This window comes from Ostrea edulis, chromosome 3 (assembly GCF_947568905.1).
Source record: "Ostrea edulis chromosome 3, xbOstEdul1.1, whole genome shotgun sequence".
Lineage (NCBI taxonomy): Eukaryota > Metazoa > Mollusca > Bivalvia > Ostreida > Ostreidae > Ostrea > Ostrea edulis.
In genome coordinates, this window is record NC_079166.1 from 1,297,050 (window position 1) to 1,369,138 (window position 72,089).

Consider the following 72,089-nt stretch of genomic DNA (forward strand, 5'->3'; position numbering starts at 1 on the left):
AAAGAGAAATTGTGCATTATACAATATAGTATATTTTTTTCTATATTTATTATGTTTATAAAATCTAAACAATTGATAAAGGTGATGTTTTTTAACAATATTGGATAGTACCCGACTCAGATGCACGGACTTTTTCATGGTTAGTGAACACATGTTGTTTATTGAAGTGTTCGTACGCACGAGTTTTACTGGCCAATACTGTTTGAAGTAAGAAGCGTAAAAGGTTTGTTTGGACACTATTCCTTAAGGAAAGCACTTTAGTTTTAACAAAATTATGTCATGCCACGACTCAGCGAAAACCAACGTAATCGTACTGTTGAGATGCTTCAAGCTGGAATGGCACAAAATAGCGTAGCAAAATATCGTAGCAAGACATTTTGGAGTTCATCGGAACACTAGCCAGTCATTATGGAGACGTTTCCAACAATCTGGTAACACCCAGGATCGACCACGTTCTGGGTGCCCTCGTGTGACTTTGCGTCGACAGGACAACCACATTAGACTTGTACAACTGACTGCTCGTAGCATTGCTGGACTTCGACCAATTAGTCCAAGAAATGTGCGTAATCGTCTGCGAGAGCACAACACCAGACCAAAACGTCCAGCTGTGCGCCCAATACTGTTTCAACATCATCGTATCGCCTGACCAGCGTGGTGCAGACGACATCTGCGATTCAGAATACAGGACTGGGCCAATATTCTGTTCACTGATGAATCCAAATTTCATTTGGATAGCAGCGACGGCCGTTGTAAACTGTATCGTCGCGTTGGGGAGCGGTACCAGAACGCTTGTGTTCTACAGCGTCGATAATTTGCTTGAGGTAGCGTTATGGTGTGGGGTGGAATAACAGCACGTGGAAGGACCCCTCTACAAATTGTCAATGGAAATCTCACGGGCGTACGCTATCGAGACGAAATTATTCAGCGCCATGTGATACCCTTCATACAGAGATAGCAAAATCACATAACTCTGCAGCAAGACAACGCAAGGCCACATGTTGCACGTGTAGTCAGGGACTTTTTTGTTCAACAGAAGGTCGATGCCTTGCCTTGGCTAGCTGTTCCCCCAATTTATCGCCGATCGAGCACGTCTGGGATGAAATGGAACGACGTCTACGCCGTTTACCAAACCAACCAGTGACATTGGCCATGCAGGCTTTAACCAACATCTGGAACAAAATCCTTCAAGCATTTCTGAACACTTTAGTGGCATTAATGAGGCGCCGTTGTCAAGCATGCGTTAATGCAAATGGTGGTCACACGCGTTATTAACTTTGTTAATTCAAGCTCGAATGCCAGTGTCTTTCCAGTGTGCGGAAATTGACGTTATTCGACGTTAACATTGATGGATTATGAAATGTTGTAACGAATACATTTCTTAAGAGTATTCCAAAAAATAAAATTTGTTCATTGTTATTTTTTTTATTATTTTTTCATATATTAAATAATACACAATTTCTTTTTCCGCTAGTATATATAAACATATACCTCTTGATATATTTCCTGCAAATAAGTGATCAAATATAAGATTTACAATTGAATGATTTAATGATGTCAGAATAGTTTGCATCCATTGCAAGACGATCGCCAGTCTGCAGTACTGAAGAGATTACCATCTTGGGGTTGCGTGCGGACAAAAATCACGTCACCTTGGTTCACCTCAACCACAATACCTGTCGTAGTTCTTATTTTTGTACACATTGCGCCTACAGCATTAGAATTGACGACAACATGTGGAAATATAAGGCTATCTGTGTAATGATAAAGATTCCAAGTAAAGAAGTAGACGCCATGTTGTGGAGCAGTGAACGTTCCAGAGTTGGGATCGTAATGATTTCCGATGTTTGTCACAATTCCGTTAAATTTAATGGTGTGACCTTTGATAAATCAGTCTGGTATGTTGATAGGTATGCTGAAAATGCAACACCATCAGGGAAAGGAGTCTGTGTCGTTTGAAATCCTGAAAATAATGATACACTGAATATTTACTTGTGTAAATTCATCCATGACGGAAGAATTGAGAGTTTAATTTAGTTCAACTTCCCTTGACCACCATATGAATATACTTTATGGATTTTGGTGTGGGTCTCGCTTTGTTAGAAATAACTTATATCTCAGAAAACGTTCTCCAAACAATATAATTTTACATATGTATAATCAAAAGCTAAAATTTAAAACACAGAGAGCTTAATTCAAATCATGAACACCATACTAATAGAAATTTTTGATCGTTTTACAAACAGATTAGAAAAGATATAATTATATTAATTCACATGAGTGTTTGTTTTCGTCCATATTTGTAAACATACATCGCATGGAGGAGTTATTTGCTGATCACTAGAGTTGCCGATATATTCCATAGCAAGCCCGAGTCTCTGCATATCGTAAATAAAGTTGTACGCAAGGTCATGCTGATTAGAATGTTTAAAGATTAAGATATAACACACCTGAGTCTCTGAATGAATAGACAAATTTCGGCATAACTATAGTAAATACAATTTATGACTACATAAATTCAGTGAATCAGCGTTAACAGAGAACATTTAGTGAAAATAAATCAACACTAGCTTTAAATTTCAAAACAGACCACCGTATAACTTTGAGATATAAAATTTATTTTGGAATATGTGAAGAAGTTCAACTCCCACGACTGCATTCTGTATTTTGATGTTACTTCAGCAAACTGCTTCTGCTTCTATGAAGTTACCAACATTTGTATGGACGGGAATATTAGAAGAGTTTGGTAACATCCATTGACGCACTATAATAGCAATTATAATGGGATTTTTTCTGCCCGTCTTTCTGATTGCATCCTTGCATCTTTGTAACATCGCCTAATGTTTTGTCGTTACTCTTACAAAGTTTCCTTAAACTTCCACTAATTCAAGGTACCAATGCTAATGAGAATCTTACCGCATTTTTACACTACCACTTTAAGTGAATCGTCTATTTGTGAATATTCCTTTAAAGGCGTGAAATTATCGCCATTTGATCGAAAACTTTCAAAACTGTTTGGAGGAGTGTTCTTTTCATTAACAATTCTATTTCTTGTCATATGTTTTTCTAAATTTCCGTCAAGAAATATCTCCCAATTTGAACGTTTCATTTCAGACACTAGACTGTTCTCTGCCACAGTTGCTAGTCTGGTTTCTTGTTCTTGGTTTTTACGTTCTAATTCTGAGGCTCTAACTTTAAGGAGGTACATTTGTCTATTGGAGTCAGTTAGATCTTCCTCAAGGCTTACTACTCTTCTTTCCAGATCCTGATTTTCTTTCTTGAATTAGATATTTACCTCATCCTGTCCTCTGTTTCCTAAACCGTTGGTAGCGAAAGCTTGGTCTTCAAGTTAAAACTGAAGGCCATCAAATATATTTTCAGGTGTTTCGAGTCTTTCTTCGCATGTTTTGCCTAACGCTATATCAAGAAAAGTAACCATAAAAACCAGAAAACCACGGAGCATGAGTAGAATCATGTCTAAGCTCCCTGTTGTAACAGACAATATTCGCGAACTGATAAGCATTTACATGTATACAATGCTGGTGTATTCAGATAACAATAGGGTCATAACAGTTGATCTCAATGTTACGTATTAAGTCATCAATGATATATAAGCTACAATAAGAAATTACATGCATTTGATCCGAAACTCCACAGACGAGATTTAAATGTAGTTCTAAGATGCACAAGCCCCATACTCTGTAGAATAATCTGGTTTATGGTGTTATGTTTATGATAGCAGTTTTTAATCTACGACAGTTTCTTTTTTAAAATCCCTTTACGCTAGCGAGTTATGGAATTATCGGGGGAAGGATGGTGACGGGAAGGTGGGGAATGGGGAGGGTACATGGGGGGGGGGGGGGCGTAGACCTACGGATCATCTTTATAGGAAGGTAATAGGTCTGTCAATACAGGGAATTTAAACATCGTCCGTATGACAAATCACTCTGTCAGATCGAGTTATAATGCATGTATATAAGATTTTAAGAAGATCAAAATTATGTACAGAAAATATGAATTAATATTCCTAGTACAAGTTCCGTCATCAATCATCATCACAATTTATAACTACACATTCGCTTAAATTATGAACATCTCTAACATCAAGCGTATAATTCTGGATAGAAATATTCGGGAAGTAAAATTCCAAACTTTACATGGTCTCGATCCTATCGTTGTACTGTGTCAACTTGCATGCAAATATTTAATTTTTCCACGTTTCAAAGTATAGTGAGAAAATATTGTATCAACGGGTTTTTAATCGTGTGGTGTATGTTATTCATGGGCAGATAATTTCACCCAATGAAATAGTTTTTTGTATATATTTCAATTGTGTTACCCATAGTAATAGGTAGGGTACCAGTAATTAACTTCCCAAATCATCATTATGGTGCACCCTAGATGTATAAATGACAGTCATGTTTCTCAAAAACCAAAACAAAGCACTCGAATAATTTATGGTGGGTGGGACGGAAAGCCACCGAGCACCATCAACAACCTCTTAATTCATAGGTGTATATGGCTTTATTCCTGAATAAAGCAGGGGTTGTTTCAGAACTTTTGTAGCATCCTGCGTTGTCAGACCATAAATGAACTTTGCTGACACTGTGATTTCTTGTTTTGATTTTTTGAACTATATCAAGAATAACAGCACTAGTTGCATTGGAGTCTTAAGAAATTTGACCACGGAAGATGTGAATAAAAGCCAAACTTTCTATAGTTTCCCCTTTTCTAAAAGCAACACCTATGTGCCACGACAGACCTCTTTTGGCAAACCAATTGCTCTGGTCCTCTCTGTATCTCCTAGGAAGATAATTCATCGCCCAATCAAGAACTAAAATAACTTCATTGGGTCCCATGTTACCCATGATATCAGACTTGGCCTTCTCTTGATGGTTAGTTCTTACAATGTGTGTCTCCCAGTTAGAGATGTTACACTTTGCTTGAGCTAGCTTATATTCGTAATCAGCTCTGTTCTCCTCTTTTTCTTTCAAGTTACTTTCTGAAATTAGGCTGCTGATAGATGAAAGTAATTCATGAATTTGATCACAGTTAATGCACACCATATCATGTTTGTGTTCACATTTGCTGCCAAACTGTCCCGATTCGTCACTAAGGGCAAACTCTTGACAGTGATCAGGAACAGTTGATGTCTCAGCAACGTGTACCTGAAAAAAAAAATTAAGTTTATATTCCACAAAATAAGAAATTAAATTAAAGTTGAAAGAAGTTCTGCTTTAAGGGAGCTCATCAACATAAAACAAGATTATCTCTATATATTTGTATGTAAAACTTTGATCCCCTATTGTGGCCCCGGGGGTCATGATTTTAACAAATTGGAATCTGCACTATGTCAGGAAGCTTTCAGGTAAATTTCAGCTCTTCTGGCTCAGTGGTTCTTGAGAAGATTTTTAAATGACCCCACCCTATTTTTGCATTTTTATGATTAGCTCCCATTAGAAAGGGGCATGACCCTTCATTAGATCAAACCTTGCAACATTAATCTAAATATATCTCTAAACTCAACATTAATCAAAATACATCTTTAAACCTTATAATCTGTTTTCAAATATCTTTTGCACTCTTTCGCAACATCAATATACTCTCTCATCTTGTCATGCGTTAATACACCAACTTGACACAATTCTTGTACAACTGAACATATATCCTAAAAGTAAATAGGTAGAGGAATAATTTAGAATGATTCATTGAAAGTGTGTTTTATTATACAACCATGAACAAGTCACTTTGCTAGATAAAATTACATTAGACACATGAAAACAAAAGTACGTACCATCTATCCTTCTGTGTTTAGTAAACCAGAAGTGATAAGAGAATTAAATAGGTTACATGAGGAATATGTTTTGATTCCAGCTGACAAAGCTAGTAACAACATTGTCTTTGTTTGTAAGGCTCATTATTACAACTGTATTTAAACGAACTTGGCATTAATTCCACCTTTGGTAATGATACTTATACTCCAACTACCCTTTCAAAAAATGAAATTATTCAAATCCATGCTTCAGTTTTAGACACATTGAATATTCCAGTCAATGGGTCGAATGATTATGAGTTACTGTACCTCTACTGGATTCCTAAACTACATAAAACCCTTACAAACAAAGATACATTGCTGGATCCAGTAAGTGTTCTACCAAGCCCCTATCTTTGCTCCTCACGAAAATATTAACAGTTGTGAAGGAGAAACTTCAAACTTACTGTGCGACTACATATCCCAGAAGTGGTGTTAATCAAATGTGGATTCTAAAAAATTCTAAAGAACTTTTAGTAAACTTGAAATCGCAGAATTTTTCTCAAATCAATAACATTAAAACCTATGACTTTTCAACACTATACACGACCATTCCGCACGATAAATTAAAGACTAGACTTTTTGACATCATAGATAGTTGCTTCTTTACAAAAACGGAAAACGAAAATGTTCATATCTAGTGATCGGTCATTCAAAAACTTACTTTGTTAAACACCAATCTGATTCCACGCACAAGTACTCTGAAGTTGAAATAAAAAAATATGCTAGAGTTCCTCATTGACAATATATTCCTGGTCTTTTTTTTTTTTATCAGGTCTTCCAACAGTCTGTTGAAATTCCTATGGGCACGAATTGTGCTCCTTTGCTAGCTGACCTGTTTCTATATTCACATGAAGCAGATTTTATTCAAAATCTTCTACGCGAGAAGAAACAATTTCTCGCCTGTGGCCTTCAATTCGACATTTAGATATATCGATGATGTTTTGTCTATTAACAATAATAGCTTTCATTCATAATGTCAATTTGACATATCCTTGTGAGCTCGAAATAAAGGACACCACGGAGTCGTCCACTTCTGCTTCATACTTAGATATTTTATTGAAAATAGATATAAACGGGAAACTGACAACTCAACTGTATGACAAATGGGATGATCTCAGCATCTTCATCGTCTACTTCCCATATTTATGTAGCAATATTCCATTATCACCTGCATATGGTGTGTATATATCTCAACTGATTCGATATGCAAGAGCTGGTTCTGCGTATAGTCAGTTTTTAAATCGAGGTAAGCTACTGACAAACAAGTTGATGGTATAGGGGTTTCAACAGTCTCGATTGAAGTCAGCATTTCGCAAATTCTATGGTCGTTATAACGATCTAGTTCGTCAATACAACCTTGCATTGGGTCAAATGCTGTCTGACGTGTTTCATACCGATTGTTAAGCCGTTCTTGGCACACTGATTTTGACTGCGGATAACTCCGTTTACCTGATCAGGATATAGGGCTCACGGCGGGTGTGACCGGTCAACAGGGGATGCTTACTCCTCCTAGACACCTGATCCCACCTCTGGTGTGTCCAAGGTCCGTGTTTGCCCAACTATCTATTTTGTATTGCTTATAGGAGTTATGAGATTGACCACTGTTCGTTTTCTTCACCTTGCATTCGACTGCTTATAGGAAAAAGTAACAAGTTTATGTACATTCTAGAAAAAGTTTACTATATGTTTAAATTAGAAAGACCTATTTTCAAGTTCAAATCTACATATATACCTATTACCAAGGTATTGTTTTTAAAACACGCATCATTCTGACTTTAAAAATGAAAGATATAAGTTAAAAGCATCACAGTCACTCAAATCTTACCTGAAACGCCCGCCCACCTTCAGCTACATAGTAATATATCCCTTCAAATGCTTTCTTAATAGTTGCCGAACATTCTGCTAATATTTTAAATATGGTACTATCACCTGAAAAAAAAATGCATACGTTTGCTGTGTAATTTGCTTATTTCTGGCAACATACAATGTAATAGAAACATTGAAATAATTATTATAATGTAACATTTGTTGTAAATAGAAATTTCATTTGATAACATGCGCATGCGTTCAGTGTATTTTTAAAGACTTGAAAGGTTATTTTTTTACGAATTGTATAGACAGTTGCATTAGAATGAAGATAACTGTTTTGTATTTGAAGATTCGAACAATTCATTATTCCACCTTCAATAATACATTTTTGTTTTTGCACTGGTAAACTCAAATTGAAAAAAAAAATCTCAATATAAAAAAAAATCAATGTAAATTGAAAACCTGTGAAAAATAATACCTATGTTTCAATAAGATGTGATTACTGCTACAACTATATAGTATAGTAATACATAGTCCCCTACCGGAGGGAAAAATTATTGGACCGCAACAATATTCGAAGTTCATTATGAGACTAAGGTTATGTTAAAAGGGAAAATTGTGAAACTAGGATAGGAATGGATGAAAATCAACTTCTATTCAAGTACGAAGACTAGACCAGGAAAACATCAAAATTGATCTGTAACTTGTTATGGCAAAGCAATCATCATATACTGAATACCAAATGGATATCTGAATTAAGCACAACGAACAAAAAGTTAGGAAAACTGATAATTCATGCTATTTTTCCAAGTCCAAGGGCCATAACTTAGTAAAAAATTAATGAACCGAAACAAAATTCGAACTTGGTCTGTAAATTGTTATGGCAAAGCAATGTACCAAAATACCCAATGAATATCTGCAAGCACATAAAAAAAGACTGGAAAACTGATTTACAGGACTGACGGACAGACAAACGGATGGAGCGCAAACCTAAAGTCTCCTTCAACTTCGTCGGTAGGGGACTAATATTGCATTATTATAATACTACATGCAAGCAATGCAATATTTACCTAGAGACACTTCATAATTTTCAAGACAGTACTGCTTAAACTGTTGTATAATAGCAGCTGGAGCCATACATCTGATGACATTGGGTGTTTCAACCACTTTACCATTTGACAGTCTTAATTTTCTTTCTCCAAATGGTACATCTTTGATAATGTAGGAGGATGTTATGAAGTCTAGAAAATGTCCAATTTGTGTGGATCCATTCTTTGTCGGTGTTGCTCAATACTTGGGGGGGGGGGGGGGGGGGGGGTGTTAGAGCACAGCCATAAACTACAGCGTGATTCTTGTCCTTGTAGTACCGATATTCCGTTAAATCTGGAATTTTTTCCATAACTGATTTGTATTGCATTGTTGTGGCAAGACTAGATAAAATCTGTCTTTTCAGCTGCCATGTATCTGCCTTTCTGTAAGATTCAATCAATGAAGAGTACTGTCTGCCTCATTTGTCTGTTCCCCTGTGGTGTTGGTTGGCAAGTTATAAAAGTCTTCAAGGACACACTGGATTTCATCAGGGAAAATAGTGCTTATAACTGCATATACTACTTCTTTTACAAATGCCACATAGCTATCTTTTGTCTTTTTCGAATTTGAATTCCATGTTGAAGCTGGCATATGGATGGAGTCGATACCACATTTTGAAAGGAAATTGTTCAAGCACTCCAAACGATCAAAGGACTCATATATATTTAGGCTCTTGCTGGATAGCTGAGAGAAATAAAAGTAAATTTACATTAGATAAGATCATATCAAACAAGAGGCCTATGGGCTACATCGTTCACCTGAACCACCTTGGCCCTGCCATTGCTCAATCCTTATTCCCATGAACAATTTTGACCCAATATTATTGGCCTAACCTTGCCCCAAAACGATCACAACATAACTAACAAGAGGCCCATGGGCCACATCATTCACATGAGTCACCTTGGCCCATATCTGAAGAGTTTCCATATATATTTGCATGTAAAACCTTAGTCCCTATTGTGTCCCCAACCTACCCCTGGAGGCCATGATTTTTACAAACTTGAATCTTGACTATGTCAGAAAGCTTTCATGTAAATGTCAACTTCTTTGGCCCAATGGTTCTTAAGAAGAAGATTTTTAAAGATTTTCCCTATATATTTGTATGAAAAACTTTCATCCCCTATTGTGACCACAACCTGCCCCCGGGGGCCATACTTTGAACAAACTTGAATCTGCACTATGTCAGGAAGCTTTCATGTAAATTTCAGCTTTTTTGGCCCAGTGTTTCTTGAAAAGAAGATTTTCAAATGACCCCAACCTATATTTGCATTTTTGTGATTATCTCACCTTTGAAAGGGACATGGCTCTTCATTTGAACAAACTTGAAAGCCCATCACCTAAGGATGTCTTTGGTCAAGTTTGGTTGAAATTGGCCCAGTGGTTCTGGAGAAGAACATACGATCAGAAAAGCTCACTTGAGCTTTCAGCTCAGGTGAGCTAAAAATGAATTCACTTAACATAGAGATGTGTGAGAAAGACCTTGTCTTAAAAACATATGTGGCAATTCTATCTTATATAGTTCAGGAGACATAACATAGGAAATGTTTTTATTGAAAGTAGGTCAAACTACCAAGTCGAGGTGACAAGCTCAAGCTTCACAAAATAATACGGTCTTCCATTTATAGAACATATGAAAGCCCTACCTTCAACAGTTTAGAAAATATTGAATAGGTCAAGGATTTTTTTTAAAATAGGTCAAACTCCGAATTCAAGGTCACAAGATCAAAGATCATAATATGAAATGAATGGTATTACAATAAGAAATATAGATACAAGACATGAAAGATCTATCTTAAATAGTTCAAGACATATTGTGTGTGTAAGATTTTTTAAAAGTATGTCAAACTTTAAGGTCAAGCTCACAAGATCAACACCATTGCATCACGTGAAAGGTCTTTTCGTAAATAATGTATGAAGAAAATATGAAAGCTCTAGCTTAAATAACTCAACATTTTCCCATATATCACCATATAAAACTTTCATTCCACAATGTGACCCCACCCACCCCCACCCCCACCCCCACCCCCACCACACACCCCCGAGGACCATGAATTCCACAAACTTGGATCTAGTCCATGTCAGGAGGCTTTCATGTAAATTTGAACTTATTTGACCCAGTGGTTTTTGAGAAGATTTTTAAATGAGCCCACCTTATTTTTGCATTTGAATGATTATCTCCCCTTTGAAAGGAGCATGACTCTTCATTTGAACAACGATGAATCCCTTTTAACTATGATGCATATGAAGTTTGGTGAAAATTGACCCAATGGTTCTGGAGAGGAAAATGAAAATGTGAAAAGTTTGCAGACAGACGAACACACGAAAATCAATAAGTGATCAGAACAGCTCACTTGAGCTTTCAAAAGGGTTGAATGGCTTGTGTTGAAATTTGACTGATTAAGAATACTTTAATATATGTTATCATATACTTACGAGTTCCAACAGGTATAATGACACCAACATTCTCTCTGATTGAGATGACATTTGAAAAAGTTAGCAGTCTGTCTTTTCTTCTTGTTGATTTTGATTTTGGGTGTGTACTGATGCATGCTGGTACTTCACAACAAATACTTCTGCTTCATTTAAGATTTCTCTCAAGAATATGGAAGAAATGTGACGAACAAATATGAAATGAACATACAGTGATATTGTCCGGTAATACACAGCATTCTGTTAGAACAATTTGCATGTATTTTCCAGCATGATTTTTCAAAATAACTTCATCGTTCGAACATTCTATAGAGTCAACAAAGTAATTGAAATAGCAAGCCATGTTTCTCTTACATTTTCAGTTCTTTAAATCTCATAAAACACCTCTATCCCACTTAAATTCAATTCATATCGCCGTCTGTCAAACTAGTAAACAAAACATTCATGGACTAAATTACCTCCTAAAAGGAGAGTTCCCTTAGAGACAAAAAACGATAACTCTTGTTAAAAAACAATGCTAAATGCAATACATATGTTTTTAACTTACTGTGGGGCTCATACCTGTTAAATAACATGCACTTTTTCTTTTAAATACAATTTCTTGTATTCATATGAAGTTTAAGTACAAATGGGTTGTTGGATGAGTAGTTTATATAAAAAAAAACGTTTTTGAGACCCAGAGCAAAATATACAGATTTTATACATGGAATTAGTATTAAGTGATACAAATACCCATTGAGATATTTTGTTGTTAGTTAGAACATATGTTATAAAAACTAACAGCAAAGTTTGAGAAAATTGCTGTGCTGCATTGTCATGTGAGACTGGTTTAAATTTTCTGTAATTTTCACATTTTTACTTTCAAAAGTAAGCTTCAACAGACGATTTATAAAAATATAGGTTCATTAGAAACGCTAATATTTTCTATATAACTTAGATAATACATCTAGATCACAAAAACATACAAAAAACCCGGTGAAACTCAAGAGAAATAATTTATTTACTAACCATAAGCAATAATAGGCCATATATATAGGACATCATGTTCCATACATAGAAAACCGCTCGTTGCTATGATAACTCCAGTGTTTCAACAAAAAACATTACAAAATTTTCTTACTCTAGGGCATAACTATCATTGTGTATAACAACTTTTAGAATCCATGATATACCATTTCTGACCCATTTTGGTCATTACATAGAATTGCTCGTGTCAATACCTGCTGCGAAACGGATCCCATTTTAAAGATTATATCCGAAAGATCCCGTAATTCTCATTTCTAAATGCCGAGAGTTTGGCGAAGTAGCGATCTCTACTTATGTTAGATGCCATTTTTCATATGATCACATTATAAACAAGAAAAGGTCATCAGGGACTGGCTCGAATATTCCATTAAATATGTAGCAATAATAATTTTAAGCTTGGACAGTGTTAAGATTAACATTTTGAGTGGGGTTATCATATATTGCTTTACTAAATATTTTTCGAACATTATCACCCTATAAATCATGAAAGGTGAAGATAACGAACAGTGATCAATCTCATAACTCCTACAAGTAATACAAAATAGATAGTTGAGAAAACACGGACCCCTGGACACACCAGAGGTGGGATCAAGTGTCTAGGAGGAGTAAGTATTACCTGTCGACCGGTCACACCCGCCCTGAGCCCTATATCATGATCAGGTAAACGGAGTTATCCGTAGTCAAATCCGTGTGCCAAGAACGGCCTAACAATCGGTATGAAACACGTCAGACAGCATTTGACCCAATGATATGTTATATTGACGAACTAGGTCGTTATAACGACTATAGAATCTGCGAAATGCTGACGTCAATCGAGGCTGTTGAAACCCATGTACCATCAACTTGTTTGTCAGTAGCTTGCCCCGATTTAAAAACTTACTATACCCAAATCAAGCTCTTGCAATTCGAATCAGTTGAGATATATAAACACCGTATGCAGGTGATAATGGGATATTGCTACATACATATGGGAAGTTGACGAAGGAGAAGCTGAAATAATCCCGTTTGTCATACAGTTTATTACGTAATTAATAATGATTTTGCTAACATCGACAGTTGCAGAACGTTAAAACAAATACCTTTTCTTCAGTAATGTATACCGACTTATTTTTAGTTGTTGAGACATTTAAAGAATACTTTTGATGTTAGGTGTTGGTGTGACTGGTCTCAAAGAGATGCTCACTCCCACTAAGCACTTAATCCCACCTCTGGTATGTAAATCTTATACGGTACCAATTTTGATGCACCAGATGTGCATTTCGACAAATAATGTCTCTTCATTGAATTCCGTGTTTGTCCAACTATTAACTTTGTATTCGTTTTACCATGTCTGAAATTGGTCACCGTTCGTTATATTCATATCTTCCTTATTTAGATGACTGACCCAAAACTTGTTATCGTCGAATAGTTCACGTCATTATTTGCAGTTCGTTTTCTTTATTTTTGTGTACCAAAAGATATTGACGAAAACGTGTACAAGAATGTAGTAAAACGCTGTGGCCCTACCGAGCTCCAACGCTTTTTGCATTAAAGAAATTTGAAAGCGATTCGACATATATATGGACTCAAAAATCAATGACAAAAATACGTTGATATATTTGATAGTTTCTGAGAACACAGGAGAACAAACTGACCCTCTAGAAATAACAGAACACTCAATATCGTACGTAAATATTTGATTTCTAGCAGAAATGAAGTGTGTTGTTTGAAAAGCTCAAAATCCTTTGCTTTTCCTTTATCTGTGATTGTAAGTTTGATAAAAGAAACACCAAATCGTGTGTAATTAATGTCGAAGAACTTTCCGCCATCTATATATGCTTGTACCCCACAATGTCATAATATTTCATTCAAAGGAGTGATCAGATGTAAGATTTAGATTTTAAATGCTTTAATAACATCAAAATAGTTTCCATCAATTGAATGATATCAGAATAGTTTCCATCCATTGAATGTCGACCGCCAGTCTGGATTACTATAGAGATTACCACTGTTGCCTAGAGTTGGATGCGTGCGGACAAACACCACATCACCTTGGTTCACCTCCACCACCACAATACCTGTCGTAGTTCTTATATTTGTCGCACCCTGTGCTGTTGTATACATTGCGCCAACAGCATTAGAATTGACGACAACTTGGGAATCGATATAACCCCCCGAGAAACAATAAATATTCCAAGTAAAGACGTAGACGCCATGTTGTGGAGCAGTGAACGCCCCAGTGTTGGGATTGCAATGATTGCCGATGTTTGTCACAATTCTGTCAAATTTAATGGTGTGGTCTTTTGATAAATCAGTTTCATAAGTAGATACGTATGCTGAAAACGCAACACCACCGGTAAAAGGAGTCTGTGTAGTTTGAAGTCCTGAAAATAATGATAAACAAAATATTTACGTGTGTTGGAAATTTCCGTGGGGAAATTGGAAGTATTCCATAGACCATAACGCACTGCGAGCATGATTACATTGCATGGACTTTAATGTGGTCCTCATTGTGTTCGAAATAACAACATATACATACGTTTGTTATGTAAATGTCTCTGAAATAATGTAGGGGAAAATGTTCTCCAAACAATATTATCTTACATTCAAAAGCTAACATTTAAAACACAGATAGCTTATTTCAAATTATTAGTACTATATAAACAGATAATTACGTTTGTTTCATAGAATGATTGGACGAGATATATCAATTTTTAGGGTTTGTGGTTTGTTTTTGTTGGGTTAGTTTTTTTGTTTGTTTTTTTTTTTTTTTTTTTTTTTGGCTTATATATTTGTAAACAAGTACCAAATGGACGAGTTCATTGCTGATTAGCGAAGTTGTAGATTAAGATATACCCTTTAACACTCCCGAGTCCTTTGAAATCGTAAATAAACAAGTTGCTATCCTTTGAAAAAGACTACAAAACGTGGACCATAGGCATGCATTTATAACAGAAACTCAAAACAAAACTGTTTTAAAAAATATATTCTCAAAATCTTCAAAACTTGCAGATAATTCATTTTAAGTCTCATAGCTAGCCAATGGTGGATCTAAATGGATTGACTGAGGATTTTCACACACACACACACACACACACATACGTGTAACGCGTGTCAAATGAACACCTTAACTCCCCACCTGCAACTGAACACTTCTACAGTTATTGGTATTTTAGTACGAAAATTTACTATTTGGTACTAAAAACAACATAGAAGACATTGCTGCGGTCGAAATTTGTGAAATATAGTTTTATTCACTCCTTGAATTTTTGCTTATCAAGTGAACACTTTCCTTTACACACTGTCAATTGAACACTTTCCTTTACACACAGGCAATTGAACACTTTCCTTTACACACGGTCAATTGAACACTTTCCTTTACACACAGGCAATTGAACACTTTCCTTTACACACGGTCAATTGAACACTTTCCTTTACACACAGGCAATTGAACACTTTCCTTTACACACGGTCAATTGAACACTTTCCTTTACACACAGGCAATTGAACACTTTCCTTTACACACAGGGGATTGAACACTTTCCTTTACACACGGTCAATTGAACACTTTCCTTTACACACAGGCAATTGAACACTCTGAAATACGCGGCCAGTTAAACACTCTGATACACACGGGCAATCAAACACTTTGAAACATCCAAACAATCATTCTCACCACGCTAAATACATAAGGCCAATCTCTAAAACTTACAAAAAAGTGTGAAACGATTACATAAATGGAAATTGGGATGGGATAGACAGGGAATCCACACATTTCGTTGAAATTATCGCCTTAAGAAAATCAACAACAAAAAGGGGGGGGGGGGTAGTATTGATTGGATGATTGATTGCTTATATAATTTACGTCCCGTCGAGAATATTTTATTCATATTGAGACGTAACCAGCTTTAAGCGGAGTACCTATCCAATGTATCCATAGGGTTCAAGGTCGTAGCAGTGAGGGTTCTTTGAAATATCGTGCGAACACCTACTACATGTACGACCAGGGATCTACGTTTATAAGGTCACATCTAAAAGATCCGTGATTCTCACTTCTAAATGTCGAGTGTTTGGCGATAATATATAATATATATATAAAGCACTAAATAATCACAACTAGGTACTGAAAATTTTCGCCCCAGCCCGGGGTCGAACCAGCGACGTACGGCACCCACCGCCAAGCAAGATTGTCAAACCAGTGCGTAAGTCCACTCGGCCACAACGACTTCCCTGATATATATATATATATATATATATATATATATATATATATATATATTAAAAGAAATAGAATAAACAGTACACAAAGTTAAAAATTTAACGCAAGCGCTTTCATTTTATAATCCTCAGGCGTTACATTTTAAAATAGTTTTGAAATGGTTTGACGTCATAAAGGCGTCCTAACATTTCACGTACATAACGACGTCATAAACGAATGAAGGGAAAAGGATTTTACGTTAAGCATATTATGACGTCATAGATAATAACAGTAAACATATTTTACAGTAAGCTATTGAGAGCCGGTTTTAAAGTCTTAATAAAGTGTCTTTCTTTTTCTCGTCGGGAAATAGTATTTTCTGTATACAGTTTATAAAACGGAAATACACTGAATTGTCCGTGGCCACACACATCTATATGTTCACTAACTTTAATTTTTCTGTATTCGGGTGCTGAAATGTGTTGTTTATGAACTCGTATACGAGTTCGCAGAGTAGTTCCAGTTTCACCGATATAATGTTTTCCACAGCCAGCACATGTTATAACATAAATTAAATTTTTGGTGGAGCACGTCATATCTGAATTTACCGTAAATTCCTTGTTGTTAAATTCGAACGAACTTCCTTCCCTTAAGTATGGGCACGTTCCGCATCGCCGATCGTCACATTTGGTAACGGTGAAAAAATTTTTGTTGGACTTTTCCTGAAAATTAGATTTACATAACAGTCTCCTAAGATTTTTCGGTTGTCTCTTGCTGTTGATAAAAGTATATTTCTTCATAATTTTCCCCATTTTTTCATCTGTTTTTAGTAGGTCGTTGAGTTGCCGAACGATAGGTGTAACATTAGAGTTCCTTGGGTTGTATGTTGTAACAAACGGTAAAATGTGTGAATTTGTTGTGGGATTGATTTTGGATTTATTGATAAGATTTTCTCTATTGAGTTCTCTGGCTTTCTTGATTCCGTCGTTTATAAGTTTGATTGGATAATTCTGTTTTTGTAAATAACTATTTAATTCCCCTAAACGTTGTTCTCTGGTAGGTTCTTCGCTAACGATGGTACATATTCTTCTGGCGAGGTTGTAAGGTATGGCACGTTTTGTGTGTCTTGGATGCGAGGACGAAAAGTGTAAATACTGGTGAGTGTCCGTGTGTTTGTAAAAAATATCTGTAATTATTTTATCCTCCTTTTTGATAACAGAAACATCCAGGAATGGTATACAAGATGTACTGTAATCCATTGTGAATTTTAAATTGATATCCAATTCGTTTAGAATGTTGAATAAATTTAAGAATTTGAATAAATTTAAGAACATTCTAAACGAATTGGATATCAATTTAAAATTCACAATGGATTACAGTACATCTTGTATACCATTCCTGGATGTTTCTGTTATCAAAAAGGAGGATAAAATAATTACAGATATTTTTTACAAACACACGGACACTCACCAGTATTTACACTTTTCGTCCTCGCATCCAAGACACACAAAACACAAAACACAAAACGTGCCATACCTTACAACCTCGCCAGAAGAATATGTACCATCGTTAGCGAAGAACCTACCAGAGAACAACGTTTAGGGGAATTAAATAGTTATTTACAAAAACAGAATTATCCAATCAAACTTATAAACGACGGAATCAAGAAAGCCAGAGAACTCAATAGAGAAAATCTTATCAATAAATCCAAAATCAATCCCACAACAAATTCACACATTTTACCGTTTGTTACAACATACAACCCAAGGAACTCTAATGTTACACCTATCGTTCGGCAACTCAACGACCTACTAAAAACAGATGAAAAAATGGGGAAAATTATGAAGAAATATACTTTTATCAACAGCAAGAGACAACCGAAAAATCTTAGGAGACTGTTATGTAAATCTAATTTTCAGGAAAAGTCCAACAAAAATTTTTTCACCGTTACCAAATGTGACGATCGGCGATGCGGAACGTGCCCATACTTAAGGGAAGGAAGTTCGTTCGAATTTAACAACAAGGAATTTACGGTAAATTCAGATATGACGTGCTCCACCAAAAATTTAATTTATGTTATAACATGTGCTGGCTGTGGAAAACATTATATCGGTGAAACTGGAACTACTCTGCGAACTCGTATACGAGTTCATAAACAACACATTTCAGCACCCGAATACAGAAAAATTAAAGTTAGTGAACATATAGATGTGTGTGGCCACGGACAATTCAGTGTATTTCCGTTTTATAAACTGTATACAGAAAATACTATTTCCCGACGAGAAAAAGAAAGACACTTTATTAAGACTTTAAAACCGGCTCTCAATAGCTTACTGTAAAATATGTTTACTGTTATTATCTATGACGTCATAATATGCTTAACGTAAAATCCTTTTCCCTTCATTCGTTTATGACGTCGTTATGTACGTGAAATGTTAGGACGCCTTTATGACGTCAAACCATTTCAAAACTATTTTAAAATGTAACGCCTGAGGATTATAAAATGAAAGCGCTTGCGTTAATTTTTTAACTTTGTGTACTGTTTATTCTATTTCTTTTAATATTTTATACCGGACACTGTGATTTTTTTTAAAAAACACAATTTGGATATATATATATATATATATATATATATATATATATATATATATATATATATATACTTCTATGATTATAGACTCCCTCGTTTGTCAATACATGCTGTACGGGCCAGACTCGGTAGTAATTCAACCAAAAAGTATGATAAATAAAATCAAAATTCTGTATAATGCAGTGCCTAAAAGATATAAAACAAGTATTAATAATTATATACATTTTTTGTATTACTTTTAAGTTTTTTGTTGACTTTTGATATAGATAAAAATTAGATATCTTTGTAAAAAAAAAAATGTTACGCGATATCTTAATTCCACTCAAAAAGGTAACATTTTCATGAACATTCTGTGTAAATGTAACTACATAGATGTGGCCTTACAGAAAACTTTAATCAAACGTTGCAAAAACCATAAATTGTTTGAAAATCCGGTGTATAACACCAGTTTATATAACTTCAGAATCAGGATTTGCTCCAGATTCCTTCATATACTGTTACAAAAATATCTACATGTTTATGATATGTACATGGAAATTATGTCAATTTTGACTATCATCTCACTTTGAAATATGAGGACAAAATTGTAATAGAAAACCCCCAAAAATCACGATTTTCCTTCATCTTAGATATTTTTGTTTAGAGATTTCGTGCTTTAGGCACTCATTACGTCCTTCCCTTGGATAATTCCTGGTTTCGCTTCCGCCACATGCCAACAACTAAATATCCGCTAAACGTGTTGGACCCCCCCCCTCCCACTAAACACGTCTGAAACACACTGAGGACAGGGATGACCAAATTCAAGGGAATATATTACTTTCTGTTTTTGTTCAAAAACTGGACGTGTCCTCTCATGACTTTTGTAATACAAATTCACCAGGATGATTTTTAAAATCTTAATGTTTTACATAAGCTCAAATAATTGAAGTCCAATAATATCCATGTGGTGGAAATATTGCTTGCAAAAATTAATTTAGAGCTCTGTATGAATGACTTGATTATCTCTTTTAATTCAATAGATCTTTTTAATTATATATACAGGGCTATTTCATAAGTAATTAATGCGCACATCGTTGTTTTGTTTTTAAAAAGAGAGCAACAATTCAATTAAAGAAATCATTCATTCAGTTGTGGATATGTCGAATTAATTAAGGATTATATCTCAATTAGATAATTACTCTCACTAACATAATTATTGCACGCATCAATTTAATTAATGATATCATTAATTCAATAGAAGAGAGCAATAATCTATTTATTGCGCACATTAAGTGATGTTAGCATTAATGAATTATTGCTCTCTTCAATTGAATTGTAGCATGCATTAATTCTATTGTTGGTATCATTAAATTATAATTCATTTGAGGAGAGCAACAATTAAATTATTGTGTGCATCAATTCAGCGGAATAAATAATGATATCAATAATTCAATTCAAATGAAGATATCATTAATTATTTGAAGAGATCTTTGATTGCAATGTTGCGTGCATGAAATGAATTAATAATATCTTCAAATAATTAAAGATATCTTCAAATATCTGAGTTTGTTATTTTGGCGCTCCATAGATCTAAAACTATTCCTAGTGGATTCCAGTGCTTTCTGACTCAAGACATCATACCAGTTCTTGCCACAAATGAATCTCACCATACAAGTGATCTAGCCACCTCTCTTTTAACCTCTTCATAGTATTCATATACGTAAGAGGATTTTTCTCCTTGAAAAGGTGATATTTAAAAATTTGTCACTCTTTAAGGAATTTTATGATCCCCTAATAGTATGTACATGTACCATGGTAATTTCTGAACTGTTCGGTGAAAATGTTGACAATCAAGAATCAGTCACTGGTTATTCATGTGAAATTTAGCTATCTCATATGAATAAACTCTTGATTATTTTACTACAATGTACCATATTAACCAATTTCGGAAATTATTTGTCTTAAATTTTGATTTGATATAAAGATCGAGCAAACTGAAACAATAAACCAAAGTTCACATTGAACACCAGTGAGGCAATCATATACAAATATCAAATTCATATATCATAGAATTCATTAAGATATTTGAATTATTCTAATCTTTTAATGTTTCATGGTAGCAATGAAAACAGCAGGTCTTTTATTCTCAGTCATATATTTTATTATATAACAGGGGATATTACATGTACAATTAGTAAATATATATACATCATATATGTAATTGCATGTGCGAGAAAAATGTATACATACATACATAAGTAATTCAACCACAGACATATCCATAAATTTACATTTAATACATTGAATATGTCCTTTGATTAAATAATCAACAAAGATGGATCCATATGATAATACATGTAAATTGTAAAAGAAAAAAAGGAGTTCCATTTCTCATACAAATGATATAGGTAGAAATATCAAAATCAACAAGAGGCCCATGGGCCACATCGCTCACCTGAGTCATCTTGGCCCTGCTGTTTTGATTTTTAAATGCTATTTTATCAATCTTTATTCTCATGAATAATGTGACCCAAACCTAGCTCTAAAGAACACAACATTACTAAAATGAAATCATATAAGACAAAGATATGACTAGCATGATATTGCTGTTCTGGATAAGACCAAGGTAAAAAGTCGTAGGTCTTGGTATGATATGAAAGACCTTGCCATAAGTAATCAATATACAAAACATAAAAGCCCTATCTAAAATAGTCCTGGATATACTTAATACGTTATACTTTCTTAAAAGTATGTCAAACTCAGAGTTCAGGGTCACAAGGTCAAATAACATAATATGATTGATTGTTTTAACTGTTTTCCGCCACACTCAACAATTTTTCAGTTATCTGGTGGTGCCCAGTTTTTATTGGTGGAAGAGAGAACCCAGATACAATGTACCTGGGAAGAGACTACCGACCTTCCGAGAGTAAACTGGGAAACTTTCTCAATTACCGGTGCGAGCAGGATTCAAACCCGCGCCAACCAGAGGTGAGAGGCTCCTCAACAAGATGAAGGTTTTATCATAAGAAATTCATAATATATAATATATATGAAAGATCTACCTTAAACACAATGTAGTTCAGGACATACTGAATAGGTCAGATTTGTTTTGCCATAAAAATTGTATATACAAGATATGAAAGCCCTAGCTTAAATAGTTCAAGAGATATCTTTAAAGAATTTTCCTTTATATCAGCTAGCATATAAAACTTTGACCCCCTATTGTTACCACACCATAACTCCCGGGGAAATGATTTTAACAAACTTGAATATGCACTATGTCAAGAAGGTTTGATGTAAATTTGTGTGCTTCATACTAAATTTGAAAAGAATTCCGTTATTTGAATCGTAGATTGATCGCTGTGCGGTATCTTCATCTTTCAGTTATAGAATTTAGTTAAAAATGTTCAATTGTTAATGTCGACGGACTACAACAGATGCAGATCAATAGCAATATGTCATCTGAGTTTACTCAAGTGACCTAAAATTGTATAATTTTTCTAAAGCTTTTGAAAATTGATAATGCTATAAAAGCCTAGTCTGATCCCTTACACCCCATTTCAATAGTTAAGCGTAAAAACAGACTGATGGGGATGGGGACCAAACTTAAGAAAGCTGTGAGATTAGTTCAATATTCAAACCTACAGTATTTGAATAATAAGTATTTAACCCAACTGGGATGATTTCATCCAAAATATTTCACTAAAAATATTTGTGAGGATATTAGTTCACACAGACATTATGTTTCAAAATGAGTATGAGTATGGAAATGAACTGGGGTTCAAATTGACTGGCTACTTAACATGGCTACATCAACAAAGAAATTGAAATCACTTGAAGCTGTTTTGGGGTTATATGTGGGTTTAGAAAATATTTGAAAGTATGTTTGGAAACAAGTATAGTGGGAAAATATGTTGGGAATTATTTAATATTAAATTCATGAGACAGCGATGCAGGAATGCAGTGATAGAGGGACTTAAACATGCACTTTTTTTCTCTGCCATAAATTGAAGTTTTTTTTATAAGGGGTTCATCTGAAGCTCTCTTTTCAAAGAGCTACGGTTCTGCATCTAGTTTTTGAGGAGAAGATTTTAAAAGATTTTCCTTGTATATATTTCACATGTAAAACTTAAATCCCCTATTGTGACCCCCATCCTACCCCTGTGAGCTTTTTACAAACTTGAATATGCACTATATATGAATGTAAAACTTTGATTCTCTCTTGTGACCCCACCCTAACCCCAGAGACCATGATTTGCACAAAACAGGAACCTTTCGTGTGAATTCAACTTTCCTGGTCCAGTGGTTCTTGAAAAGGTTTTTTAAATGACCCCACCCTATTTTTGCATTTCCATGATTATTTCCTTTTTGAAGGGTGCATGACCCTTTATATGAACAAACCTGAATACCCTTTATCTATTGATGATGCATACCAAGTTTGATTGAAACTGGCCCAGTGGTTCACTCTGGAGAAGAAAATGAAAATGTGAAAAGTTTTTAAACAGACAGACGACAGGCAAAGGTGATCAGAAAAGCTCACTTGAGCCTTTGGCTCAGGTGAGCCAAAAAAGTATACAAACATGTTTAATGTTAAACTTGTTTGTTTTATTGCTAAACAGCTCCATTGCCAGCATCTACCCTTACTGAGCTTCCAGTGTCAGACCTTGATATCAATCATCATCACTCATTTTGACTATCCAGGCCAAATTAATCTTTTTGCAAGGGTGAGGCCTGGCTGTCCTGTCGAGGTTGAAGTTTGTACTTCCACACTTGGCGACCCAGTGGATTGATCCTATCCAATCCTGTAAACTCTAGGTCTTGTTCTAGGATCTCATCCCATGTCAGCTTTGGTCTACCTATGAAGTTCTTTTCTGTTGATAACGATGCATAACATTCTGACAAATCTGCAAAAATATTTAGAGAAGTGATTAGTAAAAGGTCTTCATAGAAATAGCAATAAATGTATAAATAGATAAAAATCATAATTTCTATTTCTACAAAGTAAGTGTTTATCAAATGATCAGCTGTAAATTACCTAGGCTGTGTCAAGCTGAATGAGCTAGTTTGTGCAGAACGAACAAAAATTACACCAAACACAGCGACACCTTTTGGAAATTTTATTTTTACAAACTTGAATCTGCACTACAGAGCTGTATGTCAGGAAGCTTTCATGTAAATGTAAACTGCTCTGGCCTAATGGTTCTTGAAAATTCTCTATACTTATTTGAATGTAAAACTTTGATCTCCTATTGTGGCCTCGGCCAACCTTCCCTGGGATGCATGATTATGACAAACTTGAATCTGCACTATTTCAGGAAGCCTTTACGTAAATTTGTATTTTACTGGCCTTGTTATTTTCCTACTTCTTGTGAAGATTTTCCCTATATATTTGTACATGTAAAACTTTGATCACCTAGTGTGGCCCTATTCTACCCCAGGGGGTCATGATTTGAACAAACTTCAATCTACACTTGTTCGGAAGCTTTCATGTAACTTTCACATCATCTGGCCCAGTGGTTCTTTAGAAGAAGATTTTTAAATGACCCCACCCTATTTTTGCAATTTTGTAATTAGATCTTCCCTTTGAAAGGGGGTGTGGCCCTTTATTTGAACAAACTTGAAAACCCTTCACCAAGGATGCTTTTTGTCAAGTTAGGTTGAAATTGGCCCAGTGGTTCTTGAGAAGAAGTCAGAAATGTGAAAGTTTACAGACAGACGGACAACAGGGAAATAGAATGTTCAACTTCAGTGTTACATGAAAATGTACTTCAAAATCACTCAACAACAATTATAATATTGCTGTATGGAAATTTTCTGTCCAAAGAAAACAATGTAAAAAAATGATGTAATCTACACTCTACAGCAACATGTGAGAATAATGAACGTGAAATATATATTCTGAAAAAAAAAAACAAGAGATGTTTGTAAAACACATATGCCCCCCATGGTGCAAAATTGAAAAGGGTTATACACACACCTCATTTAATTGATAGTATTATCATCAATTCAAAATATTGAGCAGACAATATCTTCCTATGTCAAGAGTGAATTGACCATGTGACCTAAAATTCAATAGGGGTCATCTACTCCTTATGCTGTACCAGTGTACCAAGTTTGGTACGTGTCAATCAAACAAATAATTCTTAAAATATAGGAGACAATATATTACTATGTCCAGTTCAACTTTTGACTTTTGACCTCAAAATCAATATGGGTCATCCTCTCCTGAAGATGTACCAGTGTACTAAGTTTGATGTCTGTCAAGTAAAAGGGTTATCAAGATATTGAGTGGACAGTATATTACTATGTCCAGTTTGACCCTTGACCTTTGACCATGTGACCTCAAAATCAATAGGAGTCATCTTCTCCTGAATATACACCAGCGTACTATTTAAAGTTTGATGTCTGTCAAGCAAAAGGTTCTGAAGATATTGAGCAGACAGTATATTCCAATGTCCAGGTTGACCCTTGATCTTTAAACATGTGACCTCAAAATCAATAGGGATCATCTTCTCCTGAAGATGTACCAGTGTACCAAGTTTGATGTCTGTCAAGCAAAGGGTTCTCAAGATATTGAACGGACAGTATATTCCTATGTCCAGTTTGACCCTTGACCTTTGCTCATGTGACCTCAAAATCATTAAGGGTCATCTTCTCCTGAAGATGTACCAGTGTAACAAGTTTGATGTCTGTCAGGCAAAGGGTTCTCAAGATATTAAACGGACAATATATTCCTATGTCCAGTGTGACCCTTGACCTTTGACCATGTGACCTCAAAATCAATAGGGGTCATCTTCTCCTGAAGACGTATCAGTGTACCAAGTTTGATGTCTGTCAAGAAGAGGGTTCTCAAGATACTGAGCAGACATTATAGGGCGAGAAAGTCTCGAATTTACGTAACTTCCGGTTTAGGCACTGGAGATAAACAAAGACGCCACGAGGTTTTTAGGAATGCTGTGTTTCGTTACTGGCTGTAATCACCAGAGTTTGAGAGAAACTTGTAGTTTCTACAGATTTCCTAGAAAAAGTTTGAAGCAGTGGGAGAAATTGTGCAGGTGGGTAACGTAATCATATTGCAGGCGTGTTGTATCCTACGTGGCCTGGAAGAGGGGGGGGGGGTATTATATTGTACATGTATCAACTTTCACTACCATTTTACGTTTCTTTTACTACTTTTAATTCAAACGAAGTGGGGCACTGGGCCGGTAATCGTATTTTATCATTAATATACCCTTGTTAAAAAGGTGGGGGTTCCCACCTCTTACATGTGCTTACAAACTTGTCTCCAACACCTAGGGTACAAGACTGCCAGTCTGATCGACTTGGCTCAGGCACCGTCCCTTGGTACCCTCTGTGTTTGTGACAACATTGTATAATATTGTTTTACTTTACCTCCCATATAGCACACTTATTGTACAGTACATTTGCAATCAATATTGTGATGAGAATTCAATACATGTCAATGTTGAAACCCTTAACATGTGCATGGTACACATGTGTAAATTGTATCATGTAGTTATAATGTTTAATTGTTAATTTGTACATGCCCCCTGAGGGCCCTAGATTGGTGAATAAATAAATAAAATAAAAAATACAAGTGCAATATGCTTTGAAGATTAAAAGCATACTCTACCAGTCTCTAAGCCTAGTGCTTTATGTGTGAACAGAGGATGAATTGTATTTTCTTCTTGAATGTCCACTATATAATAATCCTAGAGGAGAACTTTTGGATAAGATATTTAAAACCTTTCCAAACCTAGTACTGCTTAACAATACTGATCTGTTTACATGGATTATGTCAAAATGAAGATCCTGAGTTTGCTGTTTTATTATGCCAATATTTAATTGTAAATTTCAATACAAAAAAACATCATACATTTACAATATAGTTATGTGTTTCTTGACTTTTATTATTGGATATATAATTGAATTGAAGTGCACATAAATGAGGAATGCTACACCAGAGAAATTTGATATGTACAACAATATCTTAAAATTAAAATCTTTCAAATTTACGTTAAGCAATCTGAGAATTTTTTGTTAAAACACCCTAGACTCGAACATGCAATCTACAGTTCAGCAGTCGGTGTTAACATATTTTCATCCATGTTTTAAAAGGAAGTATGTCATTATGACGATGTAGAGTACCTCCTTCATCAAGTTATTGTGCTCAATATGTGCAATTGAATTGATTCATGCATCAATTAAAGTGATGAGAGTAAAAAATAATTAATTTGATGTGCACATCAATTCAATTACAATTATTGCAAGCAATACTTGAATTGATGATATCTTCAAATAATTAAAGATGTCTTCAGTTATGTGAGTTAAGTGTTAATTTAGTGTTTCATAATAATTTACATTGTATATCAGACTTGTTGATTTTAAATATTCATACGTTTAATATATATGTAATGAATGGAACATATACTTTTTTAAAAGGGTCCTACTTCTCATCATATATCATTTCTTTTTCACCTTGCTGTATCCATATATGCAGATGTGTTCTATTTAAAGTTGACATAAAAGTATAACTGTTATACACCTTATTAATCCACAGGAGAAAAGATAGGACAGTGACCTCATCGGACAGAATATGTAGCTGTCATTTCAAAGATGGAAGGAAGGAGAACGGCCCAACCTTGTTTCCTTGGAACCAGGGTACTTACTTTGACTTCCAGGATCCGAATACAATTTCACGGTAAGTAAAACAGTTGATACCTGATCTATTTTATAAAGTGATTTGTCTTCCACCATTTACATCAGTTTCTTCTCATTTTAGACATCAATCCAGACAAGCTGACCCTTGTACAGAAGAAGAGACTGAGACAGCTGTTACATGTAATGACAGAGAACCTTTGACTACAAATGAGACTGTTGATCTGGAGCACACTTATATGCGGTCCTATACATCTCTTGTACAAGAGATCAAGGTGATTAATTTTTAAAAACTTAAATCTTTTTGGTAGATTTAGATGTATGTATATCATAATTCACCTTAAATGTATGTTTAAAATAATCAGCAATGATGGTTTATATTGAAGGGACTTGAAAAGCAAATTGCAGAGTTGCTGACAGAAATTAGTTACCTCCAGTCCAAAAAACATCCTGTAACAGTTGCCAAAATAATGGAAAATGAAAAGAAGGTATGAGAAATGAATTCCAAAATGATTGATATAGTTCTCCTTACAAATTACTTAGTTCCCAAAGTGTTTTTATTCAATTTTAAGATTTAAGGAGGTATACTACACCAGAGAAATTTGATGTAGATGTAAAGTGGAGGAAATGTACAACAATATTTTGAAGTTGAAATTTTTCAAATTTACTTTATTTTGTAAAAAAAATACAGTTTTAGTAGAAGGTAATCTGAAAAAAAATTAAAACCCCTGCTGGACTCGAACCTGTGACCTACAGTTCAGCAGTCGGTATTCTAACCTACTGAGCTACTCGGCTAGGTTTTTAAATGGAAAAGGAAAACTCAAATATTGCTGATATCGAATTTTTCATCCATGTTTTTAAAGGAAGTCAGTCATTATGATGATGTAGATTACTACCTTAAACACTATATGAACATTTTATAGCTATAGTTTACCTATTTATTTTAGATGATGATGTACACCTCTTTAAAACCAGAGATATTTAGCATCATAGACACAACATTACAGCGGTTCCCTCTGGTATACGTGGATGGGTGGACTCCAAGTGCTTTTTCGAGGTCGGACCAACTTTTCATGACATTGATGAAACTGAAGCTGAACTGTCCCCTCCTTGACCTTGCCGAACGATTCTGTACCAGCAAAGCCACAGTACATAATATCTTCATTACCCATGTTTTGCTTTGCATGAAGTGTTTTTTGTAGGCATGATGGAAAACAATATGCCATCTCTTCTGAAATGCAAGTCATCAATGCCATCAAGCTTTGGAGATTTCAGTTGCTGTCGTCTGGTAATTGATGCCACAGAGGTGACGCAGGATGTCCCTGGTCAGGACATGGCAGCTCAATCCCAGACATATAGCTCATACAAAAATCGACACACTGTAAAGGCAGTAACAGGTGTTGCTCCTAATGGAGCAGTTGTGTACGTTAGCAAACTTTATCCTGGCAGTACCTCAGATGTGGCTATAGTGGAACACAGCAACATGTTAGCTAAGTTATCGCCTGGGGACATGATCTTGGCAGATAAAGGTTTTACGATCTATTCACTTCTTCCTCAAGGTGTTCACTTGAATATTCCCCCATTCCTTAAAGATAAGGGACAATACACACCAGCTGAAGTTCAGGTTTGCAGAAAGATAGCTCGTTCAAGAATCCATGTTGAGAGAGTGAATGAGAGGATAAAAAATTTTGAGATTCTTTCACATATTCCCCAGCAATTTCGCCACATTAGCACAAAGATTTTTCAAGTTTGTTCTATGCTTGTAAACTTTCAAGATCCAATGATCGCTGAAATTGCAGATAATTACACTTCCAATCAGTAAATTGATATGGTTGTTTATCTCTTTCAATCTATAGAGAAGAATACTATGTGGTTAACTGGCAGGTAAAATGTGGTGTACATTGTGTTGATATTCATGAATGAAGTACATGTACTGAAATGTAAAGGAATGCACCTCATTTTATTAAATGTGCATAAATGTTCAACCAATCTAGTTGTTTTCTATTTCAATGTCTAATTTCAACAAGTTAAGATAGTAATCTATTTTGCAGTGTGTGTTGTTACTAAAAGAGAGCCATCATGGTTTAATTGCCATAACTTTCGAGCATAGGTCTATTTTGAAACCTTTCACCAGCATTTGGTTATGTTTCAGCAACATGAGTTTATCAATATAAGAGAAGAAGAAAAAACTAAATAAACTGACATTTTACTTCTGAACAATGGGGATTATTTGAGTGAAGTAAAAGTCAATAAGTTTTGCAATGTTCTGGTCCCATGCACTGTCTTGAAGAACCCTAACTATGGCAATGTCCTTGGTGGTCCACACAACAAAGTCACAGGCGGATTTGTTCTGAATATGTAGCTGTCCCTGTACTTGATCGTAATAGATGTGATCTTCCTTTAGCTTGTACATCTGTCTGCCATCATGAACCTGGAAGTCTAGCAATATAAAATTCATATGAGTCAATGAATTTTTTTTCAATTTGCTATAGGAGATAACTAATTCAAGAATATGAAATACCTAAACAGAAGTCTTTGATTGATAAAATGGCCTCAGGAATAGTCATATTCCTGGCACTGAAAGGACATTTAACTTCCAAAATATCTGACATCAATTTCATTGTCTCCAGTATGTCTGTCAGTTGAGCTACTTGATGGTTATATTTATGCGTTGCTGCACGGCGGATAATCCCATCAGGACTTGCCCCTAAAACACCACTTTCATGTAGCCACACCCCTGAAAAGGTTTGGACACAATGTTGTGTATTGACTTATAAAATTGTATACTGAGTCTGTGTATTTTAAGCAAAAATATGAAATAATCTCTTGGTATAATGTAGCATTTACTGTAACATAACTATCATAAAAAGAAAATTATACCTGTTTCTTCAACAACTGCATCACCGTATGAGCAATACTTTGCTTTGGCAACTGACTCATTGTTGATACCCCATAGAATGGCATCTTTTGTTGACAAATCATAAGAGCCCAGAACCTGTTTGAATAATGATGGAGGAAACCTGAAACAATATTACCAAAATGATTTAAATACACATTGAGGTGTAAAACATACTTTAGGATTTATTTTCAACATGATCAATCTGATTCAATATTAAATTTATTAAAGAAGAATGACGTTTTACCTATTTCGTCGGATAGCAGCAAGCACTTTACCAAAGTTGGATGCAGTTAAGCGGTTTTTCCTGACCAAAGCCCAAAGATGGTTGTTCCTCTGCCCAACAGTCAATTGTGCAACCTGAAATTACACGAGTTATTCTAATGTTATTTAAATTTTTTCTACTAAAATATTTTTATCTATTGCCTTTGAACTGACTTCATCAATTTTTTTTTTACCTAAGGATATGACTAACTGTACATGTATCTACCTGCTCTATTTTCTCCCTTTGGATAGCAAGATTTGTCTTCAACCACTGTATCTTGTCTGTAGCACTAGTGTAAGCTTCTCCCAGCAATAAATCTTCTACATAAGGAATATCCAGTGTAGGGGATGAGGGTTCTTTTGACACTATCCACAGCATAGCTACATGTAAAATTTGTGTTCATGAATGATTTACAATCAATTTATGAATAATTATTCATGAAATTTTAACATCAATAGAGAAATGTGAGTTTTAAACTATATATATATGCTAGAAGATAATGATTTCCAATTTAATACAATGTACAACATGTTTATGTTTTATGCCATTATTGATAAACTTAAGTGATGGAATGTTGCATTACAACAAATAAATCTTCTAGTAGGAAAATAAACCTCAAAACAAACTTTAGAATATGATACATGTTAATAACAATAAAAATGAAAACATGTACCAACTGCACTCAAAGCCCATTGTTGTTAAAGTTTTGATATGATGTAAAATCACACTTTTTTGTTCAGCATAAAACTGAACTACTTAATATCAATAGTCCCTATTATAGGGTAGAAAATCCAGCATTGAGTATTTGTAGGCCCAGTATTCAAATATGAAACAATTGAACATTTTAAAACAAAAACGAAATCACCAAAAAAAAAAAACATATTTTCGAGCATAATCTTAAACCTGAAAATCGACCAAGAGCATTAAGTTTATCACACAGGAAAGCAACATCTGTATCATCAACTGGTCTTGATGTAGCCCTAACAGAACAAAGTAATTAGATAGCATATTAAGTCTCTTGAACCCAATACTGTTTAGAACAATGCAAGAAAAATAAATAATTTTAGAATATAAAAATCTATTATATCCATGGGACATCTAAAGTTCACTCCATATAACCGTAATACCAGCATAAAAAGATAAGCAGATGATTTTATCAACAAGTTTATAATGATAAATAGTTCAACTACCCATTTAATTGACACACTATTTCATAAAATATGATACTTTAAGATAATTTGTTTACTTTCTTCATATTCTTAAGAATACCTGTAATTGGCCACTTTTTGTGAAGGTGGAAAAAGCTCATCCATAGTGGTTGTTTTCTTTGGTGGTGCTTTCTTAGGATGCTGGATCCAAGAAGCCCTCACATCCGTCTTGCTAACATTCTTATAGCTAAATAGAATATTATAAAGTTTTATAACTATTCATATATTAAAAAAATCTAAGGCATGCATACTTTCAACATTTCATACCCATATAAAAGGAGAGATGCCTTGTGGTGACATTTATCCTGCCCGTTCACACAATCACATATGCTGTCAGAAACTGTGTGATTATCCCCTAATGTGACCTAAATGAAGGAACAGAATGAATACTTTCTGACAAGTTAAAAAAAATAATTAGTAATATTGAGGTGAAAATTGACACAGAACGTGCACTTACACTGACGTGGTAACTTCTGTCTCTCATACTGGCGTGAACTCTTCCCTGGGCGTAATTAAGTTCGGGATCGAACATAAACTTTAGTACATGGTCTGCTTTTACCGCTAACTCGGACTTTTGATGAAGATTTTTGGTTCCAGACACGTAATTCAACCAATATAGGATGGAAAATGCCATCCTGTTATCTATTTACCGTTACCACGTGGATTTGTTTATCTCCAGTAGCTAAAATCTCGTTCAATCTCGTCAAATTACGCACTTCCGCTTTCTCGCCCTATATTCCTATGTCCAGTTTACCCTTGATCTTTGACCATGTGACCTCAAAATCAATAGGGGTCATCTTCTCCTGAAGACGTACTAGTGTAACAAGTTTGATGTCTGTCAAGCAAAGGGTTCTCAAGATATTGAACGGACAATATATTCCTATGTCCAGTGTGACCTTTGACCGTGTGACCTCAAAATCAATAGGGGTCATCTTCTCCTGACGACATATCAGTGTACTAAGTTTGATGTCTGTCAAGAAAAGGGTTCTCAATATATTGAACAGACAGTATATTCCTATGTCCAGTTTGACCCTTGACCTTTGACCATGTGACCTCAAAATCAATAGGGTCATCTTCTTCTGAAGATGTACTGGTGTACCAAGTTTGATGTCTGTCAAGCAAAGGGTTCTCTAGACATTGAATGGTCAGTATATTCCCATGCCCAGTTTGACCCTTGACCTTTGACCATATGACCTTAAAATCAATAGGGGTCATCTACTCCTTAGGATGTACCAGTGTGCTAAGTTTGATGTCTTTCAAGCAAAGGGTTCTCAAGATATTGAGCGGACATTATATTCCTATGTCCAGAGTAGATTGACCCTTGACCTTTGGACCTGAAAAACAATAAGGATCCTCTTCTACTCATAACTAACCAGGGTTTGACACTAAGGCACGTCCGACCGACCGAGTCTACTAAATGATAGGTCCGGTCGGGTAAAATGTCGATTTACTAGTCCGACTGGTCATGTTGAAAAAATAAACAAGAAACTTTATTTTAAACCATAAGATATCTTATTTTTAACTTTAAAAAATAACTGTAAAGAGTTTGCGAGCAATTTTGAACCGCGTGATGACAAAATCTCTATTTTTAGTTCGAATACATAGTCGCTGTCGGAAGTGATGTTTTACATTTACTCTTTGGTAATGGGTTTAAAGTTATATTTCGGATAAATATATATAAACTGAATTTATTTTCATTTGAAAAAAAACCCAGTTTATTTTAATTGAATATAAGAAAGTGTCTATCACAGGGATCGAAATTAACTTTTTTCACCACTAGCAAATTTTAGCTAGTGGATTATTTTCCAACTAGCAAAATTGAGCTTTTACTAGCATTTTTCAATCGATTACTGTTTTACATGAATTTAAGAAAACAAGCATGTCTCTTTATCAAAATTTTGGGAAAATCTTTTAAAATCTCCTTTAAAGTCCAATAATAAAAATAAGATTGCGAATTCTTTCATTTAAAATTCAATGAATTATCAGACAACATACATGGTGCGGGTCATATGGTACACTTGTGCGGCGTACTCGCTGTCCAGAGATCTACCACCTATTAACAGCATCATGTGGATTGAAATCTTGAAGACTGTTTGCGCCAATTTAAACTATATGTTCAAAACTTTTGGAAATGTCATCTAAAAAAATTCTAGTCGAAAAGAAAACCCCGCGAACTCGAAGTGTTTGACTATAGAGTACAGAAGGACACCGCGTGAAATGGTGACACACTGTCATGTGTTGTTTTATATAGACACGGACGAGATCAATATGCTTGCTATTTAAATCAGACGTCTCTGAGACATCCGAAGTGTGTATGAAGTAGGCCATCGACTGAGATGACCTTGGCCTTAGTTATTTATTCGATCCACGTTTACTTTTTCAATACTTGTATATTCATTCTGTAAAGAGTTTCTATGCAGAAGACAAGATTATTGTAAACTTCAAAGTACAGCCAATAAACCGAGGAAATCCGGGAAAAAGATTGGGGTTTTTTCACTCGCAAAAAGTTGCGATCACTTGTGATTTTTTACTCGCAAATTCAATTTTTAACTCGCATTTAGCGAGTATTTCCCCTTAATTTCGTTGCCTGTATCAAATGAATAAATTAAATCGTAAACAGCCATTTTTCGTTGTTGACACATGTGCGGGAATGTCTCGACTTCTCGTCCTCAAGGAAGGATGTTCCGAGAAAAAAAAGGAGTAGATTGGGAAGTTTGAAAATAAAAGCACCAAATTGAATGACGAGACTAAAGATGTTTTTGAGACAATTAAGTACGTTTTAGTTTAAACTTAACGTTTGTCATTTGAATTAAGTACTTAAATATGGAGAAACCATCAGGGTTTCTTTTCTCTGGAAAGTTGGTCAGGGCTAGTGGATGTAAGGTCAGGTCTAGTAAATATTATTTGAAGTAGCCCGACTGGTCTAGTGCTCAAGAAAGTAAATGTCAAACCCTGCTAACCCACATATGAAATATCATTATCATCAAGTGAATGGTTCTCAAGATATTGAGCGGACAACACATGGTCTACAGACCGACCGACCGACCAACAGGTGCAAAACAATATGCCCCCTCTTTTTCAAAGGGGGGCATAAAAATAAACTCCAACCACCTGCCCATTTTTATTTCCAAACAAAGATGAAAATCTAAAAAATAATTTTATGACTAGGCCAAAATAAAAAATGTGTTTGTTTCAGGTCGCCTGCCCGACCCTAAATATATCCACCGACCCTATTAATTTTTTTCAATTTTCCGATTTCAATTCATCGATATACGAACTATTACCCGAAATGCCAAGACATCTATAATTGTAATATTAAAACTCCATCACATACTGTGTATTTTGTCAATTAAACATTGTGCTCTGAACCCATTTTTTATCTGTTAAACACATTATATTACAACTTTAACTATAAAATTTTCATTGATTCGAAGGCACTTATTTATTTTTATAAAAAAAAATATCTAAAAAAAAATAAAATAAACCTACCTACCAACCCTTTTTTTAAAAATGAGAGGCGACCTAAAACAAACATTTTTTTTTTGGCCCTATGTGGCCTAAAATATTTTGTATACTTACTAATTTCAAAACTCGAAAGGAAATGTTATCCATGTGAAGCCATCGTGCTCTGTTCATCCTCTGGGGAAGACAATTAATTCTTTGATTTGCAGTTTGTGTCATGACTACACCATATCTTCTAATCTCGTCATACTATCAGAAAGTAATTTTGGCAGTTGGCAAGTGTATCAATGGTGTTACTTCTTCATGATCAGATCTTCTATACTGTGTCATATTCAGCATAAAGTAACAATTAAGGGCTATCATCTAGTTCTGAGGTACTGAGGAAGGGCTGTTTTTCTCAACACATAGCCTTTCTTCTGGTATTCTTAAGGATACTTTATTCATCTTTTAATTACATTTCCTTCTTGGAGATTAAAAGTTGAAGACCACTGAAAGAAAAAGAAGTGATTTAATGAATTCCATGTAGTTTATCGAATGTGCTGACCAGAATATTATCTAACTGTAGCCCCCCACCCCCCACCCCCCACCCCACCAAGCATGCAATGTCATACATGTATCTGAAATCAATACTTATAAAAATTAATTAAAATTAAAATCTTCAAATATACAATCTTGTTACACATCTCCTATATTTTTCACTTACGATAACTCTGAATTTTTAATAAGTGCGTCCTTTTGTCCACAAACTTTTAACAACCCCTCATAAACAATTTACAAATATGATATCAGAAATAATAATCTAAAAAATTATCCTGTTGTTCATAGATGCATGCCATCAACATTAAGAGTATAACAAATAACAAAAGCTCTCCTGACATTGTGCCATTCTGAAAGAAATGAGGTGCTTATACCCCCAAAGGCAGGGGGGTAACCCAGAATTGTGTCTAGAGAGCGGAATAATATATTTATGGAATTAACCAAAAAATTAGTAATAATTTTTTTTTAGCTATGAATTCATGTTAAATAAAGTGCACCGCCATGGCACATGATACGCCTGTCACATATTGTTAACAGTATAGATAGTACCCATTAAAACATTTTTTTTTTATATCACCTTAATTAAATGTCACAGTGACCTTAAAGTAGCATGCGACACACCTTCTACCTAAGATGCATTAGTTGACCAATTTTGGTGATTCTAGGTCTAATAGTTTTCAAGTTATGAGCCGGACAAGTTTTTGCCATATATGGCCATATCTTCTTAATGAAAAGTCACAGTGGCCTGGTTTTAATGTGCGACACACCTTCTACCCAAGATGTATCTACAGACAAAGTTTGATGATTCTAGGCCTTGTGGTATTTAAGTTACGAGTCGGACACGAAAAAGCTAACAGACGGACAAGTTTTTGCCATATATGGCCATATCTTCTTAATGAAAAGTCACAGTGACCTGGTTTTAATGTGCGACACACCTTCTACCCAAGATGTATCTACAGACAAAGTTTGATGATTCTAGGCCTTGTAGTATTTAAGTTACGGGTCGGACACGAAAAAGCTAACAGACGGACGGACAGACACGCCATACCATAATACGTCCCGTCTTAAGACGGGCGTATAAAAATTGGTCATGGTAGCTCAGTGGTAACACAGTCTTCGACATTAACCAGTGGCCTGATGCCCGAGGCCAGTAAAATCGGGATCGGGCTTCTTAAAATATTAAACCCTGGAGTCCGATGGGCCTGTAAATGTTTTCTTATATGTTCTGTATATATTACAAATAAAGCGTGAGATTGACTCAGACTAAATGTCATGACTTAGTAGTCAAATTTCGCATAGAAAAATTATCAACCATGCTGCCTTTTCTGAAGTATAGGGAGGGGGCTCGTCCGGGAAATTCAAAACCACCCAAGCGTATTTCACAATCACAACCATCCGATAAAAAAACCCCAAAAAAAACTGTCGTACGAGGAGAAAAAAACGAAAATTCATGCCCCATTGGACCGAGGGCAGTGTTCAAAATTAACCATAGACCGAGTATATGTCAAATGGCACTGGTCTATGCCAACTGTAATTGAGATAGACCAAATTGTCTATGCCAATTTTCTAGATTTAAAGCAATAAAGTTATCCAAGAGGGCCTTGCATGGTCAGTCGACGTCTGATAAACATTATGAGGAAAGGATGATATTACAGAAATGGAAAGAAAATACACTTTCTAAGTATATTAGAAGTAAATGAAAATGTTTTAAATTTGTGTTATTATTTTTTCAATGTTGTGGTCTATGCCAATTCGATGAGGTCTAAGTCATCTTATTTTGGCATAGACCTGTGGTCTATACCAAGTTTTAAACCAATTTCGAACACTGCGAGGGTAGGCCTTGGCTAACATTTAAAAAATGTTTTGTACGTGGTGTATACAAAACAGAGTTGAACATGAGCTGCTGATGTATCTGCGAGATTAATCAGTCTATGCGAAAGACATCGGACCGTCGGACCTGACCGATATGCAGTGCCTCAGGTCCGATGCATCATTTTTTACACCGGACCGGAATGTCAGATGTCTCAATGTCCGGTTTTGAGCTTTACTATCTTGATGCGGAGTTTGTTATAAGTAAAAAAAATAGCACACATCCAAATACGTAAATGAATTGATTAAAACCGCATGGACTGTCTAAAGTATTATACGGGAAGGATTCCTGGAATAGTATTACTAGTATAATAAATAAGATTCACTTGGTTTTGCATTTTCACGTGTTTCACTTTTTTACATTAGGTTTTTCGGTCTGACAAAATTTGGTTCGGTCCGGTGTGTTCATTGATTACACTGGACCGAATGTCCTGTGTGGTCCAAAAACTTTCGCATATACTGGATTAATATGTTGAAAAATAATATAATCCTTTTAATGTCAGTTGTTCTTTAACTATGATCATCTTGACCTGTATTTTCCTACAGTAAAAGAACTGTGCATGTGTCTATAGAGTAGAATCAGCAAATAACAAGAGATCAAATTAGAAAATAAACATTTTGGGCCTGCAAAATATAGTTCGGGCTTGCACAATTATTATACTGGGAGGCCCGAAGGGCCTGTACTTTAAAAAGTTTTTCGTGAAGACTGGTAACAGGATCAAGAAATCATGGTTTCGAGCCATGCTTGTACTTTATTTAGGGTGAAAATGTAGGTAGTGAGGTGAATGCTCCATCATCATATTTAGCATTCAAAAGAGAAAGTTGCTGGTCTTTCAGATGAGACCTTTAAACACCACATGCATGCGTCTAAATGTGTGGCACTTCATACTACTGAAATATTCTCTACAGGTATTATACTAAAATCAAACATACACATACATGTATATTCATATACATGTTAAAAATCTTAATTATCATTTTAGAATTTTCTTCTTTTGACAAAATGATGCGCAAGTACATAAATGGAAGCTATGCCACTATATGTCATGACACTGTACAGCTTGATCAGTTGATACATCACATAAACAGTCACAGATGTAAACAATCAAGAAAAACTCAGTACACAACATCACCCCTTAATTTTGAATTGTAGCTGAAGATCATTCTGCCAAGATCGAAATGCAGGTTGGCAATGATTAGCGAGGGTTATATTATTCTTAAAAAGTAGATTGAAATCAAAAGTTAACTGCCAAAGTTATCAGGAGACAATAATCCATACATGGTTCGAATTTCCTCCACTGCCACTTAAAGTGCACGTGTAAACAACGCGTGTGACATGCACCACACCCCGACAGGCTACATTGTAAACAAGTAAAATGCATTCAGAGTAATAGTTTTACATATGATATTCTGTTTGGTTTATAGTCTTAGTAGCTACATACCTATGCGGTACACCTGTACCATGTACGTACTGCAAACAGTGCGGCGTAATGTACATTTGCATCCTCGGGGATTTCAACCCGGACAAAGTGGAACATGCCAATCCGAATACATATATATCTTTCGTTTTTATTTTTGCATTTTATTTATTTATCTATTTATGTCATGGCGTTGGGAAAAAAACTTCAAAGTAGGGAGACAGATGAAAAGGGGGATACGGTCCAATCATCCAAAAAAAAGTCCCGTGTGGAGGGGTGGGGTGGGGTTGATTCCTAAGGACTTGGCGCATATCTATTTGTTTTTAAATGTGAAATTCTATCCAAAATCAATATGAATTTTTAGTATACAGATTACATTAACTGCAAAGATTAAATTTTAGAAAAAAAACCAAACAGTTCACGTACTAGATATATCACTTTCATCATCGGAATTTTCAGTAACTCGGGTACTCTGTCGCTTGTACATAACACGATCGGTATGAAACACCATTTAATCAGTCTATCTAATAAAAAACTCATTGTTAATATGCAAAAATTTTCTTTCAACCGTGTTTACTTACCTCAGATGGGCCAACTTCTTTCCCTGGAAAACTCCATTATGATGACATCACAAATTACGTCATTCAAAACAGAGCATGCGCACTTCGAAAGTGTGTAAGCCATGCTCGCAAGGAAAAAAGATGGACGAGTGCTAAATCTTTACACACCTGTTACACACATCTCATAAATCCTGTTAAGTAAACACTTCAGGATTTTGATGGTAGATGAACTATTTAATGATTTTATGCTGATTTTTATAAAAATCCAACTGAACACCACCATTTTCGTGTTCCTTTGACCGACCCCGTGTTGATTTACACGTGTGCCTTCTTATTCACTGGTTCAATTGACAGGGCTTACAAACACACACACACACACACACACACACACACACACACACACACACACACACACACATCTGGGTGGTAAAAGTGAAACTTGAGTCACACCATCGGAGAACCTTTAAAAATATTCTGGATCCACCACTGGCTAGAGCTGTAATGTAATATCGTACCTTTCCTTAACATGTACTCATTGTATTGAACAGTACCAATAATCATTCATAAACTTGTGCACGCAAACTGATTTGTCCGACATATGTACACGTTCTTGGCACACTGATTTTGACTACGGATAACTCCGTTTACCTGATCAGGATATTGGGATCACGAAGGGATGTGACCGGTCGATAGGGGATACTTACTCCTCTTAGGCACCTGATTCCACATCTGGTATATCCAGTTGCCCGTGTTTGCCCGACTATATATTTTGTATTGCTTATAGGAGTTATGAGATTGATCACTGTTCGTCTTCGCCTTTCACTTATGATCCAGTTTGTATCTAAAGGTCACATCATCAAGCCATAGGATCTTGATTCAGATAAACGTACAATTGTGTATTTTCCCAATAACACCCAGTTTCAACTCGCTTATATAGGGTCCGTGCAATGAATAACATGAGATATGCTAGGCACTATACGGACGAGTTCATTGCTGATTAGAGGGGTTGAAGATAAAGATATCACACACTTGCATATAGCAGTGAAATATATATGACGATGTAGTAAACGAATGAATATATAAAATAACTCAATCAATGTTAACTGCGAAAATTCAACGAACGTAATCTATTAGTATTAGATTTTTTTTAAAATGCTGGGTTACTTTCAGATATACATTATACTTCCATGAGTAGTTTCTGTACTTTGATTTTACTTCAGCAAGATGATTCTACTACTGTGACGTCCCTTTAATAAGTTACCAACATTTGGATGGACTGTGACATTTGAAAAAGAAAGTCTGGTAACAGTCCTTCCTCGACGCACGTGGCAACTATAATGGATTATATTTATTTGTCTGTCTCTTTAATTGCATGTTTACATATTTGTAACATCGCCTACTACTTTATAGTTACTCCTGCAAGATTTCCTTAACAAACGACCATCAATTCATAGCATTCAAAAGGTACCATTGCTAACGAGATTCTCACCGGACAAGAGGCGTTTTTCCACCGCCACGTTTGGTGAATCTTCCATTTGGGAATATTCCTGAACTGGCACCTCGCGTTTGATTAGGGACTTCAGAATCCCTCCTTTTGTTTTTGTCGAAGTATTGTCATTTGATGGAGAACTTTCAATAATGTTTGGTGGAGTGAACTTTTCATTAGCGATGTCAATTCTTTTCGTGTACTTTTCTGCTTTTCCGTCAAGAAATGTCTCCCAACTTGAACTTTTCATTTCGGACACTCGACAATTCCCTTCCACAGCTGCTAATCTGGTTTCTTGATCCTGGTTTTTACGTTCTAATTCGGAGACTTTAGCTTTAAGGAGGAACATTTGTCTATTGGAGTCAGTTAGAGCTCCCTCAAGGCTTACTACTCTTCTTTCCAGATCCTGAGGCCCCGCCGTCATAAAACATACTTAAGTCTGAGAATATTCTCAAGTCTGAGAATGTTCTCAACTCCCTCATTCTCAGACTCAGCGGCCGTCATAAAAAAGTTGAGCACAAAAAAAATTCTCAAAGTCAGTTTTATTCTCAAATATTTGAGTCTACAAAAATGCAGACTTAAGAATATTCTCAAGGATTGAAAATGGCTGCCATGGTAAGGCGTCGACGTCGTCGTAGGCAGAATCTGCCGGTTTTAAGGCGCTCCCGTGTATTTCGGGACCTCAGTAATCCCTTAGAGAGTTTAGAAGAGGAAGAGATCTTCCAGAGATACCGTTTCACGCCAGCAAATATATATTTCATTATTGATGGAATCGGCGAGAGACTTCAATCAGACACTGCCAGAAATCGGGCTATTCCCCCACTTATCAAAGTCTTGTTGTTTTTACGTTACGTGGCTACAGGAGCTCACCTGCGTCTTATTGGAGACAGTTTAAATGTTTCTGAGTGCAGCGCTGGAAGGGCAGTTAAATCTGTTGCCAAGGCCATCATTGATGTTTTTATCAATTTGATACAATTCCCCGTCGATGAAATGGCTACCAAAGTCAAGGAGGGTTTCAGGAGAATTGCAGGTAAATCGCCTAGAAATTTGAAAATGAAAATGAAACTAGGCCTTTACAGATCGTTTCAAATTGTGGATGGTATAATGACCAATTCATACGAAATATACCCGAGATAAATGCATAATGTAGACCTTATAAAACCTACACGGTCCATAGAGTAATGGTAATTATTAACGCTAAATAAACACCGGATGTTTTCTTACTTACTTCACTGTTCGTCTGTTGTCTTCGCTACAAACAGATATGAAGAGTTCCGCTAAGGGCCACAACTGCACACTGTCATTGCAGAGGTGGATCCAAAATAATGTAATGTTATAATTTTTACCCGTATATGGGATTTGTACGAACAAGTAACCATACTGAAAATGAAATATCATATTTGAAAGTATTTCACCCCAGTATGATGTATAATTATGGAAAATTAAATGCATATGTTTCACTAGAAATATTAATGATCAATATATGTTTTAAAACTTTAAATATTAAAAATTGTTTTAAAAATAAAATATCACAAATTACGCAGTCATATGATTTTGTTGACCACAACCTGTCCCACATCTTTTCAATTTCACTTAATTTTCTCAAACCATAATAGAATGGTACATGATCAGTGTTGAAATGGTTTACCTTAAAAGTTCATGACAATAAAATGCTTGGATTCATGCAGAAGTTTTATTTATAGGGTACTATACTCTTATGTTGGATAAAGCGTGTTTTTAAAGTTAATTGTACCGATTATTGCATGAAAGGTGAGGATAACAAATAATGATCGATCTCATAACTCCTATCATGAACAGGATTTCCCAAAGTTATTGGATGCATTGATGGGACCCAGATAAGAATTTTGGCACCATCAGTTAATGAACCTGATTATGTCAACAGGAAGGGATTTCATAGCCTCAATGTCCAGGTAATAAAAGTTATTTATCTGCTCTTTTAATGTAATTTGAAACAATTTTTTTTTGGTAAAACCTAAATGTCACATTATTGAGAACAGTTAGATAAATAAAATTACAAATTAACATGTATATCTATTAGATGGTGTGTGATCCAGCTTTTCGAGTGACCTCACTTTGTGCCAGATGGCCTGGATCATGTCAAGATTCAAGAATTTTTAGAAATTCCCATCTTTGCCAACAGTTTGAAAATGGTATTTTCATTTCCTGGATTATCAAATTATTACCATCATGAGTATGCTAGCTGACAAATATTTCCAAACCTCTAATACTTACTACACTGTATATGAATTTTTAGCTTACTGCATTTAATACATGCATGTATATTTTTGCCTTTCTAGGGTTGCATGATGGTATTTTGGTTGGAGATTCTGGGTACCCCCTCACAAGATACTTGATGACACCCTATCTGACACCTTCAACCCAATCTGAGGAGAGGTTCAATACCAGTCTTTGCAGAACACGAGTTCTGATTGAGCAGACTTTTGGCATCATAAAAAGAAGGTTTCAAGCACTCCATGTGGGTTTCAGAGTTTCCCCAGAACAGTCGGTAGAGTACATTACGGCCTGTGTTATTCTCCACAATCTGGGAATTGAAAGAGGTGATATCTGTGTGCAGCAGAATTGTGCAGACATTGATGTGACTGCATGTATTCAACAGTATGTGCAGGAACCAGGACGTGACCGTAATGATGGCATTATAAAGAGAGCAACAATCACACAAGGGTTCTTTTAAAGGATATATACTGTGAATAACCTTGAACTGTCGTTTTTGTTATTTAATAAAAACACGTACTGTAAAGTTGTAAGTGAAAATATCCATTTAATATTCACCTCATTTAATTATGACTACAACTACTTATATAACTTTAACAATCGGCCCATGGGCCACATCACTGAATTAATGAACAATATAAACAACTCAAAAACAACTGTAATCAACACAGTATGATTTTTCAAACGGTAATTTGTAAATTTATGGTACAAGATATAATTCTAAAATCATTTTATCTTAAGATAATCCACTATATCCACCTGTTAGACAATCCGGTATAAATTATATAAACCTGTGTTTGTCAGAAAATCCACTATATCTACCTGTCTGATACCTAATACTGCTTGAGGTAGCTCCATCTTATGTGAATTTCTAATATTAATGGTTCAAAATGGAAAATCTCTATCAATATTCACTTAATATAGTTTAATGTAATCAATTACCAAAGAAAATGTGTAATGTTGCAACTTTTTTAAAGATATTAGATATACATAAACAAATATCTCAACATCAGAAAAATACACAATTTCAGAATTATAAAAAATACATAAAAATATGTTAAAATGACCAGTTGTTAATGTCAACAATTTAGAAGAAAAACTGCTACTTTATAAATATATGCATGAATTAATGGTGGATATCAAAGAAATCATTTTTTATTTCAAAAAATTTATCTCATTTATAGAAAAGATAAACTTGTTTGGTATCAATAGTTAAACAAATTTATCATTTTATCCAGTGATTAAAATTTCTTCAATTTAAGCTATATTTCTATCAGGTGCAAAATTCAAATAAAGAAAGATTTTGCAAAAAATCTATGACATCACAGGAGGATGGAGCTATCTTAAATGTAATTCAAATTCATAATTATTCCTAGTTAAAGGGACTGATTCACGATTTCCCCCAAAATTTTGTTTCTCACTTTTAATGATCAAAATCTAATGTCTAATGTGTTTAAAAGGTTTCCCACAAATACTTAGGTTATACATCATGACAGAAGCTTAATATTATAAATAGTTTATCAATTACCAGTAGTTGTGTAATTAAAGATTGAAGTATGTTATAATTGTTAACAAAATTTTGAACATGTATTGGTTAATCAATATGTTTATGTTAAATATCACATTTCAAATATTTTTGAGGTAAGGCTTAAAGAGTACCACTTAAAAAATTCAATTCCTGTCTGTGTAAAATTAGGATATTTTGAATTACAAAATTCACTAAAGTTTGTAAACATAAACAAGACTCAAGTATTGTTCACATAACACAGAGTTAACACTAAAAAAGTCTCTTATCCTTGCATTTAGAAGGTCCAAATTGGTTATTATGTATAAATGAGTTCTGTTTTTACTTTTTCAAATGAAAAATATTTTGTTTTCATTAAAAAAGAGTGAACCAGTCCCTTTAATGTAAAAATTATAATTCAGAACTGAGCTGAACTAAGAAATCTGGGTAATTCGATTGAATTTCTAAGAGCAGTCGTTGTTTTTTTAACACCTGGACCTCTTTCTGTACACTGAGTAGCTCTTTTTGTACTTGGAGTACTTCCCTCTTTTCCTTTACCCTCAGAACTTCTTGCTCTAATCTTTGAATGTCTAATGTCAAATTTCTCTCCTCTAGCTCCTCCAGCCTCCTTCTTCTTGGTTCACCTGTTCAATACACATTCTGAATTACATTATATAAAAGCAAAATCAATTATGTAAATTTTGTATCAATGGGCTCACATCTACTGGAATGAGAGAGAGAGAGAGAGAGAGAGAGAGAGAGAGAGAGAGTACTTAAAATGTTCTACATTTTACATGCCTTTCTTTTCCTTCCTTGTGGCAGGCAGTTCATGTTGAATTAATGCAGGGATTTCATCTGCACAAAAATATCAAGGTTCTAAATTATTTATTTTTATACTTATAGGACATACATGTATTATTTTTGCTTACAATTGTATATTATAAATGGAACATCCACTGTGCTGTTGATTATTTTTGTGAATATTTTACACCTCATAGTGTTCAATCTATCAGTAAATTAATTTTGATTTTCTATGTTTATGTATATATTATGAATAAAGTCACAAACCTGTCTTGTCCTGCTCTTTGTCTATTGTGGACTCTAATTCAATAAAAAGCGATCATCATTTATATCACTAATTATCATTGGTTATACTAATAGCAATATAACACATTTGTTGATATGTTATGGGTGTGAATTGTTAAAGATTTAAGTACAGTGTACTAAGAGAATATAAATACAAGAACAACTACTGTACATGACAGTTGTAATTCATTAGAATAAGAATCTTGCAAATTAATTTTAAAAACACAACTAAATGTACTGTGCATATAGAATATGATAGTTGTAATTGGTTAATATGAGAATCTTTCCTGTTCTACAAAATTTTATTTAATTAAAATGAAGAATTTTTACTCTTTGTATGATTATGAAGAAAGATGTCTCTGTTGCACACACATATATATTTGTAAAAAGACACATATTGCTAAAATGTTTTGTGAAACACTGATATGCCCTCAAATAACACATTATTTTTAAAGGATGAAAAAAAAAAAAAAAAAAAAAAACACTGGAAAAATCTCTCCACAAGTATGAGATATGACAGCCCAGGTCAATAATTTACCCATTCAGAAATTATGTCCAGTGTTAAAGTTTTTTGTCATAGACAAATGGACAGACTGACAAACAAAAAACTATATTATATATGCCCAAATCTAGATTCATAACTATATAATTATGCATATATACCTAGCACAGCAGTTGATGATGCTTCTAGTTCTGTACATGTACCAGTTGACGGAACTGATCTGATTGTTGGAGCTGAAAAAGTTAACAAAAAACATGCAGTTACCATTATAAATAAATTCATGTAAATAATGTATACTTTTTGTTTTAATTACCAAATAGGCACTGTTAGATTTTGAGATATAAAATTGACTTCATATATATGGCAGTTCCAAAACTTTTCCTTCAAAATAAGGGAAAAAAAATATACCATCTGTGTCAACCCCTCCCTCTAGGCCATGGATGTTTGGCTCTGCCTCAGAAAGGCGGAGGAAAGTATCCTCCCCTTGTGGCAATGGGGGAAGTGGAGGTCCCCCTCCCGTCTTTGGCCTTTTAATGCTGTCCAACTTTTCCTTGCCTATTATTTTGAAATAAATGTGAATGTGAATATCAAATATATATTTAAAATAATTTAATTAATTTCTAAATGAAAAAAAAAAAAAAATTCAAAATCGATTACCATTTGTTAATTAAAAATTAATTTCATCAAATGTAAATTTTACATGTCTGTGCCATGTGATAAAGTATTTTTTTAAATTACTTCTTGATTTAACATTGTAATACTTCTTCTTTGCTTCCTCCCAGGTCCGTTTTTTAGTGTCAAATCTTCTGTAATAAATGTAAATACACATATTCAAATTCTATTTGTTTGGATCCACTCCTCCATTCTAAATACCATATTAGTTCTATAAATAGAATTTAGCAGCGATTAGATTACGGGAGAAAATTGAAATGGCTAGATCTATTCTAGACAAACACCGGTACTATAATTGACAGATAAATAACATTGCTTTTTATGCCACCTAATTTTTTTTTTACAAGGCAAGTAGTAAACTTGAACATCTGGGGGTTTCCCCTAATTTATTTTTAGGTCTGGATACCGAACTCATTTCTCCAATTTTCAATCTTGTTCGATCCCAATTAGGCCTATGTGCCCTTAAATTTTCATTCTACGGGAGTCAGATATAAATGATATAATTTTGTTTTACTGCAATGATATAATTATTCATATTTGTTTACACATAGGGGCCTACCGGAAAGAGAAATAAAACATAATCGGGGCCTACACTGTACACACACACACACACACATATATATAACTTATACATGATCGGGGCTTTGTCTGAATGATTAACTGTGCATGTGTTCTGCTAATCATACTGAAATGTATCAGAACATTTCTTCATTCAGTTAGAATTATTAGTTTATATTTTACCATATAGATCTAGCCTAGTTGAACGTTTTAATCTATTCACGAGTCGAAGTGGTTGGGAAATCAGTGAACAGGAACAGCGGACAAAAAAAAAAAAAATAATAATAATACAAAAATAGATGCATGGATCTTATTCTGATAATCCCTTATAAACTTCACATAATATGTTACTTACGAACTGAGTTTATCGGCAATTGTCTGCCACTCCTTTTCTTTTATTAATTTCCCCTTCACTGCACCGCTCCCTTTGAACGATCCGAACAACGTATTGGCTCTTAATTTCACCTCTTCGATGAGAGCGACCTCTTCATCAACCCCCCAATTCTGTCCCCGTTTCTTCTCCGTGCTCATTTTGCCAAGTTGACGAACAATAACAAAGCAGACGATAATAATATGCTAATTATGTTTTTATTTACGTGTTACTAAGTATATGTTTCTTACCCTTTGGCACAAAAGAGCTCCATTAGGCCGCTTCAAACATTGAAAAAAATCCGCGAAAACGTTCTCGCGATAACATAAATTTGATAATATTCTCAACTCAACTCTTGAGAATTACTCAGCTAAGAATATTCTCAAATCGATTTATGACGGCCGATTTGAGAATATTCTTAGCTGAGTAATTCTCAAGAGTTGAGTTGAGAATTTATTTGAGAATTCTCAAAGTTTTATGACGGCGGGGCTGGTTTTCTTTCTCGAGCTTGATATTTAACGCATTCTGTCCGCTGTTTCCTAAACCGTTGTCAGTGACAGCCTGGTCGTCAAGTCGTAACTGAAGGCTATCAAATAGATTCTCAAGAATTTCAAGTCTTTCTTCACATGCTTTGCTTAACGCCATTTCAAGAAAAGTAAAAAACAGAAAAACACGGAGCACAAATAGAATCATGTCCAACCTTCTCCTTATAACAGTAAAGTGACCGACAAAAGTTTCGGACTGATAAGCACGTATATATGCTCAGTACATTCAGATAACAATAGGGTCATAACACCTGATCTCAGTCTTACGTATTAAGTCATCAATAACACAATGAGGAATTACATGTTCATGTATTCTGACCGAAACCTCCAGAGACGATATTGCAATATAATTCTATGATGTAAAAATCACATATTGTATTGTCTAGTTTATGGCATTATGCTTATGATAGTAATTTTAATGTAGTTCGTGTTTGTTTGTTTTTTTTCAAAACTCCCCTTATGATATATAGACTTATAGAAATATCGGGGGGGGGGGGTGGTAAAGGGAGATAATAGACCTACAAGACTGTCTTTACATGTTCATGTATTCTGACCAAAAACCCTTTTGAAAGCTCAAGTGTAGTTCTAATATGTATAAGCCACACACTGTATAGTATAGTCTGGCTTGCGATGTTATGTAGATGATTGCAATTCTTAATCTACGTTTTTTAAATCCCTTATGGAGTGTGAGTTATGGAAATATCGAGGCGGAATGGTGATGGGGAGGTGGAGAGAGGGTGACGAAGACCTACGGAATATCTTTGTGGGAATTTAAAGGACTAAGACCATGTTTAGCTATATCGGCCCTGTGGTGTGTTAAAAAATAAAGCAGAATGAATTGAAATAAAATTGTTATCATTTGATAATATAATCTTTATACCATCGCGACGTACCAAGATTTCCCCGCCAAAACGTCAGCTTGTGAAATTCTATACAAAACAAAACCGGTATCGGTCTGGTTTTCTGCAGAAATCTCCACTTTTTTCAAATTTAGTCATATAATTCATATAAAACACGACCTTCGATCCAGAAACTGACTGTAGTCTATCAAAATCTATCAATACAAATAAATTTTGCACGAACGATTTTTTGGATCGAAAGGTGTGCTGTTGATGAATATCAACTTTGAATTAAATCGAGAGCAATCCGGAATTATTTATTTTTGTGAGAGTTGTGGGTATTTTATTAATTATGTTGCTTTGAAAAATTAAAACAATATACTTATGTGGAGTCTGCATCATTTCCATGCAGAATACACCCCTATGTGGTGTTTTTATCAAAAGTTTGTGCAGGAATTCTAAAAGCTATAGAATTTTTATGCGTAAACAAACGAATCTGCTGTCCGACAAATCGGACCTTCAATGCTATAGAAAGTTTTTATTTAGACGACACCAACAGAATTACTAAGATCAAAATGAAAAGAATTTATAGAACATGCATTGATATAACTAAAACTATTGCCAATATATCGAAAGTATAACGTTAACTAAGGCAAGTAAATGTATGAAGGATTTTTGTGCGATTGACATCTATGACGTCGTGGCTTAGTGGTAGAGAGCCCGTAATTCAATCGGGAGATCCGGGTTCAATTTCTACCAGTGTCAATATTTTTTTTTTTAAATCATACTGTTAACTACATTTTTCTTGGCGTTATTGAAAAAATAATTTCTTTCAAGACACTGAAGATGAAATTATACCTGAATACAAATAAAAATCAATAGGCCTATGCAATCACAGAACACCAAGAAAATATGCAAGGATTACAGATTACATTTTTTAAAATTCATTGAAAAAAAAACCAAAATACTTTATTTTCGGACTTGATTTTATTTCAAAGTATGAACCAGCAAAAGATAATGGAAAGGAAAGTTTTTCCAATGCATCTAATGTACAGAAGAAAAGTCAGAAAAAATGTGAATCCATTAGCTATTCGTAAATTCCTGCAGAGTAAGAACTTTCTTGTTGAAACCACATGCTATATTGTGTAGTAAGTGTAGACATGTGTGTCAGTAAATTCACATCCAACAAAATTGTCACCACCAATCTCGGCCACTTCCTGAGACAAAGTCTCTACAGAAAATTTCAATACCTCTCGACAGAACCAGGCCTGGGGTAATGGTAATTAAATGACAGCCAGTTTCAATATAATGGGGGTGTAATGGACCATTTTTGCATTACAAGTAATGGTAATGTAATGCATACTGTACTGCACATTATTTTTCATTAGATTTACACTACTTCAAATATTTGATGATATTTTGAAGATTTAGAATAATTCATTTTATTAGTGATTGACTGAAGCATTTGAAACATTGATGACAATCAAATGCAATGAATAACTTAATAGATATGTTTCCTAACATTACTGAATATTTTGTGTACTTATGTTAATGTATAATTAAAATTCATAATACAGAAATTATTTTTCTGCCATTTCTTTAATATCTGACAGTATGTTATGTAAATGTGTAATGTAAATTCACTCTCAAGTAATGTAATACATTATATTTCAAAATAGGAGTAATGGTAATGTGAAATTTTCTAGGTAATGTATGGCGTTACATTGCTATGTAATTGACCTCAAGCCTGGATAGAACACCTTCTCATGCATATATGCAAGTGCCTTGGACCCCAACTTGTCATTTCCTCTTTTGCAAGATTTTCACCATTTCTTCATAGAGATCATAATTCCAACTGCAAGGTGTCCAAGATGATGAATTCAGACCTGACCAGTGTTTTTGACAATTTGATAACTTTTGACTCTACACTTTTCATCATTCAAAAAGTACATTATGACATTCATAATTCAACATGCAGATTTTCATTTGAATCATCAAATATGAATTCTTCCAATTAATAACCTCCCCCCCCCCAAAAAAAACCCACTTTAGAAACCTCCACAGGTATATTTCAAATGACATAGAACCATGGTATCAGGATGTCTCTGGAAGTGCCATGGGTTAATAAGGGTTAAACTTCAGAGTCGACATGTTTCTTCCAAGCAATATAGTCTTGTTTGGATCCAGTTTTTCCAGTTCTGATATAACTGCCTGATACTGTACAATGTAGGTGTCAATCTGGTCCCCCTATTGTGGGAATCTGTTTCCACATAACTGTTGTATAATCTGGTACCTTGCTATTGGCAGGCACAACAAGGAAGCTATTCCTTCAGTGATGTCCAACACTTATCCACATGTGTCACTGATGCCACTATCATTGATGAATCTAATGGCAGTGATGATAGCATTATTGAGGAGTAGGAATATGGATTCTTGTCAATCTGATTCATGTCACCCTTGCCATCAATTTTTGCTGTACATATTATGTCATCCTGAAATTCAAATTACTCCAGTATTATATCATTATCAAAACTATATCATAAATGAAAGGTGAAGATAACAAACAGTGATCAATCTCATAACTCCTACAAGCAATACGAAATAGATAGTTGGGCAAAAACGAACCCCTGTATTATAATATTCATATAAAAGTTGTACTTCCATGCCCTCATGTATTTTCATTGATATAGAATTCAGAAAAATTACATTTATGTATTCGGTGGGATATTGACATGCCTTCAACTAAACAATAGAGGACAGTTTAGCTGCATGTACATTTCTGTATTAATAATTATATACACAAACATTTCATTTGAATTTGATTCCCCATCTAATAATTTTTGTTGTAGCTAATGTTGATATATTACATGCATCTTACTTCACAATTATCAGCAAATTCACAAAATATTTTTATCTTTCATGCTCTTTCTTGTGGTAGATGTATAGAAAAATTTAATATTCAATAATATAATGGAGACAAGCTAACAAAAAAATATATGCTTAAATCATGGTAGTACCCATGAAATGCAACATTCTCTGAGTGATTCTATATCTAATCCCAATGCAGGCATGTAAGTTGTAAGTGTAATTGTTGAAATTAAGTTTGACATGTTTACAATTTATCTTGAAATAAGGCATATTTAAATTATAAAACCAAACTGTTCTTATGATTTTCCTGGCTTAATGGTGCTTTTAAGTATTTAAAAATTATTGAATGTAAAAATCATTCAGACTTTTCTAATCCATGTTTCCGCGTAAGGCCAAAATAGATATATACAGTGGAGCCTCGGTAATCCGGACGCTATTAATCCGGACGGTTCACCTTCCGGACGATTTTTCTAGGGAACGGAATTTTTATACATTATTTTGCATCATTAATCCGGAAATTCGCGTTCCGGATCCGGACAGTCACTTTTTACTACAAAACGTTATAATGCATTGAAAATTGTACCGTTAATCCGGACGGTAATTTTGTTTAGGGAAGGTCTGTGTCGGATAATTTTAGTAAGGTGTAAATTATAAAGAAAACCAGCCAAACTGTCTAATTGAAGCGATTACCTATACCCTGTCAACACCTCCCTCCAATTAGGTGGTGTGTGATGATAAGTCCGTTAGATAGCAAGTGCCGATCGAGACATAGTATTGCCAATTTTCGCACATAAGATCTTTATTGCGTGTAGTGTTGAATTTTGTAAATAAATCTGTAGCATATTATTTTATAGTCTTGATCAATACCCTAATAGTATTAATAAATTAAACATCATGCCGTAATGATATTTTTTTTAACTGCTACACGTATCAGTTGTACTGATTCGTAAATTGATATCGGCTTATTCAAATCTAAAGAGTGTAGATTATACTTCTAGATTCTGGATTTTATTCTGTTGATTGGCGTGAAATATACATGTATGTTCATGCACATGTATATAAAGTATAATTTTCTAACGTTTAGAATGTCGCGCATGTAGAATGTACCTGTGTACGATTGATTCTTGTTACGATGTTGTAGAGTGTTATTGCTTTCGAAATTTTAAACTCTGCGTAGAAGTGAGAAAATTACCATTTTAAGGAAAATGACAATTAAATTCTGTATGTACCTGTAATGTTAATTTCACCCGAGTTTTGTTCCGTTATTATCGCATCATGAAAATAATAGGTGCGCGTGACTAGATCAAAGCAGTAGTAGGTCTTGATATTACGAGCTTAAATGATTGTGTTCTCCTGATATTGTCTTGGATAATTATAGAATAAGAAATATAAAGTCTGGCAGATTGAATTTTGGTTATAGAATGTTGTCAACTGACATGATAATCACGAAATTCTTATATCAACTTTGGACGATGAAGATTGTTTCAACAGACCGCCGAACCCGTGAACCGTGACAAATGGAAATTACCGGCCTCTTTAAGAAGTAAATGAAATGTTTGAAATGTAAATGATTATGTTAGTTACTAATGATTTAATTACTTATAGTTACATAAAGTGCTTCATTATTTGTTTTAGTGCATACGGTACACAGTTTTGTATATTTTTGTAGGGATCATATGCATGTACAATGTAAGCACAGGCAAATACACTGAACACGTACATTAAATTTTAGTGCTTTGAAATACATGTAAATGTTAACATTATCATAATTTATTTACTAATGCAAATGGTTAAATCCAATGATAGAATGTGTTTAATTGACTATGCATCAATAAAGTAGGCACATATTGGCTACTTATGCAAAACTTGAAAATATGCGATTCAATTATCCGGACGCTTCATTTATCCGGACGATTTTGCTGGGAACCAAAGTGTCCGGATTAACGAGGCTCCACTGTATATGTTAATTGGTTTCCACTTTCCCGACCTACCCTAATTAAAAATTTCTGTTGTCCCTAACACATTTTTTTCTATTCTCACAGATTTTGCAAATGTCATCACTACAACAAGAATATATTTATTGACTTATGAAGTTATTTATTATGCACTAATACCAGACAGATTCCAAAACACAGAAACAGTTTTTGTTTACAGTAAATTGAAGAAATGTATCGATTCATCATATAACTTTTATTTGATTACTAAATAATCACTAAGTTAAGTTTAAACATAGTAGAATACTAGAATACCAAATCATTCGAAAATTATTCAACCTATAACCCCCCACAGGCCTACATGTTACCCCAGAGACATATACCATTATGGAAATATACATCGATATACAATTATATGTCTCTTTAACCTATACAAATACTTTTTAGACCATACAATGATACATGGAAAGTTCAAAGTGTGAAGTGAGTCAAACACCATGTAAGAAAATTCAAATAGACCCGAGAAGGTCATGTACTTGGAATTGAAAATGGCATGATCGTGAAACAGCTGATTTTTCTGATCAGCTGATATACATACAATTTTAAATCTTAACAATATATAATTATAATAGATAAACAATAAATATATGTTGACAACAGTTAACAGATTTGTTGTGGGATTTCCAACAGCCCAATGCGTGAATATTATGAGTTTATGTCAACACACCACAGGCGCACCATACTATTCGTTCCATGCGACTTGTTTATTATTTTTAAGAGCAATTGGTACACCTATTTGGTTATACAGTTTAACGAGTAGAGGTGAAGTATATTCATATTTCTAAAACTTACGTTGAAATGCGATGAGTACATCCTCTGCAACTTCCACGAACAGCGCAAACAGGCTAACGGCGCGGTGTGTGAAAATGGCCGAATGAAGGATTGAAAAATATGGTGTGCCATTCGGGCTATAAGTAAAATAACCTTATTGCGTATTGGGAAAGAAAATTTCTTTTTCAAGATCTTATTATATATTAAACCACTCATTGCATAATTATGTTTTACAATACGTTACCACTTCTAATAATATATAGCGACGTTGTATGACGCAATCTTAAAAAGTAGAGCAAATTATAGGATTTATACTAGTAATGTAAACCTAAAAATAGTGTTCTTTCATGAACTCTACATATAAAAACCAGTACATTATAGGAAAAGAACATGTTAGAGAATATTTCTAACAAAAAATTATTCACTTTGGACGTTAGGCCGAATTTTGATAAACATGGTCTTAGTCCTTTAAATATCGCCCGAATGACAATTTACTCCGTTAGATCGAGTTATAATGCATGTACATATTAATCTAACAAGATTAAAATTATGTATAGAAAATCTGAATTTATATTCCTAGTAGAAGTTCAATTCGAGACTTGATATGGGACTGTGTCAACTTACCTACAGATATTTAATTTTCGCGTTTCAAAGATTAGTGCGAAAATATTGTATCAACGGTTTTTAGTCAGGCGATGTATGTTATTCATGGGTAGATAAGTTCAGCCAATGAAATTAGTTTTTGTACAGTGTTCAATAATGTGTCTCATGTGGTAAAGCCACCTTTCGAAATTGTTAACATCAGTTTTTGCTCCGTTATGAACGCCGAACATGAAATGCACGCAGAATTGCATCACGGAAATTCCCCATTTTTTTAATGTACAGAGACCTTCGACGCATTATTCGTAATGAAGTACAAAATGCTTTAACAAAGTCTCAAAGTACCATGATGACTGAAATGAAAAGTTGGTTGTTTGCACACACTCAACGAAAAGTTAGCTAAAAATCAGTTAAATAAAATTAAAGGTGCTATCAGAGGCCCCACAAGTTCAGGGCTGCTTACAAGATCGTAGCGGCTAGCTTAGCTGCTAGGCTAGATATCTAGGTATATTGAGCGCACTGCATAAATTAACGCTTGCTGTCCCTACGGTGGGCTAGCCTAGCACATCGTTCAAGATTGAAGCGGTACCGAGCCCTACGTAGCCGCTACGATCTTGAACGCAGCCCAGGAAACCCGTGGAAATTAATATTTTAGCCATAATAAGGCCATTATTGTGTTTGAACAAGGATGGATCTGTTTATAATGTATATATAGTACATATATCATAACCCTTAACTTCACATTTAACGGTTTATTTGCGTGTTTTAACTTAAGGTAAGGTTTGCGACATTTTGACATGTAGCGAACAAAGACATGTTGCATATCAGTATGTTCAGTAGGAATTTATCTTTTAAAAATTGACTTTTTTTAAAAAATCGCACGTGTCGTGTTTTGATCAGATGGGCTTATTTTTTGATGTTTTACATTTTCGGGATCTTTGTACAAAAGGGAATACTAGTGGTATAAAAACTACACGAGGCAAACTTATGGGGTAAAAAGTTGGTATAATTTTTAAAAAGAGTATTATCTATAAGATTATACTAATTGGTAGAAAAATGTTTTTTTAAAACACCAAAAAATAGCATTTTTTATATCTTGAATAAAATTTTAATTGGTTGCCATGGCAACAAAAAATGTATATTGAACAGCTTTATAAGATCTACGTCAGAAAACTTTACTTTAAAAATAATATTTGGACCATAAATATTTAAGAAAGCATATAGAATTACTACCCAACGGGCTTTGTTTCCATGGTAACAGATTAAAAAGAATTATTTCATTTATGCGATTTGTCACTTTGTTTTATAATTGTACAACTTTTGAAGAGTGCATTGAGCATTTTCATGAATAAGATACAATTCCAGCCCAAAAATGATATTTATATTTATTTGTCAAGTATTGTAGTATCATATTTATTAGAAATTAAGATGTTAAGTTTTTTTTTCTAATTTCAATACAATACAATATTTTCAATATCCCGGCGGGTTTTTCACTTTCCTGTTTCGTCGTAAATTCCGTGTTACATTAGCCCGAACCTGTCTTATATACTACATCTTTGAAATAATTTCACTCTCCTAGCTTGTTCCATTGCTTGATGTTTGTTTACAATTGTAACTTCGGGACAATATAAAGTATAAAGCCCGGTCAGTGTTGGATCTAGAGGAGGGGGGGGGGGGTAACGTAAAGTTAGTAAAAATGACACTAATACATTTGTTTTATGTCGACGTTATGCAAATGTTCCTTAGACAAAATTAAGACTATTTTAAGATGTACTAGAGAAGACCCCTTTTTTTATTTTTACATGATCAGATCAGTAGCGTTTTCTACATTTCAAAGTTCATGCGATAAATCGCTCTATCAGCGCATGTAGATGCCATAGCATTGAAATATGAAATGCATAGAGAGCATTGTCGGGTTTATTTTTAAAAATGCTTGTGAATGTCATAAAAATGCCTAGCTTCGTTAATGTTGAACCTTGTCTTTGAGGATACTATTCACAAAAAATTATCGATTATAACAGCATCAAAATAAATCCTACTTTCCCTACTGAGCAAGATACGCAGGGATTACATGGTCACAACATAATTTTAATGGAAATTAACCGTAGCGCATACTATATATGTATATAAATAATATTGTAGACTTTCGTAATATCAAAGAAAATATTACCGAGCGAAGCTCGGACGGGCCGAAGGCATATATATTATGATCGGTGATATGACATTTTTAAAAACGGTTTCCATGCGAAATTTCTGTATTCCATTAAAATAGATAACCTTTGAAGTTACATATTTCATCAATAATAGGTCCGAAATACCCAAATAATTGATCATTTAAAAATACAAGAAGGGGGGTACCGGAAGTCCTGTCCACAAGCACCTGTGCGTATGCTAACTGTACAAAATTTCGAGTTTCTACATTTTAATTGAATATTACAATTTGGATTGCAAGTTTAAGACGGAAGTTCAAGCTTTCTTTCAACTTCTAAATTCACGTCTCCATCCATATACTATGATTGATATGCTATGAGTTGGTTGTACTCTGCATGAAAAGCACAACTGTATCCTGCGTATAGGAATGGTTGTATCCAAATGACGTTTGTCCATGCTGTTGCAGGAAACTGATGTAGGCCTACATAATTTGACCCGTGTTTACTTTCATGTATAAGGATTTATCATGCTTATATGTACCATGACAGTTCATGATATGAATGATTAAATACTAAAATACATCACTTAACAAATGTAGTACACTTTTCAATTTGAAGGTCAATTTGAATGTTCATACTTCAGATTGAAATCGAAGTTACAAGTGAATATTGAAAAACGTAATGCAATGATTTTTTAAAATAAAAACCACAATGAACAATAGGCCTATGTGTGGCTTTTATTATAAACATGTAACATTGTATACATGTATATGATAGTGAAATTTGTAATTTACTTCACTTGGATAAATTTATAGCTTTATGAATTTGCATTTAATTTTGATAAAAGTAGATATGAGTCAAATTTTATTTCTAAAAAATTCAGAAATATCTTAAAATAGGCTAGGACTGGTATTCGTTTCTTTGACGTATTGGACTGTACTTACGTGGGTCAGTTGATAAACATGACATAACAACATAACTATGATAAAGTTACGAAAGTTTGACAATTTCATCTCATATTTTGATTAATTTCATACGTATTGACTATTGAAGAATCCAGACTCGTTTTCCCTGAAATTCAAACAATATTTTACAACACTTTTTGAATTATAACAAAATTAACAATGAAAGTAAAGTGTTGAAATTAATTTACAATCCAGTCATCAAAAACGAAAACAAGACCTAAGAATATTCACTGCCTTACAGTTACAGTCTGATTATAACCACCCCTCCATTACAGTCGTGTCGTCGTACCGAGTGACGGCGGAGGCGGTGGGGGGTGCTATTAGCAATCGCGTTCATTCATATTTTGACGATCTTGGTTAACTCTAAAATTAATTTTTAAATGACATCTGAAATGTATTTTTGTACCATACTTGGTTTATATATTGAGGACTCAAATTTCCCCTGTTCGATTATAGATCTAGTCTAGAAAGGGGGGGGGGGTCATAGAATTATAAGATCATTGATGACTGTATCACTAAGGATAAATAAAATTTCAGCATAAAACATTCATGCAGAATATTACGATCTACAGAGCAAATGTTTAATCCCCCGTAAATACTATCTGCAACAAAGTCGTCATCTGATATCTGTGAAGTCGGACTGAACTGAAGACTGAAGTTTATAGCGCACGACGCTGAGTGGAACTTAAAACGATCGTTGTCGCTGTCACATTTGATGACAATGAACCAATTGATTTTTTTAAAAGCTTCATATCTCGGGAATTCTACCCCCGCTCGCTGTTTGTACAACAAATTCCTTACACTCTCTTATAAATCTTATGTACACCGGAAGTCAAAAAGGACGTAAACGAGTCTTGCGCCACCTATGTTTGAAATAGGGGAAACAACTGTCAAATATTCGCAATTACGTTGTCCAGTTCTTGCTACATATAACTGGAAAATCAACAAGCACATTGTTCACACATTTTAATTTTCAATATTGGTGGAGGAAAACTTCGGCACCAAATGACGATACAAAATTTGACCATTCAATTTTAATGCTCACCATTTTCATATGCGTGTATCTGCATTAAATTGATTTTGGTTAATTTAGAGAAGGGGTGGTGGCCAACCTTTGTCTACCAAAGTAAAACAGGGTTATCAATTTACTTCTCATCGTTAAATCATGTGCGCGCTTCTGCATTTGAATAATTATTTTAGACGATCATTAATCTTGATAGCAACTCTCATTTAATGTCAATAATTAGTAAAACCATGTATATTGATTAATAGTAATGCTAGAATTTAGTTTTTACCTTACACACTTTTAATAATATTGAAGAGAAAATTTCAAATATTTATATTCATATTCGCTTCAAAATGATACATGTAAATATATTCCATAGAGAGGACAGCTGAATATTGAACAAGACATGCAAATACTAAGTCTTTTTATTATTTATTTACTTATTACTTATTATTATTTATAATATTTTGAATATAATTATAATCAAACTTCCTTACTAAATGTACTCTTCAAAACATTTGCCTAGCTATAAATCTTTTTGTTATGATATCAAACAATATCCAAGCAAAATCAACAGCCAATTAAAACACATTAAAATCTTTATTTTAATTATTAAGAAGGCGAAAAGAAAACCCGGAAATGCGGGACTACTTTTACACCCTAAAGAATAAATAAAAGCCATTTATTAAATAATTAGGCAATTTTCATACACCAAATTCACAATGAAGACACTTGGTGATTGTCTTAATTAAGAATACATTAAAACACATTTAGTAAGATATTTAAAGAAACACAACATAAAATGTTAAATCGGTGAATATCAATATTGGACATCGCGGGACATATGTCCCGGACTACATTTACACCCAACCCATCATTTACGTTAGAGATGCAATAAAAATGGTTGCGCGTTTGACAGACAACTGCACACCTGTCAAAACATGCGATTTAAACAACGTCTGTTATTCTCTGCAGGTTTTCTTTCATTCAAACGCTAAAAAATCCCTATGGAGTTCAAGGAAAATGGCTGCGATTGTTTGGTTTGAAAGAAAACATATCGCAGTTAGATGCGACATCACAATGCACCGTTTACGTCGACTGGCGTTATATTCCTCGCGTTATTTAAGTAGACCATCTTGAAAACTATTCAAATCGTACCCATCCCTATTCATACATAAATCGAAATTCACAATTAATTTAATTTGGGTATATTTCATATCGTACGTTTTGTTGTTTGTATGAACGGAATAGATTTGGCATTATTGCAAAAGTTTAAAATTCGTTATGTGCGAATATACAATTTTACAGTGTGGAATAAACTTCGTGGGAGAGAGATTATAGCAATTTGTTTACGAATTGTCAGGAACCGCCTAAATAGCCATCATTGTCTGTATGGCGCAATCTGACTGGCTGATAGTTCTCATGAATATTCCAAGCAAAAGGTCATGCGGACATGACCCTATATAGGGTTACGTCAGATTCTAGTGTAGCGATCTAAGTGATCGGATCTCAGGATCTTGTTTTAATCAGATTGCTGTTGAATCCCTGTACCATCAACTTGTTTGTCAGTAGCTTGCCTCGATTGATTCATACTATTGCATATGTATTTTAAACGCATTCACTTACCAAGCACCTGTGGGTAACATCCTTTCCCCCGGGTTTACCCCCCCCCCCCCCCGATTGTTACAGTCTGTCGTTTCAGAAATAAAGAAAAAAAAACATAATCATACTGAAAAAGAGTTGAATTAAAATTTGATCCCTTTCAAATTTTATTGTTTTCTGACTGTTGCCTTAAGAAAAGATTTTATGAGGCTATCCAATGAATAAAAGCCCCCACCCCCCACCCCACCCCCCACCCCCCCTTGTGAAAGATAAAATAGTTCCGTTTTCCATAGCTTGCTTACTGTCCATTCTCTCAACAAAAGGCTCGTTACGAATGCTTCACTAGCTCGTCACTCGGAACTCCTCGTGTGACTCGTACCTCGCGTAGAGGAGATAGTCGAGGATTGCCGATTGCTTGCTCTTCATTGTCGCACAGATCTCTGAGTAGAGAATGGCCTCTGTCAATGCCGAAATTTCAAAATTCTTGTAAAAAAAACTTCGTAAATTGTCGTGTGAATCCGGGTTAAAATAAGTCCTCAGTTTCCCTAACTTGTCGTAGGAGGCGAATAAATGGGGCGGTCCTTCGGATGAGACCGCAAAAACCGAGGCCCCAGAGCAGATGTGGTACTAAAAGGTCCCTGCCTGCTCGAAGGTCATAAGCGCCGAGCATAGGCTAGAATTTCACAGTCTTTCACCGAAAATGATGACGTCTCCATATGAGTGAAAAATTCTCAGCAGGGACGTCAAACAATGTAAACGTTAACCTCGGTTAATCAATTTATGATGCAGATTCCTAAGATAAAAGTGTTTTACCGCTTGTAAACAAATTCCCTGAAGTTTGATTCTAATCACAATAAAACAATTCCCCGATTTTTAGGTCACCTGGGTAAACTCAGGTGACCTATTGCAATTGGTTGTCGTCTGTCGCCGTGCGTCGTCCTATAACAATTGAACATTTTTAACTTTCTTGATAACTACTATTTCAATTATTTTCAAATTTGGTATAATGAAGCATCCTTGGGACAAGAGGGACATTGATTGTGCAATATCTCTCACCTCAAACACGAAATGAGCTGATTCACATGTGTGGCCAACAGTTGCAACAACGTATAGTTTCAGAATGTAATTCCGCTTACTGCTCCAGTATTATTGCAGATGAAGCTACCGGTGTTTCTAATACAGAACAAATATCTCCATTTGTCGGTACTAATAGTGACAGTGTTTTGGGTATTAAAGAGTCTTTTATTGGATTTGCCGAGGCAAGTTCAACAACTGGAGAGGCTCTGGCTACAACTATCATGGATAAACTGAATGAGTATGGTATCGTAACCTTCTGGTGCTCGCACACGTAGTCAAGCTGAAATACCAGAAGCCCATTATGTGTACTGCTATGCACATTGCTTGAATTTAGCTGTATTCAAGTCATGTCAGCTTCGCAATGTAGTTGATACATTGAATGATATTTCATTTACCTTTAGTTATTCTTCAAAAAGGGACAGGGGGGGGGGGGGTTAAAACGATGTTAGATCAGGCAAACCAAGAACGGAAAGAGGCTCTTGACGGGCGATTGATTGATTGATTGATTGATTGCTGTTTTCCGCCACACTCAACAATTTTTCAGTTATCTGGTGGCGCCCAGTTTTTATTGGTGGAAGAGAGAACCCAGATACAGTGTACCTGGGAACAGACCATCGACCTTCCGAAAGTAAACTGGGAAACTTTCCCACTTACCGGCGCAAGCAGGATTCGAACCCGCGCCGACAGAGGTGAGAAGCCGTGTGATTTTGAGCGCGATAAAGGGAATGTGTGAGACGCGATGGTCAAGTAGGGCTGACACTTTGAATACATTCAAATCTGCTCATGCTTTACTGTGTCTTACTTTCTTTGAAAATCTTTGTCCCTAGATAGTTGATTTTATGTTGAGAATAAAAAATATTTTCAAAAAAGCAAAGCTGGCTGTTATTCTCTGTACAATGGCAATATGAGTATGCAGGTAACAAAAATATCAACAGAATGAACAAAATCGTATCGTAATCGAAAAATGTCGTCAGCATCGTGGGGGAGGGGGGGGGGGTGGCTACAGCCCGAAGACATCCCTCCTGACATATATTTCACTGGCTGTAATTGACATAATTTGAAAAAATAAAAGAACAGATTGCATAACATATACATGAGATTGAATATAATTCATGAACTTGTCAAATCAGCAGATTATGTCGATTCATGATTCATTGTCTTCCTGACAGTCTCCGATGTTCATTGACCTCCGAGGTCATCAGTTGCAGAGTCGCGTTACAGCAAACATACATCTTTTAAAGGATAGCTTAAACACGGGTTATCCAAAAAAATAATTGTAAGTCATTTTAAGCCAACTATGGACCGCTTTACGTCTTTAGATTGGGTGTTTGCGTAATTTTCAACTTCTGAAGAAATTCTAACAAAGGCTTTGTTTTCCAGTCAATTAAAACTTTCAATATATGATTTATTGATTCCGAATTATTTTTTGTCCAATTTTTCTCTAATAATTGAGAATTGTTTGGGTCGCATACGTTTGATTTGATGTTAGTTTTCAATTCATTTTGATAGTGACTGGAATTTTGCGGAGAAAATCTTTATTTCCTCTTCAATTCCGTTGCTTTCCTCATCGAAACAGATGGTGTCGTTTGCACCTGTAAGACCATCTTCACCAAACATAAGATGCAACAATCTACCCCTACCTTGTTTAGATAGGGCATCGTCAACCGATTTGTCGTTTTGCACTTCGCCGTGTAAAGAATATGCGTGGCCTTTGGGAATCAATGTGTTATGACATTTACCATAGACTTTTCTTCGTCGCTACCTATGACAAAATTTTTCGTATCTACATCTGCTAGCAAAGTGCTAATGTGACTGAAGAAGGTGGAATAAGTTTTGAAGTCACTGCTGTCATGCAAATACATGGGGCCTAAGAAAATGGGATGGACACGTGTTTTAGGGTCAATTACAGACACTTGTTTATAAGGTTTTGTCGACGCCTATTCTGCTCTTACCATTTGCACAAATGTTCTTCAGGTCTTGTATTTGCTCATTGGTATAGAGTATAATACAAGGAGTATTGCCCTTTTCTCTTGTGACTGACCTAACAATCGACCCATCTGTTAATGTTAATTGATCTAGTTGAGAAATGCTGTCAGCTATACTTTTGATATGACGTGGTTTTTGTAGCCACCCTTTTCTTATATGTTTTCTCCCTGACCTGTTCCTTATTGCGAGGACCTGACAGAACGTCGTTTTTATTTGTCAGGTCATCGTACACTTCTATTGGATTTTTTCTCTTTAAGAAGGGATACCATTTCCGACATGACTTCGGTTGGTGTGCGAATGTCTTTATTTTTTTAATTCCCGTGGGAAGACAAGCCTGGAAATTGACCAAGATATTCCACAATTGAGAAATGTTTACCTGCTTCTGATGTTACGCGTCTTTTGTACCATAGTTTGGCGCGCTTTCTTTTGTTAAAAGTGTGGGTTATCTGTACTTGTACCATAGTTTGGCGCGCTTTCTTTTGTTAAAAGTGTGTGTTATCTGTACTTGTACCATAGTTTGGTGTGTTTTCTTTTGTTAAAAGTGTGGGTTATCTGTACATAGCCCACACTTTTCTTCAAACCCCGCTCACAAACTCGAAAAAACAACATCACTGTCCACTGTATGAAGTTCCTCCAGATCAAAATTGCACATACCAAAGTCGGATAACTGACTCAGACTAAGTTCTCCAAATAGATATTCGCACTCAGTTTCATTTGTAGCTTGAGACAAGACAAATTCATCAATGGTTTCGTCACAAAGACTTTCTTCTATTTCCATGTTCTCCTCCATATGTGCAAACAAATCGAAAAACACGTGGCAGTAGAAATACAGGTATCGTTTATAAAGATTTCATAAACGACCCAGTCACGTGATAAGAACGCGTTCGAGAGTTAAACTTGTTTTGCGGACAGGGTGAACAGCGGTGGCCAATTAGACATGTCGTGTTTCTTTTATGGTTTCGTGCCATACAATTCTTAATTATTTTGTCGCTTATGTTTCACCGATTTTTAAAAAATTTATTGTATATGTATGTAAATGTTTTTCAGTCAATTTATTCAAAATATGTATTACAATGAAGAATATCAAATATGGTTTTTAAAAGAGTAACTACCATCATCAATTAAATATGGTGCTAATTTTTTAAACAGATAAATGCACACATGTGGGTTCTTAGAATTTTAATTGTATCTAATTTCAATTCTTTGAAGCAAATACCGGTACTAGAAGTCGGAAAATTAGTAAATGTGAAATAAAAATATCAAAACCAAAAGTCCAAACATTTATATGCATTTTAAAAAGTTTTTACTTAAATAATTAATGTTGATACCGTGACATCTATTGTGATAGAACGTAATTTTAATAGAAAGATATGGTGTACAAAGTGTAATGTAAAGACCAAAAAAAAAATTGGCACCCTATATTGTAAACAAGCGACTGCGCTCCCGAAAGCTATAATCAAATATTACAGGGTTATTGAACTTATATTGGTGAATATTGACACGAGTTGGCTGTGAAAATGCACGAGCTTGCGAGTGCATTTTGACAGCCAACGAGTGCCGATATTCACCGATATAAGTTCAATAACCCTTTTATTATATAGCTAAAGTATTTAGTCGTAAATCATATCCCTTTTCACTCAAAATACCCCAAAATAGACGAGATTTCAATATTGGCAGTGTGCAATATCAACATGCATTTCTTAACTGTTCAATATTTAACCCGTCATTAATTCATGAGGCAAACTGATTTTGTGAATGGGGACATCATAATTTAAGTACAGTAAAACATTTTGCTTAAGTAAATATCAAATACCAGCTCCGTCAGATTCGGAGGACCGTCGTCTACCATTTTGGCTTGTTTACGTCGTGACGGTAACGTCAATATTGAACGTTCATACTCGGAATGTTTCGGGCGCATACAATTTACGCAATGCAAAGTTAGCGTTCAATAAATTCTCAGGATATTGAACGCTAACATTCTCTAGATTTTACGCAGATTTAATAGTTGACTATTTATTAGCTATATAATAAAATAAATTATAGTCAACTATGGTACAAGTCACTTACCCCATATAATATTGTGGATTATGTTCAGACACCCGATGGGCGATGAGTTACGCTCCCTCGTGTCATTATGACCACGCCAGTCGGGTATCTGCACATAACCACCAATATTGTATGGGGTAACTACTACTTGTATGTTTGGTCTGTTTTAGATGTCGCGTAGTACCTTGTAATGTGAACTAATTGAGATTGTAGAGGTTGTGTAGTTTTACGAGATTTGTTTTGTTCTTACTCTTCCTTCGCACGACACCGTGGGGATCCGGGTTAGAATAGGTCCTCAGTACCCCTTGCTTGTCGTAAGAGGTGACTAAATGGGGCGGTCCTTCGGATGAAACTGCAAAACCCGAGGTCCCGTGTCACAGCAGGTGTGGCACGATAAAGATCTCTCCCTGCTCAATGGCCATACACGTTGAGCATAGGCCGAAATTTTGCAGCCCTTCACCGGCAGTGGAGACGTCTCCAAATGAGTGAAATATTCTCGAGCGGGACGTTAAACAATATTAAATCAAATCAATCTTTCGTACGTAGCATTCCCATTTCTTTACAACTACTGTTTATAAAATGACATCAGGCATCTTGATGTATGACGTTGAAGGGAATGACCCCGAAACCCAAACATCACAATCATCTGAAATATGATTCCGATTTTCTTCAAGGAAAATGACAGTTTTCTTCTTACCCTGGGGGACTTTTTCAATACTTTTGAACTCTCGGGATTATCAAAAATAAATAAGGCACCAAATGGCAAGAGGTCATTGGTGATAAAACCGTAGCGAATCGCAGAATGCTGAACGTCATGTTATTGTGTTTCAGAAGTTTCATTCAGTTGATTAGTGTCTTCACATGTAGTTTCATCGCCAGTGTTCATTCCAAACGACTCATCTATACTTTCACATTTGGTTGGTGACTGACAATCAACTGACAGATTGATTGATTGTATCTTGCTTAACGTCTCTCTCGAGAATTTTTCACTCATATGGAGACGTCACCAAGACCGGTGAAGGGCTTTGGGCATTTGCTCGGCCCTTACAGCCATTGAACAGTGAGGGTCCTTTAGCGTGCCATACCTACTGCGATACGGGGCATCCGTTTGTAAGGTAATCTCCGAGGACCTATAACATCCACACCTGTTTCTGAGCGTTTGGTGATAGTACTGACACTGCCTGTTTTAACGATTTACGCCTGTCGCAGCCGGGATTCGAACCCCAACCTTTCGCATGTGGGGTTAACGCTCTAACCTCTCGGTCACTGCGGCGGTCCCATAGAGGTTCTGTGTTTATAGCAGAACTATTGGACACATTGATTGGAATTGAATCAGACTTTGACAGGTCAATTGTGACTGTTTCTGTAGGCATTTTGGGCACAAGCAGTACAAAATGATTAGGTTAAAACTTATCCGGAACTGGCAGCATCTGAGTCCACACGACGATGGCGACAGGTGACGAGGGTTTGTTAACCTCTAGACCTACCACCTGTCTCGAAAAAGGTTCAGACAAAAACTCCATAGCTAATTGTGGAGGAAAATATGATCTCACAGGCTCTCGTATGCAAGAACTCAAGGCATAAAGATGCATCATTTCAGAATAAGCACCTTCCATTGCTGTGAATACTAATGATTTGATTCTGAACCATGCAGAGATTGTGAAATACTGTAAATTACAAAATATACGCGAGGAGTTTATTATCCCTTAAAATCCACCTATGACGTCATTCTTTTGTTCGAACACTCCATTATTTTTCAGGAATGGAAAGTTCGGAAAGTAGGTCAACCTTTATACAAGTAGATATAAATGCATGCAACAAAAGAATGAAAAACGTAAGACATGATTAAAATTAAATTAAAATTTAGTTTTTATAAATGTTTACAGTGGATTTTAAGTGGGTCAATGTACTCGTATCACTCCATTCCTTAAAACCAATGGACCTCGGCCCCTTCGGGGCCTCGGTCCATTACTTTTAAGGAATGGAGCGATACTCGTACATTAACCCTTACTTAAAATCCACCTATGACGTCATTCTTTTGTTCGAACACTCTATTATTTTTCAGGATTGGAGTGTTCGGAAAGTAGGTCAACCTTTATACAAGTAGATATAAATGCATGCAACAAAAGAATGAAAAACATAAGACATGATTAAAATGCACAAAGTTTAGTTTTTATTAATGTTTACATTAACAGTGACATGAAGTTGATTGTCAGATTTCATAAATTTGCTACTATTATTATTATCATCAGTATCACTGTCTTTGTGTCCTTGGAGTATTTCACTCAGATTTCGTTTCTGTGTTGCCGTTGTGCGTTTATAATTGCGAAAAGCGTTCGACCTATGGCCAGTCACCTCACAAATGAGTTGCTCGTCTACACCAGCGTGATAAAGTCGAGTAGCTGCTGACGCCCATAACGAGTGGTTTGTTCTAAATCCATGTAAACCTCCTTGTTTGCAAAGGTCGGACACCACATTAGCAAGGATATGCCTGCCAAGGGGCTGTGCAGAATATCATTGGTTCTCGGTTGGTTTATAAAGTGGACGATGATAAAACGCGTCACAGAGTTTTACATCGGGACACTTGCTGACATATTTTTCATAATATTTAACAATACATCGGTCAGGTTGTTCCTTGTTTTCATAGGCTTGAACTGACTTTTTGGGAACTTTCCTATGTTTGAGTCATCCTTGGTTATTTTTAGATGTATCCTCGGTGTAGCAAATATATTTCCCTTGTTCATCCTCAAACATAGCTAACTGAGAACACCCCCCCCCCGTCGCAAATTACGATGTTCTAATCCACCACGTAATGCAAAATGTAATCCGATTAGATAGAATATTGTATACAGAAGCTGTTGAGGCTTATCTCCACCCAGGGCATCACTGGACCACAAAATGTTTTCTTCATCCTCTGTTATTGGCAGCGCCTGCTTCTTTGCGCCACCGATATTATCCTTTACCTTCGATTTCATTACATTATCTAATGTGTTTCTAATTTGCAAGAATTCGTCATCAACTAGAAACTTGTAGTTATGACCTCGGGTATCCATATACAACTGTAAGCAAATAACAAAACTGTACATCGTCTCTGGGGGATATTCGGATCCGTCAACTTTTTTTGCTTCACAAATAAAACGTGACACAACATAGTTGAGCTCATCCTTTGTCATCTGATCTATATCAACAAGAATAGAACTTATATCCGCTCGATTTGTAGACAATTTCATTCCGGTAGTTTTGCCACTCTTTACATGTGTTAACGGCCCACCGTATTTTCGACATAGTTGCGAGTACAAACCTGAAATGAAATGCACATACGAAATAATTCATTCAATCAAATTTAATGCTATAACCTGTTTGCATCTGCGCAATAAGTTATCCAATGTTCCCCTTTATTTCACATCTTATTTTAACCTTTGATGAAGTCATTGAAATAAACTGATAATTGTGATTGTTTTAAACTTAACTGTTTTGATTGTAGTTCTGAGATCTCCTTGTCTGTTTTTGGCTCGTGGAAACGAAAGTCTTTCTCAATGTTTTCTGCCGTCAAAGCAAGAAAACCGTCAACTGTATCGCTTATATCAGAGCACTGAGGCGCATACGGCTTTCTATTTTCGGGCTGAACTTTTTCCAATCCAACGATATCCGATACTAAATTATCCGTATCGTAATCATTCTCCGTAGCTTTGGCCCTATATTGACGCTGGGTTAGGAAAATTTCCTCATCATTGCTAGATGAATTCATTTTGATATATGACGATAATCGCGCATGGACTGAATTTTTATAGCAGTAGCCAGATTGAATGACCTCTCCATTACTTTTAAACTCAAAACATCACGTAGACAACTTCAATGCATTGACCAGTAGCAGGAAGGGGTGTGTTGGAATGACCTTTCCATTACTTTTACATTCAAAACATCACTTAAAATCCACCAATGACGTCATTCTTTTGTTCGAACACTCCAATATTTTTCAGGAATGGAGTGTTCGGAAAGTAGGTCAACCTTTATACAAGTATATATAAATGCATGCAACAGAAGAATGAAAAACGTAAGACATGATTAAAATGCACAAAATTTAGTTTTTATTAATGTTTACAGTGGATTTTAAGTGGGTCAATGTACTCGTATCACTCCATTCCTTAAAAGCAATGGACCTCGGTCCCTTCGGGGCCTCGGTCCAATGCGTTTAAGGAATGGAGCGATACTCGTACATTAATCCTTACCTAATTTCGCGAGAAACATCACTAGCGAAAAAAAAATCTATTCTCCGCTTTATATATATATAAAGCACTAAATAATCACAACTAGGTACTGAAAATTTTCGCCCCAGCCCGGGGTCGAATCAGCGACGTACGACACCCACCGCCTAGCAAGATTGTCAAACCAGTGCGTAAGTCTGCTCGGCCACAACGACTTCCCTATATACATATATATGCAAGGTGAAGATAACGAACAGTAATCAATCTCATAACTCCTACAAGCAATACAAAATAGATATTGCTAAAATACATGCAAAAACACTTGATCAACAGAGCACTCGCGAATTTATTTTCTCCCAGTTTGACGTCCACGAATCATTTCGCGATAATAAGCACTCGCGTAAAATAAGGAATCAATAGTAGCCCCCCACAGTTGTAACTGGATACACATGTGACAACATGACAGGATGATACTATTTTAAAATCTCAAGTGAACCGGAGTCTGAACACATCATAGGTACATGTAGATATGAAATGGCCTCTAGAAGTTGCACATTGTAAGTGGACAACAATAAATGTTCCGATAACATAATGATCTCCCTCTGCTAAATAGTGCCGTCTATGGCATGCTGAAGTTTGAAATTCAATTGACATGTGTAGCAGGAATTGTCATATATTTCATGTACCGATTTTCACATAAGCGTGAGATTTCCTCATTAAAAATAGGCTGAAACCGTCAGACAAAAAGAAACATGATTGATCATCAGTTGGATAGATACATATCTAAGGAATGTATTCCCAAGTTTTCTGCAGTATTGCTCTTAAAATGCTCTTGTTTTGATTGATTGATTGAATATTGTTTAACGTCCCTCTCGAGAATATTTCACTCATATGGAGATGTCCTCTTGTTTTGAAATCAAACCCTGTGTAATATACGAGCCTAAGACACATGTGCCTTTTGTTCATAAATTAAATAAACAATAATAATACTAGAAGTTCTAAAAACAAAAATTACATCATACCTAAACTAAACGGCAAATAATCTTCTTGGTTTTTTTTGTTTTTTTTTTTTACAATGCTATCAAGGATTGGGATAATTTACCTTTAGATTCAAAAGAGTTGGCAACTAAGGAAAGTTTCAAAAAAGCCGTAAAGTTCTCATTTGCCAGCAAGGCAAGGGGCATAACCAGATAACATGTCCAATTTTGTTTAATACTTG

At 35.1% G+C, this 72,089-nt stretch overlaps 4 protein-coding genes and 2 long non-coding RNA genes across 6 annotated transcripts; 2 read left to right on the top strand and 4 right to left on the bottom strand.

The window, feature by feature from the left end:
* Positions 1–14,032: 14,032 nt before the first annotated feature.
* LOC130053107 (uncharacterized) lies at positions 14,033–41,699 on the bottom strand. The gene is made up of 2 exons (XM_056159692.1): positions 41,275–41,699; positions 14,033–14,529 (listed from the first exon to the last, which is right to left on the bottom strand). Exons 1-2 carry the CDS (start codon positions 41,693–41,695, stop codon positions 14,093–14,095), a joined length of 858 nt encoding a protein of 285 aa, XP_056015667.1. The 5' UTR covers positions 41,696–41,699; the 3' UTR covers positions 14,033–14,092.
* LOC130053108 (uncharacterized) lies at positions 22,763–40,185 on the bottom strand. Its single transcript, XR_008801575.1, has 2 exons — positions 35,519–40,185; positions 22,763–23,816 (listed from the first exon to the last, which is right to left on the bottom strand). It is a non-coding gene; the product is annotated as an uncharacterized LOC130053108 (long non-coding RNA).
* LOC125670290 (uncharacterized) lies at positions 25,792–29,555 on the top strand. The gene is made up of 5 exons (XM_056159693.1): positions 25,792–25,967; positions 27,473–27,613; positions 27,695–27,845; positions 27,957–28,058; positions 28,518–29,555. Exons 1-5 carry the CDS (start codon positions 25,864–25,866, stop codon positions 28,770–28,772), a joined length of 753 nt encoding a protein of 250 aa, XP_056015668.1. The 5' UTR covers positions 25,792–25,863; the 3' UTR covers positions 28,773–29,555.
* Positions 29,761–32,677, bottom strand: LOC130046618 (uncharacterized). Its single transcript, XM_056159690.1, has 8 exons — positions 32,397–32,677; positions 32,207–32,304; positions 32,001–32,126; positions 30,957–31,111; positions 30,714–30,826; positions 30,451–30,590; positions 30,092–30,307; positions 29,761–30,009 (listed from the first exon to the last, which is right to left on the bottom strand). The coding sequence occupies exons 3-8, from the start codon at positions 32,038–32,040 to the stop codon at positions 29,777–29,779; spliced, it is 897 nt and encodes a 298-aa protein (XP_056015665.1). The 5' UTR covers positions 32,041–32,126; positions 32,207–32,304; positions 32,397–32,677; the 3' UTR covers positions 29,761–29,776.
* A 175-nt stretch (positions 41,700–41,874) lies between the features above and the next one.
* On the top strand, positions 41,875–44,314 carry LOC125658629 (putative nuclease HARBI1). The gene is made up of 4 exons (XM_056158969.1): positions 41,875–42,370; positions 43,090–43,202; positions 43,331–43,442; positions 43,590–44,314. Exons 1-4 carry the CDS (start codon positions 41,875–41,877, stop codon positions 43,982–43,984), a joined length of 1,116 nt encoding a protein of 371 aa, XP_056014944.1. The 3' UTR covers positions 43,985–44,314.
* Positions 44,315–50,568: 6,254 nt separating this feature from the next.
* On the bottom strand, positions 50,569–55,699 carry LOC125673421 (uncharacterized). Its single transcript, XR_007369532.2, has 2 exons — positions 55,255–55,699; positions 50,569–52,092 (listed from the first exon to the last, which is right to left on the bottom strand). It is a non-coding gene; the product is annotated as an uncharacterized LOC125673421 (long non-coding RNA).
* Positions 55,700–72,089: the final 16,390 nt, after the last annotated feature.

What these genes read in the sequence shown, in the direction of transcription:
- LOC125670290 (XM_056159693.1), top strand. Translation starts at nt 25,864, where the DNA reads ATGCTGTGTTTCGTTACTGGCTGTAATCACCAGAGTTTGAGAGAAACT. An exon ending in GATCCGAATACAATTTCACG is followed by an intron (nt 27,614 to 27,694) that starts GTAAGTAAAACA and finishes TTCTCATTTTAG; the next exon opens with ACATCAATCCAGACAAGCTG. An exon ending in CTCTTGTACAAGAGATCAAG is followed by an intron (nt 27,846 to 27,956) that starts GTGATTAATTTT and finishes TTTATATTGAAG; the next exon opens with GGACTTGAAAAGCAAATTGC.
- LOC130046618 (XM_056159690.1), bottom strand. Translation starts at nt 32,040, where the DNA reads ATGAGCTTTTTCCACCTTCACAAAAAGTGGCCAATTACAG. An exon ending in GCTGCTATCCGACGAAATAG is followed by an intron (nt 30,591 to 30,713) that starts GTAAAACGTCAT and finishes ATATTGTTTCAG; the next exon opens with GTTTCCTCCATCATTATTCA. An exon ending in TGCAGTTGTTGAAGAAACAG is followed by an intron (nt 30,308 to 30,450) that starts GTATAATTTTCT and finishes AAACCTTTTCAG; the next exon opens with GGGTGTGGCTACATGAAAGT.
- LOC130053107 (XM_056159692.1), bottom strand. Translation starts at nt 41,695, where the DNA reads ATGACGGCGGGGCCTCAGGATCTGGAAAGAAGAGTAGTAAGCCTTGAG. An exon ending in GGAAAAACGCCTCTTGTCCG is followed by an intron (nt 14,530 to 41,274) that starts GTGAGAATCTCG and finishes CATTATTTTCAG; the next exon opens with GACTTCAAACTACACAGACT.
- LOC125658629 (XM_056158969.1), top strand. Translation starts at nt 41,875, where the DNA reads ATGGCTGCCATGGTAAGGCGTCGACGTCGTCGTAGGCAGAATCTGCCG. An exon ending in TTCATAGCCTCAATGTCCAG is followed by an intron (nt 43,203 to 43,330) that starts GTAATAAAAGTT and finishes TATATCTATTAG; the next exon opens with ATGGTGTGTGATCCAGCTTT. An exon ending in TTGCCAACAGTTTGAAAATG is followed by an intron (nt 43,443 to 43,589) that starts GTATTTTCATTT and finishes TTGCCTTTCTAG; the next exon opens with GGTTGCATGATGGTATTTTG.